Raw genomic sequence first — 60,948 nt, forward strand, 5'->3', positions numbered from 1 at the left:
TGCAATTGCACTCCTGGGTATTTATCCCAAAGACACAGATGTCGTGAAAAGAAGGGCCATCTGTACCCCAATGTTTATAGCAGCAATGACCACAGTCGCCAAACTATGCAAAGAACCAAGATGCCCTTCAACAGATGAATGGATAAGGAAAATGTGGTCCATATACACTATGGAGTATTATGTCTCCATCAGAAAGGATGAATACCCAACTTTTGTAGCAACATGGACGGGACTGGAAGAGATTATGCTGAGTGAAATAAGTCAAGCAGAGAGAGTCAATTATCATATGGTTTCACTTATTTGTGGAACATAACAAATAGCATGGAGGACATGGGGAGTTAGAGAGGAGAAGGGAGTTGGGGTAAATTGGAAGGGGAGGTGAATCATGAGAGACTATGGACTCTGAAAAACAATCTGAGGGGTTTGAAGTGGTGGCGGGGGTGGGAGGTTGGGGTACCAGGTGGTATTATAGAGGGCATGGACTGCATGGGGCACTGGGTGTGGTAAAAAAATAATGAATACTGTTATGCTGAAAATAAATTAATTAATTTAAAAAACACGTAGTAATAAGTAAAAGTAATATCTTTTTTTTAAAAAAAGATTTTATTTATTTATTTGACAGAGATCACAAGTAGGCTGAGAATGAGAGAGAGGGAAGCAGGCTCCCTGCTGAGCAGAGCCCAGCGTGGGGCTCGATCCCAGGACTCTGGGATCATGACCTGAGTTGAAGGCAGAGGCTTTAACCCACTGAGCCACAGGCACCCAAGAGTAATAACTTTTAGTAAACAATTTTTCTTTTTTACTGTAGTAGATTTGTAATATTTATTTATTTATTTATATTTATTTTTTAAAAGATTATTTATTATTTGACAGAGAGAGAGAGAGAGAGAGAGAGAGAGATCACAAGTAGGCAGAGAGACAGGCAGAAGCAGAGGGGGAAGCAGGCTCCCTGCTGAGCAGAGAGCCTGATGCGGGGCTCCATCCTGGGTCCCTGAGATCATGACCTGAGCCGAAGGCAGAGGTTTAACCCACTGAGCCACCTAGGCACCCCTGTAATATTTAATTTTATAAAGACAAGTAAAGCCAACCTTATAACACATTTAATTTAATATATAAGGTATAACACAGTGGTTCAGTTTAACACAACAACTTAAGATTTTTCATATTAAAAACAACTTATTTGCTTAACAAGGTAGCAACTATAAAACTATGTGTTCATCTTATTTCTCCTGCAGATTCTGAAAATAAATGTTTGCCTTTTTAACTTGCATTTATAACCACTTTGCAATTCAAAAATCTAAGTATTTAATTTTAATTAATATAGGCTGAACTTTAATATTCAGACTTTAAAATCATATCAAATATTAATAACATATGCTTTTAAGAAAGTATCTTTTTTGTAAATATAATTGACAAAGTATTCAACAAAGTATGTGTAATAGTACCTTTGTATATAAGCATAAAACCTTGTGTCTTTCTAGAGCTACTATAATTAAACAATCATTGCAAAATAGCAGATGTATGATAGTTTACATATAAACTATTAAGTAAACTCTAAAATTTGGACACATTTCAGCAAATTATTTCCAAGAAAAGGCATAGATGTTTACTGACCAACTGTATCTTTAAGTGATAATTTCCTTGAAAAGAAAAAATTGACCAAATCATTTTAAAGACAACACTAGTAAGTATTTGGCCAAGTCCAATTTATGAAATTTAAAGGATCAACTTAAAATCCTTGAATCTCTTTGAAAGTAACATATTCTGTGATGAGGAATCCCTTTGTGTTAGGCCTTGTTCACAGTGGACTCTTGTCAGAGGCTGACTATACCAATTCCTTTCCAGAAAGGGAGACATCTTGGAATACTCTAAAGAATTTCTGCCCTTTTATTGTTTCAAATCTGAAAAGTCAAAGGGTTTAAAACCAAAGCCTTTCGTGAAAAAAGAAGCTCCAAAGGATGATCTCTCCCCATAATCTCCTAAATGAATTGATGAATAAACTGCTCTTGTCAAAAATAGCACAGAAGATTGAATAGGTGTGGTTTGCTTGTTTTTGTTTTTTTTCTTTAAAGTGCTAACAAAAGCCCATTATCTCTAAATGGGCTTTCATTGTAATGACTGAAATATAAGCAGCATGAAATATAGAAATCACACATCTAAATCAGACAGATGGTCAAAACTTTTAAGATAGACACCAGCAACTACCTTAACTATCATTACAGACAAGTATACTTTATGAACTTGCCAGACTAACACCGTAATTCAGTCTATTTAATGTAGCTTTAAACATGACTGGTGAAAATTCAAAATCTAAAGCTAGAACTAAAGCAGTCACAGGCTACTCTGAAACAAATGCCACAAAAAGCAGTGCTCAGAAGAATTTCAAGTAATTGCTCAGTCTAATGAGAGACCTATATAGTTAACCGAATTGTTTAACCCTTCTGAAGAGACTGGCTTTATCCAGCTTAAAATTAAATCCAACATTTTTTCTCCTCATATTAGTCCAGAATTTTGAGTTCTTGACTTGTTTTTATCACAGAGTTAGAAGTGTGTCAGCAGCTTCTGAACCGCTCTCAGGTAGGAAGAATGTAGAAGTTATTAAAAAACCATTCATTATTATAAAACTGAATGATATTAACTTTAAAAAGTTAGTATTATTTCAGTTAGATAACTTGAAAATGAGGTTTCCTTATGGTAATTTAGATAATTAAGGCTACAGATCTAAAGGCCTGGATTTCTAAAGCATTCTAATAGGACTGAGGCAATTTGGAAAGTAAGGTTTATCAATGACATGTCAGCATTACATTTTCAAAATTGTCAGTAATTCATATGTAAATAGCAGTACAAATTAGATATTTTCTTACTAAAAGTGATATGGTAGTGCCCTCTGGTGGTAACATTTAGCATAGTCCCCTGATATTTCATATCCTATGAACTATAAAAAGTTCATTTATAATGAAGAATATCAAAATTAGAGATTACCACAAAGCAATGAATCACTGTGCTTCCACATCTTTTTTTTTTTAACCTTCAAACACACCGGTAACAAGATAAATCCCTGATCCCTATTCCCAAAAATCAAACTGACAGCTATAGGAATCTTAGTAAACTTGTCTATAATAGGCAATTCCTGTTAAAAGATTTACATCTTGGTTCTACAGCTTAACTGAGAGGTTTTTGCATTTTCTAGTTTCACTTTTACATCTATGGGTTTCTCAAAAAACCTCACCAATGCTGGTTCATTCAACAAAGACGCAAGAATCTGTTCAAATGCAAATGACCACTGAGGTTCTTCCCTCAAAGAGGAGGGATCTTTCTTCAAGTGGCTCTCTGTTTTCCCCTCACTGGGTACTCCAGAAGCACAGACTGTACCAGAGAATTCTTTGGCTGATGCTGTAGGGCTATGTAGTTTCCTTCCAACTTCTTCCATCCTGAGCAAAAGGCTGGTTACAACAGCAATGGCTTGATACAGCGACTCTTCTTCAGGGTCCCCATGAAATAAGTTATATAGAGTCTTTGAAAACTGAATGAATTGTGACTGAAAGATATAAGTTAGAAATACCACATTTGATATTAGATTTAGCAAAAAGAAGAGAACTTAGAAGTAAACAGTCTCCTATTTAGAATTTATACCATTTAACCCTCACCATAGAAGTTGCAAAAAACTAAAGACTAATTCCCCAAATAAATCTTGGCTCTAAAGAGATGGGTATAAGCCATGGAGGAAAATGCCTTTTAAATCTTCTCAGATGTTGCCTAATAGGAGTACATTATATACATATATATACAATAATTCTTTTATTTTATTTTATTTTTTTTCCAATTTATTTATTTTCAGAAAAACATTATTCATTATTTTTTCACCACACGCAGTGCTCCATGCAAGCCGTGCCCTCTATAATACCCACCACCTGGTACCCCAACCTCCCACCCCCCCACCACTTCAAACCCCTCAGATTGTTTTTCAGAGTCCATAGTCTCTCATGGGCAGCTTACCTGTCAGCATTCCTTCAATGTTAGATGGTACTTCTTTAGAAAAGATTTATTTTGCGGGCGGTAGAGGGAGAGGAAGATTCTTTCCTAAGCCAGATCTTGATCTCAGGACCCTGAGATCACGACCTGAGCTGAAACCAGGAGTCAAATACTAAACCACTGTCTGAGCCACCCAAGAACCCCAGTGGTCCTTTTAATTAGGCAAATTCACCTATTTCCTTACATGTGAATTATATATTCATTAACCAATCTTAATGAAAGGCTTAATAAGGAGTTCCCCTTAATCTCTCCAAAGGGCTACAGTGGGCAGATCAGCTAGAAGGACTTAAAGTTATGCAAGAATGTTTTGGAAACTATCTAGTAGTACAAGGTAGCTCCACAGGGCCCATTTAGACATGTTTCTCTTTGAAGGCTGAGGTGGGACCCAAATGGAGAAATAAATTGGTGTGTTTGCTAACTGCCCCTAGATAATCCATAGACATTCCTAAAAGATATTTGTCAATTAAAAAAAAAAGCTGATTCTAACACAATAAGTCAATCATCCTAACAGAAAAGTTTATCTGTAAATAAAAAGCAAATATAAGGATTAAGAGTTTGGTACTATTTATTTTGATTAAGGATGTACTTAAAATAAATAGTACCAAACTCTTAAGTTTTATTTCTCTTTCTTAGTCTGTAGCACTGCTTATTTATAAAAATTTTAGAACATCATATTGATTCATTTTAAAAAGTACTTATTCAGCTACCATACTGCCCAGTCCATGAGGAATACCGCAGTTTGATTGTTCTTCATTTTGGTAAAGTTCTGGAAATCCTCAGTATCTACACCAACAGATTTTAATTTAAAAAACATAAGAGCATAAACTGAACAGTTTAAGAGACAGATTTGGAATTTTGACCAGTTGTATTCATTAGTATTGTTCCAGCAGGTTAAATACAAGGTGATCAGAAACCAGCATGTGACCTATTTTAGTAACTTCTTACTCCTAGTACCACCTAACATTAGGTGTATCACCTAGTAGGCACCAAAAAAATGTTTACTGAATAAATGAACACTTCTAATAAAGCTGGAAATAGGAAACATTGCATTAAAGGCATTAAAGCAGAAAATCATTTAAAAATTTGCTATTCTTCTGTGCACATCTGAAACTTACAGAGATGATATGTAGATTAACTATTTTTCTAATAGCATATTAGCTATTTTAGAGCTGATGATACACCTAATGTTAGGTGTATGTTATATTCATAAAAACAAACAAGAACCTAGAATTTTTTATTTGAAAAAACACTATACCTGATTCATTCTTGGTAAATCCTTAATGTTTTCTTCTTTTTTGGAAAGCTCATCTTGCCATTGACTTAGATATGCTTGAATATCAACTTTTCCTTTGCCTGTATGAGTGGAATAAAACCATTTCATAATGAACAGTCCACTCTATTTCTCCAAATCTCAGAAGGAATAACTATTATTGGAAATTATTTCATTAAGATGTGAGATTCTATTAATAACCCAGAAAATTACCTGAATTTACCTTTTATCTCACCCACTGGCTTTCAGAATCTGTTCTCCATTTCCATTAAACTAAAACTTTTACTTTGGTAAGTCTGGGGACTGGGGAAGATGTAAAGAGAGAGGGAGAAGGATGCATTTTAAACAGTACACCCTGACTTGACAATGTAAATTTCACCTAGATGTTCTCATGCATACTATTAAGTTTAAAATAGCTTCTATATGATGTTCTTATATGCAGATTCTGAAGTGGTCTATAGTGGCTCTTCTTAAAAAAATTCAAAACACTAATATCCATTCATTCCTTTGAAGAGTTTAATGAAGATAATTTATGTGACTATTAATAATTACTTAAAACTCATTGGAAAACTAGGTAGATATACGGAACAACCTAGGAAAGATGTTGTTGTATTTAAATAGCTCTTTAGCAATTTGTTATTTTTTGACTAAATATTACTCAAAAACATAAAAAGGATGATGGATTTTTCGAGAGCAATTTGACAGCCTTGATCAAAATATTAAATGTACATATTCTTTGACACAGCATTCTCATACCTCTATGAATTTATCCTATTCTAAAGAAATGTGTATAAAAGCATTCTACAACATAAGTATAAAATGTTTGTTCCAACAGAGTTTGTAATACAAATAACTGGAAGTGACCTAAATGTCCATCAGTACTGGGCTAGTTATTGAGTTACAGTACAACCAAAGAATGGAATACTCTACACCCATTAAAAAGAATAAGACAGATCCAAATGTACTGATAGGAAAACTCCCATGATATATCACAAAACTGAAAAAGCCAATTGTAGAACAGTATTTATGGAATTTTCCTTTCTTTCTTTCTTGTTTTTTTAATAAAAGAGATGTCTGTATGTGTGTATACACAGAAATGGGTCTGGAAAGGATATAGAACAAAATGTTTTCACATTTACTTCAGGGTGAAGTTCAGTGGGTGTATGAAGACTTCTGTTTAAATTTCTTTTATTATCTACTAATCTCATAATTGAAAATAAATATTTTCAAAATAGTAAAATTAAATGAATAGGGGTAATTGACTGTAAGTTCTGAGACTTAATTATCAAGATAAGAAAGATTAAATTGTTAAACACACAGAAAAGTGAAAAGGCTCTCAGGACAAATCAATAACCTTTAAACAGAATCCATTACTTGCCTTTGTAGCTAACCCCATTCACAAAAAGAGTGACTTAAACTAAATGATATTCCTAATCATAGTACCTTTTTCTGGGCTGTTTTTTAGTGATTCTGCTTCCTTCACATTTGTAGGCTTGGAAACTATAGGAAAAAAATGCATTCTGTAAAATATTTAACAAGTAAATACCTTTTGAAAGTAAAATAATATTTTATATAAAGACTTAGGGACATGTTATTTTCTTCAATTCAGGAAGCCAATTTTAGCTGACATGACCTCCTCTCATCAGGAGAAAAAATTCCAAGAACGTTTATAGTAGAGATTTTTTTAAAAGATTTTATTTATTTATTTGACAGGCAGAAATCATAAGTAGGCAGAGAGGCAGGCAGGCAGAGAGAGAGGAGGAAGCAGGCTCTCCACTGAGCAGAGAGCCCGAAGCGGGGCTCCATCCCAGGACCCTGAGATCATGACCTGAGCTGAAGGCAGAGGCTTTAACCCACTGAGCCACCCAGGCGCCCCTAAGTAGAGATTTTTATAGAAAAATATTTATGAAAAAAATCCTAGAAGTACACTAATTATTATTTATTTCTGGGTGGTATTTTCTTCCTTATGACCTTCTTCAAACTAAACTGTGTTACTTTTATTATTAGGGGAAAAAAGCATGCAGAAGGTCAGAAGATTGACCTACTAATCCTGATTGTGGCAATAATGCATTGTGAACTCTTGCACAAGTTACTTCTCTATTCTTGGTCTCCATGCCCTTACCCATATAAATTAAGGGATTTGATGAGTTGACTTATAAGGACTCTTCAAACTTAATATTCAAACACGAACATATAGTAATTATAAACATATATTAATCAGCACTTATCCCTCTATAAGACATTCATGTTTATTTAAAAAAAAGGCGAAGGATACAAAAATGAGCTCATAACACTTCCAAATTATGTCTCAGAGACAGACTCATCCCTGTCTCCTACACCTACAGTGATTTATAATAAGTATTCACTGTTTGAATAATAGCTATGACCTTCAATCATCAAAGATTCTATTGTTTCCACTGTATTTTAACAAGGCATGAAAATGGTCAGATACATTTTAGAAATTTCTGCAACATAAAGAAGAAACAAAATGAGTTTTCTTTTTAATCCTCCAGTAGACAAAAAAATTCCATAAATCAAAACCCGAAACACATTTAAGTTAATTAGTCAAATATTTATGAGGTACTTACCATGCATTTAGCTCTGTGCTAAGTGTTATGGTAGCATAAAAGAAATATAAAGTAAAATTATCTCAAATTTTATTAATGGTAGCTGGGGTAAAAAATTTTTTAGCCAGGAAGATCTCTATGAGTGACTACTCATCAAAAAAGACATTTTTAACTGATATTTACCATGGAGCTGACTGAAATAAAGTAATTCTTCCTTGGAAAGTTCATCTCCTTGTGAAGGGTCCTTAGAGTTCACTTCAGTATAAGCTGAAAACAGATAAACCAAATCAATTTACTAACAATAACAATTTCCTGGTCAAGGAAATCTGGGGGCAGAAAGTTAAACAAAAAGTCACTATAAGAAAGACATTTGTGAAGAAATGTAGAAGTGGTACTACTCTATAGCAAATAACAAGAAGTACTTGATCACTCTGAGCTCCATGAGTTCTCTTACTTGCTTTTTAAGAGTTTCCTGAGAGGGGCGCCTCTCAGTAATTAGGATTCCACAGATTTCACTGGGTGGCTCAGTGGGTTAAGCCGCTGCCTTCGGCTCAGGTCATGATCTCAGGGTCCTGGGATCGAGCCCCGCATCGGGCTCTCTGCTCAGCAGGGAGCCTGCTTCCCTTCCTCTGCCTCTCTGCCTACTTGTGATCTCTCTCTCTCTCTGTCTGTCAAACAAATAAATAAATAAATCTTTAAAAAAAAGAGTTTTCTGAGAAAACTAAGAAAACCTGGCATTTCAAAATCTCTGAAAATGTAACCTCAGTCATTTAAGAACATCTTTGATAATAAGGCAAAATGAAGTTGAGTGCTGTAACAGATACACAGTGGTTTTTTCTTTCCATTTCTGATCTTCTACTGAAAGCATATTCATTCCATAGCAACATTAAACATTCTAACAGTAATTTGATTTGACAATGTAAAGTCCTTCATGATTAAATTATTAGGTGGTTTAGCTTTGGTTTTTAATGCTATGTTTGTGATCTGAGTGTGTGAAGAGTCAAAGATGGCTTTTAGATTTTTGGTCGGTAAAGAATGGTTCCTGGCTATCCTGGGAAGACTCTGAAAGAAATCCCAGGTGTGGCTTTAGACAAATTATGAGGTGCTGTTTGCTTGTGTGAACTAACCCTATCTAAACTAAATGGTACTTTTGCAATGTTCCTTTAGCTTAACAACCAAGACTGTTTTCCCAAAATATGGAAAGGTTGGTGGAAAACACTGAAGAAAACTGGCATTATATGGTAACATTAGGGCAATATGGTAGAATAGAAAGAAACCTGAGCTTTGAAGTCAGACCTCGGTTTGAATCCCAGCTATGCAATTTATTAACTATGTGATCTTGGCCCAATAATTTAATCTTTCTGAGCCTTAGTTTCCTTATCATCAAAATTGGAAGGACATTACCACTTCTCAGGGATATTGTGAGAATTAAGTAAAAGAATACCTATAAAGTAAATGCCTCAACAGAGCAAGTGCTCAATAAATGGTAGCCTTTATTTTGCTTCCTCTTCCAAATGTTTAATATTTCTGCTGCCTAGTCTCATTTTTTTCTGGATAATCTGCAGTATTCCACAAGTTTGGCAGTTTGTCTAGAGTTAAATTCTACTCCCCAACTGACAACAATAACAACAATATCACATTTCAATATTATACCAATATTCAAATGGTAGGTAGTTCTTATACATGACCTACCATTAAACTACTATCTTTGTTTGCTGGAAGAAAACTTGTGAAACTTGTGAACCCATCTGCTACAGAGAATCTCTTCCACAGATTTCACTGTAACTAAGCAAAAGTACTGGACATATGATCCATGGGCCACAGTGAAGTAATGACCTGATATCATATTGAAAATTATGTTATTTATTAAAATTTAGTATCTGCAATTATACTTGTTAAAATGGAATCAACTCCTATACATCACTAAAGACTGTTAAGCTCTTACCTGGAGGAATATGCAGCTTAAAAAGCAGCTTAAGTTTCTCAGTGAAACTTCCATTATACATTATATCTGTTCAATAAAATTCAATGACAAATTATCATTATTTTCAAAGATCATTCAATCAATTCCAGTGATATAAATTAAGGTACAGATATTAGCCAGTAATTAGGATTCAAAAACCTTCTGTTACTTAAGGTAACAGTTAAACCACCACCTAGACAGCCACATTCTCTCCTTCAAGTGTATAAGCAAAATACCCTTTATCAGAAGGAAAAATGCTTGCCTGATTTCCCTTCCTCTCAACCTAAATTTTCTTTTTTCTTTTAAATGAGGCCGTATGCCTCATCTGAGGAGAGAACAACTCTTCAAGGGGCAATTCCTGATAAGAAAGTATGCTGGGGTCTCTGGAAAAGCAAAGGAACAATGTAACTGGTGAACTATCTACAGGTACAACATGTTTGTTGGATTACTTCTCTACCAATTTTCTAGGTTCTGTGGTTGATTTTTACTGATGGGTGAAGAAGCTCTTTCTGAAGTATCCATGTGCCTGAGTGGGGGAAGATACAGATATTCTCTTTCTTCATGTTAACCTTTAAAACATCCATATGTAACAGCTTGTTCTTCTGAGAGGGCTGAGTCAAAATGAGACCAATATACTTACTTTCAGTTATAAACCCAGAAAAAGGTCCACTTATTGCTCAAGTTGGAGATAATGTAACTCAGGCTGATAAAATCTGACTAAATTAGCAATAACAGGCACTACTAAGTACTTCTAGGAGTAGCTTTACTTTGGGCTTTAAAAAAAATTACTGGGCTATCAGACACATGAAAAAATGTTCAGCATCATTAGCCCTCAGGGAGATTCAAATTAAAACCACATTGAGATATCACCTTACACCAGTTAGAATGGCCCAAATTAACAAAACAGGAAACAACATGTGTTGGAGAGGATGTGGAGAAACGGGAACCCTCTTACACTGTTGGTGGGAATGCAAATTGGTGCAGCCTCTTTGGAGAACAGTGTGGAGATTCCTCAAGAAATTAAAAATAGAGCTTCCCTATGACCCTGCAATTGCACTCCTGGGTATTTATCCCAAAGACACAGATGTCGTGAAAAGAAGAGCCATCTGTACCCCAATGTTTATAGCAGCAATGGCCACGGTCGCCAAACTATGGAAAGAACCAAGATGCCCTTCAACAGATGAATGGATAAGGAAGATGTGGTCCATATACACTATGGAGTATTATGCCTCCATCAGAAAGGATGAATACCCAACTTTTGTAGCAACATGGACAGGACTGGAAGAGATTATGCTGAGTAAAATAAGTCAAGCAGAGAGAGTCAATTATCATATGGTTTCACTTATTTGTGGAGCATAACAAATAGCATGGAGGACAAGGGGCGTTAGAGAGGAGTAGGGAATTTGGGTAAATTGGAAGGGGAGGTGAACCATGAGAGACTATGGACTCTGAAAAACAGTCTGAGGGGTTTGAAGTGGCGGGGGGGGGTGGGAGGTTGGGGTATCAGGTGGTGGGTATTATACAGGGCACAGCTTGCATGGAGCACTGGGTGTGGTGAAAAAAATAATGAATAATGTTTTTCTGAAAATAAATAAATTGATAAAAAAAATTACTGGACATCATCCTACCAATTGCAGAGGAGAATTCTTTGAAGTTTATAAGGCAGTCAGAGTTTTCATCCAATAATCTGAATGTCCATAAGGCTAGTGAATCTTTGTTTGCAGAATGAGCCCAGGGACTCAACAAGTGATATAACACTCTGAACTGCTGGCAGTCAATCTGATACTGTTCCAAATATGGCAGACTGGGGTCATGGTACTTCAGTACTGGACAACTCAAGCACCAATAATAAGAAAAAAACAGCTCTTTCTATGAAAAATAAAGAGGAAAGTCAGTAAGTCATAAGAAATAATTTTATAAAATTATTTGCTTTTAAGCATGCGTACTAAAAGAATTAAAGATAAAATATTTAAGAGTGGTTGTGATAAAATTTTGCCTAAAAGTATTATTTTTCACTTGAAGAACAACAAAAGTACCTTAAAGATGACATAAAGTTCATCCAATTCATGAAGGCTCAATTTCACATCTTGTGATACAACACGCAGCTTTAAAAAGATTAAAAGCAGTTTAGATTTTAACACTACAGTATTGAAATTCTTCTTGAATCCACTGAGAAATCTCCCTCTGCTAGAATAAAATCATTTTCTTCTAACCTTTTAAAAGAATAACAAAGATAAATGCACCAAATTTGCCCTTTAAAGAGGTTGTACATAGACTACAATTCAATTCTACTCTGACATGTACTTTCGCCTTCATCACTTCATACCCAGAGATCATTGCCAAAGGACATTCATTTAATGTCTATAAATATAAGCAACAGTATTCTAAGTCTCCTTCCACATATTCCTCTCTTGCCTCTGAGAAGTCATCAAGTGGGGCTGTCATTAAACACTTCAAAGACATTGGGAGAAATGTGCATTCCCCTCTCTGTGCCAAGTAACATAATCCAAGAAGTAATAAACTTAGACAATATGCAGCTTTATCCTACTACATGATGAATAAGTATCAATGGTACAATGAGTTTGGTATTCAGTAAATTTAAAAGAGTAAAGATAAAAGAATTAGTAAAACTGGAAATTAAAAATAAATGAAATAATAAAACACTCAATAAAACAAAGAGTTGGTTAATTTAAAAAAAGTAAAATTGGCTAATACCTGGCAAGTGTGATAAAATAAAGCAAAAATAAACATCATTGAGAAGTAAAATGATAATGTAAACATAGGTATAGAGGTCACTTTTAAAGTGTCCAGCACAGAGGAGGTAGCATTAAATATCTATTGAATGAATTCTAGAAACTTTACACCAAGCTATCTGAAAGTCTAGATGAAATGGATAATTTTCTAGGAAAAAAATTAAAATACCAAAGTAACCCAGGAAGAACAAATTCTGGATAGAACTGAAAAGGTAATAAAAAATTTGCATTCTACCAAAAGGCAGCAGATCCAGTTGGTTTTATAGGCTCAATTACTCAGACTTTCAGGTAATGTATAATTCCTATGTGATCTGAACTATTCTCAAGCATAGTAAAATATAATTTATTTCAAAATTCATTTTATGACATGAGTGCAACACTGATATGAAAACTAAAGTTAGCACACACACAGAAAGAAAACTGTAAGCCAGTGTCACTTTAACACAGATGTAAAGAACATAGCTATGTAGCAAAATCATCAAAACAGAATGTTAAAATAACAATACAACATGACCAAATAGGATTCATTTCAAGAATCCAACAGAAGCCTAACATTAGGAATTCCTTAATATAATCCACTACATTAACAAAGTGGGAAAAATATATAATTGCAAGATATGGAAAGTTCTTTTGATCAAAGTTAACATTCAATATTCATTTTTAAAAAATGTTTGAACCTGAGTGAATCAGTAAGGCTCCTGGTCAACAATAGGCTACTAGTATGGTTGACCCTTGGGGTTTAGGAGCACAGTCAAAAATCAACATATAACTTCTGACTCCCCCAAAACTTAACTACTAATAGCCTATTATTGACCAGAAGCCTTACCGATAAACTAAACAGTGGATCAACACATATTTTGTATGTTATTTGTATGTATTTATAGGTAAATTATATACTGTGTTCTTACAATAAGCTAGAGAAAATATTAAGAAAATCATAAAAGAAAATACATCCACAGTACTATATTTATCAAAAAAGATCCACGTATAAGTGAACCCACATAGTCCAAACCTATGTTGCCCAAGGGTCAACTGTACTTAATTTTTTGGGAAGTCAAAAGTAATAGGTGGATTTTTGAGTGCACAGGGAACTGGGACCCCTAACCTCTATGTTGTTCAGGGTCAACTGTATAGTATGTCCATACTATGGTATATTTTCAGTATGTTAAGAGAAGTAAGGGAGGTCTATATGTACTGATATGCAATGACCATCATATATTTCTGAGTGAAAAAAAGTAAGCTGCAGAACAAAGTAACTGATATGATCTCATTTAAAAAACTATATCACCCCCCACACACATGAAAACCAAAACAAGGGGACGCCTGGGTGGCTCAGTTGGTTAAGCAGCTGCCTTCGGCTCAGGTCACGATCCCAGCGTCCTGGGATCGAGTCCCACATCGGGCTCCTTGCTCGGCAGGGAGCCTGCTTCTCCCTCTGCCTCTGCCTACCTCTCTGTCTGCCTGTGCTCGCTCTCTCTCCCTCTCTCTCTGACAAATAAATAAATAAATAAATAAAAAGAAAACCAAAACAAGGGGGCTTATGCCAACTACATCACAGTAACATCATTGAATTATTTAATTGAAAGCTAAACCTAGAATCTTCAGAAATGTTTATTTTCCCAGATTGGCATCTCTGAGGACGTGGTCTTTACGCAAGTAGTTTTTTTTTTTCCAATTTATTTATTTTCAGAAAAACAGTATTCATTATTTTTTCACCACACCCAGTGCTCCATGCAAGCCGTGCCCTCTATAATACCCACCACCTGGTACCCCAACCTCCCACCCCCCGCCACTTCAAACCCCTCAGACTGTTTTTCAGAGTCCATAGTCTCTCATGGTTCACCTCCCCTTCCAATTTACCCAAATTCCCTACTCCTCTCTAATGCCCCTTGTCCTCCATGCTATTTGTTATGCTCCACAAATAAGTGAAACCATATGATAATTGACTCTCTCTGCTTGACTTATCTCACTCAGCATAATCTCTTCCAGTCCCGTCCATGTTAAGCAAGTAGTTTTACAAAAACAGTACATGCTTATGATAAAAGCTCAAACAGAAGGATGCATACACAGCCAAGTAAAACTCTCTCCCTTCCAACCAGCAATGTATTAATCCCATTCACCAGAGGCAACCAATGCTAACAGCTTCTTATGCAGTCACCCTAATATTGAAAGTAGAGTATTTAAAACACAGTTTTACATCTTTTTCACTGTACCTTAGATTTCTGAGGATAATAATATATATTAGCAGCACTGACTGCTATGTAGGTCCGCTGTTCTTACTGATGCAGCACAATACAAATATGTTATGCTTAAGTGCCTGTATCATAATATTCAACAGTAAAGGTCAAATAACAAAACAAAACAAAACATTTTGGAGAAATCAACATAATTCAACTAGAAGAGAATAATTTATTTCCTCTTAAAAAATTTAGAGTAAGCTAAGCTGTGGCAAGAATCTAGCTCAAAAGTTTAGTTATATTCATTTTGTTTACATGCAATGTCAATTTTTTAAAGGAAGTTGGGAAAAAAACTGTTACTCCAATTGCTTCTCCCTCACTGGGTAGAGATACTCACCACATTTTGCTTTGTTGTTTCCTCTAGGGTCTGTATGACATATAACCTATTTCGACAGCGCATGCTGTGTATATCTTCATAGCGAATATTACCATATTTCTGCAAAAAAATATGATTTCAGTAGATACTCATTCATAATAAATATCCACTTCTCCTACAATTGAATTTCATCAGACTCAATTCTCAGAGGCCTTGGTTCTATTTCTAGCTATTTTCTTAACTTGTTCAGTGGTTATGCCAATTTTCACCTCCCACATTTCAGTTTTTCATATATTTACTGGAGAGAATTCCACCTACTATCTGTCTAGACTAAGTACAAGAACATAGGAAAAAATTCTTAGTCTCTAAGAAGAGAATAATTTTCACCTTTTTATATGGTGATAGATATTTAAAAGTGGTCATTACCTGTGAAAGCAAATGAATTTCATTTCATTTAAAGAATAGCGAACTGAAGCACAGGAGGCTATATTACCTAGGAACAGTTCACAGAAATCACTTTTATACAATGGACTATTACTCAGTCATAAAAAGAAGGAAGTCTTGCCATTTGCAACAACATGGATGGACCTGAGGGTATTATGCTAAGTGAAATAAGTCAGACAGAGAAAGACAAATATGACATGATTTCAATTATAAGTAGAATCTAAAAAATAAACAAAACAAAATTCAGACTCATAAAGTGAAATTGGATTTTAAATTATGTCTTTACTTGTATTATCATCTTACTTTTAACATGCAACTAGAGATAGAACTATAGTACCAATCATTTAAATTATACTATGTAATTATATTTGTGGTATTAAAAAAAACTTACCTCATTTGACTCTCTAATCAAATCTGTAATATCCACTTTCATATGACTGCTTTTTTCATCACTCACATTTGAACCCTGCTGAACACTTGAAGGCAATGGGCTATCCTTATTAGTGACATTGTCAAAGAACCTATCCAAAAGTAAAAGTAATACAAGAATGAGTGGAAGTAAAATGCAAGAGGAAGTAACAGCTAATTTCTCCCTAGTTAGTTAGAGGTTAGTGTCAACTGAAAGTACAGAGGATGGTCTTATGAGGAAGTGGAATTTGAAGGTGGTTAGGAATTAGGAGGACAAGGGAGCAAGGAATGGGATGGTGAAATTATTTCAGAGGCAGGGAGGAGAGTACAAGGAAAGCAAACGGGCTCAGAGAGTACTCAGCAAACACCACATAGCCCAGTAAGGGTGGAATATAGGCTATGTAGAGGCAGGAGAGGAGAAATAAGAAAGGTACACTGAGGCCTTAACACAGAGTATTCTGAATGTTCTGAATGCTCTCAGTGTTTAGATTTTATTCTGTACAAAATGGTATTTGATGCATCATTCCAGCAGTTACCCTCATCAAATATTCATTCATTTAACACACACATATATGGTATACACACACACACACACAGACACACACACACATACACACACTACACAAGTGCTCCAATATAAAATAACATTCACAGAAAAAGCACTGGATAAATAAAACTCAGCCTACCTGACTGAAATTGCTTGAAAGCCAGAACAATTTCTTCCACTGGATATTTAACATTATCAACTACTCTTCCCCCTTCAAGTCACTTTTACACAATAACACTTCATGGCTCAAACTGGGACTATGAAAAGTCCCAGCATACTGAACCAACAATAGTAGTATAAATGTGTATGTTACCAAGTGGTTTACTTCAAAAGGGATTTACTCTTATTGTATTCTATTTGGAAATAGAGAATGGGACTTTAGTCCTAGATTTTTCATGCAACTAGCTCTGTGGCATTGGGCAAATTGAAGTTTCTAGGGCTCAGTTTCCACATCTGTAAAATAAGGGAGCTGAACAACATCATCTCCAAGCGGCTCTCCAGACTGAAACACTATGGTTCTGACAGTACCTGTTTAAAGCTGTCACGGCTTCAGCATCATCTTTACATGTGAGCAGTTTGTCCAAATTATAGTCAAGTATTGCCAATCCCAGCTGTAAAATAGCCTTTATTCCATCATAGAAGAAGCAGTCCACCACATTCACAGCACTTTCAATAGGCAGCACACTAATAAAAAGTGTGAGGAACCATGAGAGAGAAACTGAGGAAAAGAATGTCATATCAGTCATGTGTTCTGTCAGCTGGGGAAGGTGATCCCTGATAAGTTCTTCAAAGACTGCCTGATCCACCAAAGCACCTGGCAAACATAAAAGGAAGTTTAAAAATGAACACCTTTCAAAAGGATTTGTTTCTGAGACCTTCCCACTTGTTAGTATGCCAATATATCTCATTTCTATTCCTTAAATCATGAAATTCTTCAGTGCTTTTCTGTATTTTACACATCTCTTTATCTGCTAGCAAAGTGTCATGCATCAAGAAGCACTTGAGAACCTCAGTTCAAATTTGTTTGAAGAGTAATTTATTGAATCTTTATTATGTGCAGAAACCTGTAATAGGTACCATAAGAGATATACCAATTAATGAAATAGCCTCATCTTCAAATGGCTTAATATCTAGTAGATCTAATATCTAGTAGATTTATCCAGTAAGATAAATACACAAACTGTAATGAAAGACAATATAATCAATAACCCAGCCATGATACTGGAGGCTTACAAGGGCACAAAGCAGAGACTACATATGGTATTGTGGTAGTGTCAAAATCTACAAATATCTGATGGCCAAAGAAAATATCATATAATTAACTAACCAAGAACTTGATCCTTCTTTCAAATCTGGCAAGTATGAATACAGTTCATATAAACATGGAGACTTTAAGCTGGTTAAAAATCTACCTCTCATCAAGAAACAATTAACAATGTTCCAGTAGCTCTGGATACTTTAGATCACCACTGTTTCAGCAAAACAGAGAAGGTAAACCTAAAATTTCTATTTTATTAAGAAACGGACCAAGTATTTTGTCTTAGAAAATCAATGTATTAAACAATCTTTCCAATCATATACTCAGTACAAAAAGCACTTCTCTTCAGCATGTCAGTGAAGAGACATTTTGATACTGCTTGCATTTTGTATATTTCGAAACCTAATTGATAAGTTCTCCCATCTGATATGTAACTGGATAGATAACAGACATATAAATTGTTTAGAAAAGAAATATGTGCTTATCTATGGGATGTATGTGTGTGTTTTACCAATGATTCGACGGTTAAAATAATCAGGCAACATTCGTTCACACACAGCAACCAGAAGCCAAAAAGCTTCTTCCTCTTTTGCATACAAAAGCAGCACTGAAGTTAAGATGTTCATTGCCTAAAATTCACAGAAAAAAAAAGATAAACAAACAAACAAACAATAAATAAATATTGTTTGGGTGATAATTACATTTCTTCTTCAAATCCTAGTTTTCAGCAATAAAAACTATGAAAAAATAATCACAATGGAAACATATAAGAACTCTGAGCCAGTCCAAAGCAAAACAAGGTGAATTCAGGCTAATATTGGCTGATCAGTTTACTTAACAGCAAATTCAAAGAAAATAAAGCAGTAATACAAATGTAGAACAAAATAAGTAAAACCTCTATAATTTTAGACTAATTTCAATGAGTAAAATATCTTAATTATCACAAATCTGGGAAAAAATAATGCTCAAAAACACATTAAAAATTGGAGAAAGAAATTTCATCTGTATTTTTTATTGTGCTGTTAGTCACCATAAAATACATCATTAGTTTTTGATGCAGTGTTCCATGAGTCATTGTTTATGCACAATACCCAGTGCTCCATGTAATACATGCCCTCCTTATTCATCAGTATTTTCAACTACCTACAGAACATCCTTCTATCATCCTCAATTATGTTCAAATTGACGTCAATTATCCTCAACTGTGTTCAAACTAAACTTCTTTTTTCTATTAAATAGGATTCTCTTCTTTGCTATCCTAATTTTCATCATGCTAGAAATCCTTTATCCGCCACATCCAATTTGTCTTTATAGCCTAGAGTTTCTTCTTATAAAATATCTTTTAGATCTGCTTTATCTTCTCTATTCCACCTTTTCTCCTTCTAATCTATCTTGCATACAAATATCAGATCATTACTTTTATATAATATTTGGCCACAGCAAATCCTTTTATTATAAAGGAATAAAACTTTAATATATAGAATCTGGAAAAAATGGAGATGTGTGAAGAAAATTAAATCTCCTGTATCTTACCTACCCAGAGATCACCACTGTTAACAAGTTGATGTGTGTGTGTGTGTGTGTGTGTGTGTGTGTCTTTTCCTTCCTTTTTCTGCCTTCTAAAACCTGGACCAAACTATTGATTTTTTTCACTAAGCATCACATTATACATTTTTGATGACATTAAATAATTCTTTTCAAACAGTGTATTTAATGACTATGAAATAATCCAGTAAATTGAATATACTATAAGTTATTTAACCATTCTACTACTGTTGGACATTTGGTTTGGATCCAATTTTTCACCATTATGTATAACACAGCAATGAACATCTTTGTATATAAATCTTCATCCAACTGTTTTACTCTTTTCTCAGGAAAGATATACAGCAATGAAAGTATTCAGTCAAAGAATGCTATTTTTATTTTTTATCTTTAAAGCTTTTATTTATTATTTGAGAGACAGAGATAGAGAATGCACAAGTGGAGGAGAGAGGCAAAGGGAGAGGAAGAAGTAGGCTTCCCACTGAGCATTGAGCCCAAGCAAGGGCTCAATCCCAGGACACTGAGGATCATGACCTGAGCTGAAGGCAGATGCCTAAATGACTAAGCCACCCAGGAGCCCCAAGAATATACTACTTTTAAAGACATGATATTATTGCCAATTGTATTACAGAAAGACGACCAATTTATATTTCTGACCAATAGTGTTTGAATGTTTATTTCACTACTTCTTTGCCAATACTAAATACGGAGAATTGTAATAATTATAATTGTCCTCGTTGATTTGATATTGAAAATAGTATTTCATGGTTTTAACTTTAATTTCTTTGAGGCTGAACTTTCTTTTTCAGGCCTTATTAATCCATCTGTATTTTTGGTTCTATAACTAATATTTTCATGTTCATTGCTCATTTTTATATTTTAACACTTTTCTTATAGATTTGTGTACTAAGGATGTCGATTATTTGCTAGATCTGGCACAGTATTTGACCTCAGGTTTAGTTTTTAAAAAAGATTTATTTATTTATTTGAGAGAGAGAGAGGAAGAGAGTGTGCCCAAGCACAACAGGTGGGGGCAGGGTATGTGGTGTAGAGTGGAGGGGGTGGCTGGGTGGAGGGAGTAACAGAGATAATCTCAAGCAGACTCTTTGCTGAGCATGGAGCCTGCTCTGGGGCTGATCTCAGGACCTGAGATCATAACCTGAGCCAAAACCAAGAGTCAGTCAGATGCTGAACTGACTGAGCCACAGAGGCGCCCCTCAAGTTTACTTTTTACTCCATCAAGTTTCCTATTCAAGAAGTCATAATGGGCGGGGTGTCAGGGAAAATGGCAGAGTAAGTCCTTCTGAAAATGTTCTCCTCTATACAGGCAACAAGAACACTGGCTAATATTGTCAGAATCAATTTTTCAGAACTCTGGAAATTAACTGAAATCTTAGAACAATTCAGAAAGCATTTACTTAATAAAATGGCTGAATCTCATTAAAAAGTGAGTTCTTTGGCATTTTAAATTGCCCTATACCCAGCCTCCCTCCTCAGCTTCATAGTGGTCTTAAAAACCAACATTTTAGCAATCGTGGTTAAAAACACCTAGCAGCCAGCCACCTTACAGAACAGACGGGGGCTAGAGCTCTTTAGGAGCTCCATTTCCACATAATTGTCATTATTTGACCTCTCTGATGGTTTCTTTCCACTGAAAGACCCCACTCACAAGGCTGCATTTACTTGACCTAACACAGGGTTCATGGTAAGCAAAGAGCCTTTCCCCCAGAGTGTTTGTTGAAAACAACTGGAGACAGTTGTTGAACACATCTGTGGCTTGCTGAGGCAGTGGTTAACAGCTGGGTCAAACGACAGACTAAGAAAGGGTTAAAATGAAAAGCTGGGGAATGAGATATCCATAGGGCTACTAACCAAAAAATAAAAAGCAGAGAGAGAAAGGACTTAAATTATTAAAATCAGAAAATAGTGAACATTATTACCAATCTTAACAGAAATAAAAAGGACTATAAGGGAATGTGCTAACAAATTAGATAACCTAGATAAAATGGATAAATTCCTAGAAAAACACAAACTACAGAGACCAAATTAAGAAGAAATTAAAAAATCTGAATAGACTTATAACAAGCAGAGACTGAATTAGTAATGAAACAATTTCCTGCTAAGAACCCTCTAGGAACAGATAGCTTCATTAGCAAATTCTACCCAACATTTAAAGAAGAATTAACATTAATTCATTATAAACTCTTAAAAAAAACAGGAGAGAAAGAAATACTACCCAGCTCATTCTTTGAGGCCCTGATACCAAAACCAAAGTTATCTCAAGAAAACTATATATCAATATATTTTATGAACATAAATTCTATGTTCAAATTTATGAACAAAAAATTCTAAACAAAATACTAGCAAACTGAATCTAATAACACATAAAAAGAATTATACACCAAGACCCAGTGAGATTTATCTTGGAAATACAAGGTGGTACAACATGTGAAAATCAATCAGTGTACTATAGGATATTAATAGAATAAAGGGAAAAAATCACATGATTATCTCAATGGACAAAAATCGTTTGACAAAAATCCAACACCCTTTCATGATAAAAACATTCAACAGAGTAGGAGTATATGGAAACTTCCTCAATCTAATAGAGAACCTACAAAAAACCCACAGCTAACATCATACTTAATGATGAAACACTAATTGCTTTCCCCTAAGATAAATAGTAAGACAGGAATATGCATTCTCATTACCTCTCTTCAACACTACCAAAGGTTATAGCCATGTCAATTAGTCAAGAAAAAGGAAAAAAAAAGATATCCTGATTGGAATGGAAGAATAAAAATATCACCATTCAGAGTCTGATTTTATATGTAGAAATTCTAAGGAATCCACAAAAAATCTACTAAAACTTAATAAGCTCAGCAAGATTGCAGTATACGAGATTAGTATATATAAATATCAATCTTATTTCTATATACTGGCAGTGAACAATTCAAAAATTAAATCAAGAAAACAATTCTATTTACTATATCAAAAAGAATAAAATATTTAGAAATAAAATTAACAAAGGAAATGCAAGGCTTATGCAGTAGAAACTATAAAACAACTTTGAATGAAATTTAAAAAGAACTAAATAAATGGGAAAGAAAGATATCCTGTGCTTGTGGATTAGAAGACTTAATTGTTAATATGTAGTATTCCCCAAGTTCACCTACAGAGTCAATATAAAGGACTATCAAAATCACAGCTGGCTTTTTCTTTTCTTCCCAGAAATTAACAAGCTAATCCTAAAATGCATGTGGAAATGCAAGGAACCCAAAAGAGCCAAAACAATCTTGGAAAAGAATAAAGATACAGGACTCACATTTCCTTACTTCAAAAGTTACCACCTAGCTGTAGTAAAGAAAAAAAGTGTGATACTAGCATAAGAACAGAAATATAAATCAATGAGATAGAATTCCAAGTCCAGAAATAAACCCTAATATTTATGGTCAACTGATTTCCAACAAGGGTGCTAGGGTGATTCAATGAATGAAAGAATAGTTTTTTCAACAAATAGCACTGGAACAACTGGTTATCCACAAGTAATGAAGCTGAACTCCCTCCATACACCATATACAAAAATTAACACAAAATAGTTCAGAGACCTAAATTTAATAATCAAAACTATAAAACTCATAGAAGAAAACATAGTAAATCTTTTTAAGCTTGGATTAGGCAGTGGCTTCTTAGATAAGACATCAAAGGCACATACAACAAAGAAACACAGATAGACTGGACATTATTAAAGCTTTAAAAAGAACTTTAACAGAATAAATTAAATCAAGTTAAAACTTTTGTGCCTTAAAGGACACCATCAAGAAAGTGAAAGGACAACATACAAGGTAGGAGAAAAATTTGCAAATATTATATATGATAAGGGATTGGTAACCAGAATATATAAAGAACCATTAAAACTCAACAGTACCAAGATAAAGAACACAACTTTACAAACGGGCAAGGGATTTGAATAGCTTTTTCTTCAAAGAAGATATACAAATAGTCAATAAGCATATTAGGGAAATGCAAATCAAGACCACAATGAACTACCACTTCACATTCACTAGAATGACTATAATCAAAAAGAGAGACAATAAAAAGTGTTATTAAGGATGTGGAGAAATTGGAACCCTCAGTACATTGCTGGTGGGAAGTTAAAATGGTGCCGTCTCTGGGAAATAGTTTGGCAGTGCCCCAACATGTTAAACATAGAGTGACCATATAATTCAGCAATTCCACTTCTAGGTATATACCCAAAATAATAAAAAAGAATGTCCACACAAGAAGCTGTACATGAATATCCATGGTAGCATTATTCATAATAGCCAAAATATTGAAATAACCCCAAATGCCCATCAACCATTGAATAAACAAATATGGTATATCCATACAACGGAATGTCATTCAGCCACACAAGGAATGAAGTATTAATGCATGATATAAAATGGATGACCCTAAGTGAAAGAAAGTAGACACAAAAGACCATACATTTTATCATTCCATTTACATAAAATGTCCTTAACAGGCAAATTCACAGAGGTGGAAAAGTAGATTAGTGATTGCCTAGAATTGGGGGTGGGGTGAATGGGGAGCAACTTAATGGATATGGGGCTTCTTCTGGGGGTAATGAAAGTGTTTTGGAATTAGGTAGTAATAGTGGTTGCATGACATTGTGAATATAATAAAAACACTAAAGGGTCAAGTTTGTGGTATGTGAGTTATATCTCTCTCTATATATATAGATAATATATATAGCGATTATATATATATATTATCTCTATATATCTATATCTAATATCTATATCTAATATATATATATATAGATAATCTCTATATATAGATAATATATAGAGAGAGAGATTAAAGGAAGGGAAAGAGAAAAGAGAGGAAGGGAAGAAAGAAAAGGAAGAAAATAGATTAAATAGATGGAAGGAAAGGAGGGAGGAAGGACAGAGTGAAAGATAAATAAAGTAAGCTAGCCAGTTAGTCCTAATTAGTCGGTATGGCTTACATGGCTTCTTGATCAAAAGAAACAAAACCTGCTTATCAGATTCAGACTTTTCCCAGGCTTGAATGATTCTCCATGATCTTGTCCCACACAAACTTATTTACTTCTTTGATTCCCAAATCAACCTAGCCAGTCTGATCTCCATGACAGGCTTATTCTCACCTGAATGGTATTGCTTATATTGTTACCTTAACTCAGAATAACTTTCCTCTTGCCCTCCATGTTTCTAACCTTATTCTCATCTTTTAGAGAGTTTTATTTATTTATTGAGGGAGTGAGTGAGAGAGAGAGAGTGCATGTGTGTGAGCGGGGCAGAGGGAGAGGGAGAGAGAGCACTTCAAGCAGACTCTGTGCTGAGCATGGAGCCTGACATGGGCCTGATCCCACGACCCTGAGATCATGACTGGAGCAGAAACCAAGAGTCAGATGCTTAGCTGACTGAGCCACCCAGGCGCCCTCTAATCTTTAAGAAGTCAAAAGCAAGTGCCACCTACTCTGAAGGTGGCTCTACACTACTACATATAGATAACGTCATAGACTCTGTGAGTGTTCATTCTTTGAGGAAAGAAGCACTATGCTTCTTACCTCTCAGAGATCCTTAAATACCCTAAATACTTGTGATTTAGGTGATTCATTCACTTAAATTGCTTTTTTAAAAAAATTCTCTATTGATAAGATTAATGAATAGATAGGATTGATACATAATCATTATGAGTGCTCAGCTGATTATAAAGGAATGTGTGGGGGCACCTGGGTGGCTCAGTGGGTTAAGCCGCTGCCTTCGGCTCAGGTCATGATCTCAGGGTCCTGGGATCGAGTCCCGCATCGGGCTGGGGCCTTTTCTGATTCCTCCAGATGAAAATAATTTATCCCTATTATAAATCTTAATAGAACTTCACATTTCTTTAATTTTGCCCACTTGTTTTTTATTTGCCAAAGAGTATGTTTTAATACTTATTCATCTGTAAGCTTTCAAGAGCAGGCTACTTATATGATTCATCTTTATAGTCTTAAGCACTTAGTACAGTATCTTTTTTTTTTAAGATTATTTATTTATTTGACAGATCACAAGTAGGCAGAGAGGCAGGCAGAAAGAGAGGGGGGAAGCGGGCTCCCCACTGAGCAGAGAGCCCAATGCGGGGCTCAATCCCAGGACCCTGGGATCATGATCTGAGCCCAAGGCAGAAGCTTTAACCCACTGAGCCACCCAGGCGCCCCAGCACAGTATCTTTTTTTTTTAAGATTTTATTTATTTATTTGACAGACAGAGATCACAAGTAGGCAGAGAGGCAGGCAGAGAGAGAGAGAGGAGGAAGCAGGCTCCCTGCAGAGCAGAGAGCCCGATGTAGGGCTCGATCCCAGGACCCTGGGATCATGACCTGAGCCGAAGGCAGAGGCTTTAATCCACTGAGCCACCCAGGTGCCCCCCCAGCACAGTATCTTTTACAGAGCAGGAATTCAATAAATATTTGTTAAATGTAAAAGAAAAATGAAGTAATATCAATTCTCTTAAGTATTCCCACTACCATCCTACTCAGATTAATAATACCTCCCATTGATCTCAGGCTTCTCTGTCTTTCTTATCACAATTTTCAAATTAATGGAGCTCTATTTAATGTGATTTTACCATTGGAACATACACACAGATGGGTTCATAATGAAGTCATACCTGGCAGTATCCAATTTTAGGATTCCTGTATGCATAAGCAGTGAGTACCCGCCTCAGAGCAGATATGCCAGTGTCACTCTGAAAGGCTGGGTGTTCAGGCAGGGAGCGACGCAAATCACGTTCAATTTCTTCAGTAGCCAAGTTGCAGGTCCCTAAGGACTGCTCAACCACTTCAGCATAATAGCCAGGATTAGCAGCCATGTCATTAACAGCACCTGTATAGATGATTGCATTAACATACAAAAGAAGAAGAATGTAATAAACCTACTCTTTGCATATATACATAAAGACTCGGATTACTTTAAATTTAGCTTTGTACTCAAGTGATGTCCTAGTACAAACAAAAGAAAAGACATCACTAGAATCTATAACACTGGGAGACATCACTAGAATCTATAACACTGGGATACCAATTTTATCCAATAGAATTTTCACGAACTATTTTTTCCCGTTTAAGTTTCCTTTGAAGGTAGAGACAGATACCCCCAATTAGCTGTATCTTGCCTAATAAACTAATTTGCTCAAACAATAGATTTGTGGATACACAGGTAAATACACAGAACTACCTTATTCTTTTTGACTAATCTGAATTCATGATGAATGAGACTTTATTCTAGCCATCCTTATAATTATTTTTACTTAGTGTATAACTTCTAGAAGGGGCATAGCTAATGTCTATTAATAAAGTGAATATATGTAATACCTGAAAAAAGCATCCAGAGCTCTCCTCTTAAGGTCTCTGGAATCCCTCTTACAACCAGGTCTCGAGTCTTTTTGGTCCGAAACATGCTAACACCACGCCCACATTCTGTAAACAGAATGTTCCATGACTGTTCCTTCATCTTTTCTTTCAACTGTAACAAAAAATCAACCAAGTAAACATGGTGAGAAATTAACTTCTTTCAAACAATCTGAAAACTCTCTTCATTGTGAAACAATACTTATAGAAATCAAGAACACAGAAAATCAAAATCAGTATTCACAGAGGGGTCAAACACTGGACCACTCGTCACAACTCTTCTGAATCCACATGAGCACAACAGCTTTAATTTGCTATTTTATTTTATTTATTTATTTATTTAAATTCTTACCCAAACTCACATAAAAATGGGAAAAGCATCAATACTTCAGCGATAAAGCTCTGTATCATCATTATCCCCCAATCACCTTGATTTTAGGATTATTGACAACCTATGCAAATAAAACCCAATGTTCAATTTTCATTAATTCTTGATAACAGCCCTTGTGTTTTTTTTATTTGTTTTTTTTTTCTGTAATAGCCCTTTTGTGTAATGGAATGAAAGAAGTCACACAATAGTACCTGCTAGAAAACGTTTTCAAGCACCAAAAGAAGTTTTCAGTTGTGATACTTTCTAATCTGCTCTAAGATTTTTATTTTTGATCAACTGTTTCAGTCCATAGATTCAAGTATTTTGTTTTCCTACCATTTTGGAATTAAGAGTCTCCAGATTCTGAGGGTGAAATACTGTCATTAAGGCTTCAGTGTTCACAGTTTTACTGCATTCTCTCTGACATGTCAAAGATTGTACCTCAGTATTATCAGATGGATCTGTAGAATCAGAGCTAATAGGAACCTGAAAAAGAAATAATGTAAATTGTCCCAAATGTATGCTTAAAAGTTTCTGCAAGAAGAAAATGTACTAATGCTTTATGTGTCATTTATAAACCACAATCTACATAATAAAGATTAAAGCAATGTCTCAGAGAGACATTGTTTTTCTATCAAAATCAGAGATGTCAACAAATCAACATCTGGACTCATATGCATACTCAGGACTTCAGTGAACCCACACCCTTACAAAAACAACAAAATACTGGCAAAAGATTTTAAAAGTACCAGTTCAGAACACTGGAAATTTACCAAAGGCACAGAACAAACTGAAAAGCATCGATTACAACTGAAACTAATGAAGGCAGTAGGAACACCAGATTCCGTGAAGTTTTGTCTTGAGGCTAGTGTCATCATCCCTCCCTCCCAAGCTCAGAGGTGTGGTAGCCATGAAAGCCTGCATTAACACAGCCAATGGATCTTTCGGAGCTTCATTAAATTCCCCATCCCCAAGAACAAACAGTATTTTGACCCAAACAAACAGCTCCCTAGAAAATCTCCATTCCAGAGTGGCGTTATCATTTGATTTGATTCAGAGCTCAAGTCTAGGAAAAAATCCTCATTCCCCAGGGCCTTTGAGAAAGCCAGGGTAATCAGTTGATAACATCACAGCTGCCTAAGGCTATGATTTCAGTTTGGAGCAAACAAGAGTCTGGCTAAAAATCTAAAAGGAAGATCTGGATAACTAGGTAAACGCAGGGAACTTTGAAAGTTGTAAAAGTATTCTTGAGGATCTAGATGTATGTATGCATGTACAGGGGTGTGAAACTGCCCAGGAAAGAAACGGGACATTGAAAGGCCCCAGTCACTCAATTCTGGCTGATTTTGAAGGTAAGCAATGAAACCTAGGCTGGATTTATAAACTGCATGAAGTTTGAGATATAACGTCACCTAAAAATTCCCCTGGTAAAAAGTAGAAACTTAATGGTTCAAGGCATCTATAAGCTCTTCTGATCCATCACTGGCTGACCACCAATTTATACTGACTCATGGGGGTAATCCATAAAAGCCAGGTTTAAAAATAAAAACAAGAACTATTAAAAAAAAAAAAGCAACCAACAGAAAATGGCTTTGAGAGGGCCCAGCTCCTGGATTTTGTAAACTAAGAATGTAAAGTAGCTATTGTAAATATATTAAAAGAATGAAAGGAAATCATGTTTTAAAAAATAAAAGATCAAGTTAAAAAGTGGGCAAAAAATCTGAATAGAGACCTCACCAAAGAAGATATAAAGATGACAAATAATCATACAAAAATGCTCAATATTATATCATTGAGGAAATGCAAATTAAAAAAAAACAGTGAAATACTATTGGCTATTATAATGGTTAAAATCCAAAACACTGACAATAACAAGTACTTGTGGCTGAGGATATGGAAAAAGAACTCTCATTAATTACTGGTGGAAATGTAAATGGTACAGCCACTTTGGAAGATAGTTTGACAGTTTCTTAGAAAGCAAAACATAGCCCTACCATATGAATCAGGAATTGTGCTCCTAGGTATATAACCAAGTAGTTGAAAACGTATGTCTACATAAAAATCTGCATGTGAATGTTTATAGCAGCTTTATTCCCAGTTGCCAAAAATTGAAGGCAAATAAGGTGTCAAGAGGTGAATGGATAAACACGGTGGTATATCCAGATAATGAAATATTTTTCAGCAATAAAAATAGACTATTAACAAAACATAAAGAAAAAGAAAATTTGAACTTACTAATAACATGTAAGGGCACTGAATCTGTAATCCAAAACCTCCCACCAGAGAAAAACCCTGGACCAGATGGCTTCATGGGTGAATTCTATCAAAATTTAAAGAAGAATGAATGCCAATCCTTCTCAAATTCTTCCAAAAAAGTGAAGGGGATGGGAACACTCCCAAACTAATTTTACAAGGCCTGCATGCCCTTGATATAAAAGCCAAATAAGAACACTACGAGAAATTACAAGCCAAAATCTCAATGAGTACAGAGGCAAAAATTCTCAACAACATACTAGCAGATCAAATTCAACAGCACATTACAAGGATCATATACCATAATCAAGGAGAACTTATTCCTGGGAAGCAAAGATAGTTCAACATACACAAATCAATAAATGTGATATACCACATGAATAGGATAAAGGATAAAAATCATCTGATCATACCCATAGATGCAGAAAAAAATTTGACAAAATTCAATATCCTGTCATGATTAAAAACTCTCAACAAAGTGGGTATAAAAGAAACGTAACTCAATATAATAAAGGTCATATATGACAAGCCCACAGCTAACATACTCCAAGGTAAAAGGTTGAAATCTTTTCCTATCAGATCAGGAACAAGATATAGTTGCCTAGTCTCACCACTCCCATTCAACATAGTACTACAGGCTCTAGCTAGAGCCATCAGACAAGATAAAGAAATAAAATATGTCCAAATAGAAAAGGAAGAAGTAAAATTGTCTCTGCTGACTAAAATGATTTTGTCTACAGAAAACCCTGAAGACTCTACCGAAAAACTACTACAACTGATCAATGAATTCAGTTAAGTTGCCGAACACAAAATCAATGTACAGAAATCTGCTTCATTCCTATACACTAACAATGAAGCAGCAGAAAGTGAAATTAACAAAACAATCTCATTTACAACTGCAACAAAAACAATAAAGTAGGAATAAACTTAACCAAATAGGTGAAAGACCTGTACTCTGAAAACTATAAAACGCTGATGAAAGAAATTCAAGACAACACCAAAAAATGGAAAGATATTCCAGGCTTATGGGTTGGAAGAAAAAATATTGCTAAAATGTCTTTTTTACCCAAAGCAATCTACACATTTAATGCAATCCTTATAAAAATTCCAACAGCATTTTTTACAGAATTAGAACAAACAATCCTAAAATGTATATGGAACCACAGAAGACTTCAAAAAGCCAAAGCAATTTTGGAAAAACAAAACTGAAAGTATCATAATTCTAGATTCTAAGTGATATTACTAAGTGGTAGTAATTAAGACAGCATGGTACTGGTATAGACACACAGATCAGTGGAATTTAATGGAAAACCCAGACATAAACCCACAATTATAGAGTCAATTAATCTTCAACAATAGAGGAATGAATATCCAATAAGAAAAAGTCTCTTCAAAAAATGGTGGGAAAACGGGGCAGCCCCATGCAAAAGAATGAAACTGGACCACTTTCTTACACCATACACAAAAATAAACTTAAAATGGATTAAAGATCTAAATGTGAGACCCGAATCCATAAAAAAGTAATTGAAGAGAGTATAGCAGTAATATCTCTCACATCAGCTGTAGCAACATTTTTGCAGATATGTCTCCTGAGGAGAGGGAAACAAAAGCAAAAATAAACTATTGGGACTGCATCAAAATAAAAATTTTCTGCACAGTGAAGGAAATAATAAATAAAACTAAATGGCAACCTACTTAATGGCAGAAGATCTTTGCAAATGACATATCTGACAAAGGGTTAGTATCCAAAATATATAGAACTAAAACAACTCAATACCCACAAAACAAATAATGCAACTTAAAAATAGGCAGAAGACATGAACAGACATTTCTCCAAAGACATCCAGATGGCCAACAGACACGATAAGATGCTCAACTTCAGTCGTCATCAGGGAAACACAAATCAAAACTATAATGAGATACCAGATACCTCACACGTGTTAGAATGATTAAAATCAACAACACAAGATACAGTGTTGGCAAGGATGTTCAGGAAAAAGGCACCCTCTTGCACTGTTGGTGGGAATACAAACTAGAGTAGCCACTCTGGAAAACAGTATAGAAGTTCCTCAAAAAGTTAAAAATACAACTATCCTACTGTCCAGTAATCACACTACTGGGTATTTACACAAAAAATACAAAACTGCTAATTCAAATGGATACATGCACCTCTATATATATTGCAGCATTATTTATAATAGCCAAACTATAGAAGCAGCCCAAGTGTCCCTGAATAGGTACATGGATAAAGAAGGTATATAAATATTATATATGTAATATTTCATTATATGAAATATTATTCTATGAATCATTATATAAGTATGTTATATATACTACATATGAATATATGTATATATATTGTGTATGAATATATGTATATGTGAATATGAAATATTTAATATAACGAAATATTAAATATACATTATATATAATATATAAAATTATATAATGAAGTGTGTGAAATATATAAAATGAAATATTATTTAGCCATAAAAATGAATGAAACCTTGCCATTTGCAACAACATGGATAGAGCTAGAAAGCATAATGAGGAGCAAAGTAAGTCAGCCAGAGAAAGACAAATACCACATGATCTCACTCATAATGTGAAATTTAGGGAAAAAACAAATAAGCAAAGGAAAAAAGGAAAGAGAGAGACAAACCAAAAAACAGACTCTTGGCAACAGAGAACAAATTGATGGTTACCAGAGAGGAGGTAGATGGTAGATGGGGCAAATAGGAAACGGGGATTAAAGAATACACTTAAAAAAACATTTCCTAGCAAACCAGTATACCGACTGGTATTTTGTAAATACTCTTACTAAAACCTCTAAAAATGGGTAAGAGAAACCAGAAAACCTTAGAACTCTGACATACATCTGAAAAGATGATAAACTCATTTTGAAACAAAATCCTTTCTTTACCATTGATCATACCTAACTACTAGAGACACCTGAGAGTTTTGGGGGGGGGAAATTCCAGTTCTTTGGGTATAAGAGACACAGATAGATTGAAGGAGAAAGAGAAGCAGAGCATTAAATCTAACACAGGGAATGAATCTGGAGTGGAATAGGACAGGAAAAAAGTGATATAACCAAGAATATGGAAGCACTGTGAGAGAAACTACCAGGACTACAGGTTTTACCGTGTCCTCAACATCAAACTAAGGAATATCGTGGGCACACACCTGAGGAGAATGAAAGATTATAAAGTTGGGGCATGAAAATTCTTGATGGTTAACTTGATTCTGGTTCTGGAACTGAGACATATATTTTTTAATTACATGTTTTCATTGTTTTTCCATTATCAAAGAAAAAGCTAGTCTTGTCAATACTGCACTGTAACTGACTTAGCTTAATATTTTTAGTTTCTACTCTGGACAGGTAAAAGCCACTGTAATCCTATCTAAATAAAATAACACAGCCAGTAAAGCCAATGTTGATTTTTTCCTTTGAATTCCTAATTAAAACACAATGGTTATAATGTGATAAGTTTTATCAATCTATTAAAACATGAGTTTCCTAGGCACTTAAAATGAAAATTAATTTGAATTCAAAGTATCTACATTTCCATAGAGGACTCACTAAACATCAAAATCAGTCTCTTAACCACCCTTTGCCAAGATTTGCCTTCTCCAATATTTTACTAGTAAATAGCTTTGCCACTATTTTGCTGTGAACTATATTATGTAAGTAAGGCTAAGCTACTCGATATTAAATAAAAGATATTTAGACCAGTTTAAAATTGCTGTCTCTCTACGGCAGTCAGAGGAGAGTCTTTTTTAAGGCCTTACTGAATTCCCAAATAGTCTGGAGTTATTAAAAGCCATATTACATGAAAGTATAAGATGTATATAACTGAAATACTGCAGATAAATAGTCAAGAAAGATCAGATGATAATAATTTTTAAAATATAGTTCCTAAAGAAGGATAAAGTTCCTAATTCTCATTTCTGCTTTAAAAAGTGACTTAGAGAATGCAATTTCTTTGGTTTTAGTCTTTAAAAAAATAAACCTAAGCATGAATAGAAAAAGTACTCTGAGTTCCTTTGGAAAGAATGGAGCACATGAAAGAATTTTTTGAAAAAAAAATGATTTGATTGCTATATAATTACCTCTGTGCTAATATCGTGATACTGACTTGAAGCTGCCCCACACTTGAGTCTGAGTTTTGTCACCAGCTGCTCAAAATCTTTAACTTCACTGAAGCGAAAGGCTGTTTTTCCTTTGATGCTAATGATGACAGATTTGCTGGAATCATTTGGCTTATCTATAGCTAAGACCTGGGGGGTGAAAACATAAATGAATCACATTCTCCCTTGTTGCTAACGCTTTCAGGCAAAATATGTTTTAGCTTAATCTTGTGGCTAAGGTTTTGATCCATAGTATGACTTATTAAGAAATAGACTTTGGGTACTAGCTGCACCAATGACACAAGTAAACTCAGTGAAAGTTATTACAATTCTCAAGAAAAACGCTTAATTAACATGTAGCCTTAAAAAATGACAAGATGAATGTAAAAATTCAGCGCTACAATGTTGACCATCCATTTCTAACCTACATAAAAGCTATCAGTTATATTCTTATTGACTATGTCTCTCTCTCTCTCTCTCTATATATATATATATATATATACATATACATATAGTCTTTTTGACTATATGTCAATACAATAGTCTAAGTATTTATGTCATAAATGTCTAGCCGATCATGTTCCATCTCGAGTCATCCTGAACCCTTATCTGATTTGTAAATTTTTAGTTTTTTTCTATTCTCACTTTTAATGAAAGCTACAATGCTCTTATCCTAGTATTCTTATTCAAAAGAATAATACTGAACTTAAAAAATGAGTATTGGGGCACCTGGATGGCTCAGTTGGTTAAGCATTTGACTCTTGATTTTGGCTCAGGTCATGATCTCAGGGTTGTGAGATCAAGCCCTGCATTGGGCTCACACTGAGTGTGGAGCCTGCTTGAAATTCTCTCTCTCCCTCTGCCCCTCCTTCCTCCCTCCCAACCTGCTTGTTTGTGTTCTCTGTCTCAGAAAAAAAATTCTTTAAAAATTACTAAAAGCGTGGTGCATATAGAGTTTTCAATAATTTACAGTTAAGTGGTATTTTATTCTTTGAAAGGTAGCATGTTCAAACTAAAATTGAAATGTAACCAAATTTGTATTACCTCTCGTAATGGAATGATTACACTATGTTGATTGCCATCCTGGCTAGCAAAGCAGATATAGTTTTCTGAGATACACATTTTTCCATGAGTATTAAAATGGCTGAATGGTACCCATAAGAAACACTCATGTACTTCTTTCAAAGTCTCTTCTTTGGGGAGCCTAAAAAAAGCACTGAACTGCTCACTGTGGGCTCGATTTTCCAAACCTCTGCAGAAAAGAAAAAAGAGGGTTCAAATAATGACTTCTAAAGAGCACACATGCCCATATTGATTAATTGAAATGTACTTTAAAGCAGAAAGATTACATACTACATGCTATGTTTTTCAACAAATTATGTAATGGAAGAAACACATGGATTCATAACAAATACATTTTCTTTGTTCCCTTTTCGAATTTTGTTTTATTACTAAATACAATGCACAAAAGTTAGAGATGATGTAGGACTTTAAACCATCCGTTAAGGAGTGATTTGCTGGAAGATTTTTGCTATATTATTGTACATTCATAATATGTGAATATAGTTAAAACCAGTATTAGCAAACAACTTTTATATGTGGTTATCAGATAATCAAGAGTCACCCAGTTTAAACAAAATAAAAATGAAAAAAAAAGGAAGAGAAAAATTAAAAATGAAAATTTACAGGATCAAAATTTAGATAAGAAGAAAAATATATAAAAGTAGTATTAAAATTAAGTGAAACAAACATTTAAATGAAAGTTTAAAGAAATCCACACTAGCAGCAAAATTAAAAGCATTGCTTGCACAGTACTGGGCACCAGATAGGTGTCAAGAAATAAAGATGACTTGTTAACTGATATATAAATATATGAATAAAAACCAATTACTTAAAATAGTATAATTTTTCTAGAGGCAGTAAACACTTGTGTTAAGCAGCAATGCCATCTGGGGTAGTAAGTAAATTATGCAAGTTCTAACTCAAAGCAAACATAGTTAAAACCAAATTCATCCTTCCAGCATATATTATTTGAATATGTGGTATTTCATCATGTCTTTCAAAAGAATTCTGATTAGCAAAAAAACACATTAATTTTACCTCACTTAAGTTATAATTTGGTGGGTTAGTATTATTTTCAAAGCAGAGGACTGCTTATATAAATGAAAAGATGTCCATGATATATTATTTTAAGGTGGGGAGAAAAGGAGACTGTGCGATAATATGTGATGTTTAGTTCCAATCATGTTTTTTGCAAATACTTTTTAATTAATGCATTAAAAAGCCTGGAAGGATATACTACCAAACGTAACCATTGCTAATGTGTTTCTATACTATTTAAGTTATAGAAGAAATACATATTTGTAAAAATAATAAGCTGAGGTAATAAAGATACTCAATTTTAGAAAAAAGTCATTTGTAGACTAAGTCTAAATAAGTTATTGTTCTTTTTAACTTACTAGTAAAAAGGATTTAGATATATATGATTTTCAATAGGATCTCTTAAAAATACACATAGACAAAAGTGGATTTCCTATGTCATTTAAATACAGACTTGGTAATGAATGACTCATTGATAGATGGCTTTTTAAAGGATATTCTAAGGGAAATAAAATGGCTAAAAAGTTTATGTTTATGGTGGCCAATCAAGGAACAAACTACAAAAACGAAGGCTCAACTATAATATAACATAAACTGAATTCCTAATCCTCACAGAGTTCTATTTATAAATGATGCACACTTGGACCTTTAAAAAATTCACCTTGCTGATCTATTTTCCAGAAAATCAGACATACTCACAAAGAAGTCCTTATGTATACATATTTTAGAAATGGTTAGAAATAGGCAAATAGAACAACTATATCCAGTTAGGGTTATGTAGTAATCACACAACCCTCTAGGTCACTTGTTCGGTCTATCCATAGGACTGCAACTTAGGTTCCTCTCAGTTTCTCATACAGTCTATAGCCTCATGCTCCTTGCCAGAAGAATCTGTATTCACTAGCTATTTCTAGATCCTCTCTTCTCTCCCTCTCCTTTGGCATGCTTATTTCAGTCAACTGTTCTGAGTGTTGAGCAGTATGAAAGGGCTCTGGTCAGTTTCAGCAAACCAAATATAGTGGCAAAAAGCTATTAGAGATACTTCTCATGCAGGCATTAATAATGATTATCATTTATCTAGTGTTTTATATTTTACAAAGTGTTCTCACATGTTACATTGTTCATTCCTCACAAGTGCTCTGTGAGGTAGAAATGATACATGAGGATACTAAGGTCTTGAGAGATAATGACTTGTCCAAGTGTTGTTATACTCTTATTATAAAGCCCATGCTCCACTGACTCCACTAACTTGCCTCTTCATAAAAAATTATGCTGTCTAGGGGCACCTGGGTGGCTCAGTTGGTTAAGTGGCCAACTCTCGATTTCAGCTCAGGTCATGATCTCAGGGTTGGGAGAGTGAGCCCCAAGTAAGGCTCTGCACTCAGTATGGAGCCTGCTTGTCCCTCTCCCTGCCCCTTCTCCCCATACATAAATAAAATCTTTAAAAAAATGATGCTGTCTATGAATTATGTTTAAAAGTAAACAATACATTTTACAATATCAGATCTGAAACTGTTCAGACTACTCATAGAGAAATGTATACTAACCATGCATATAAAAATCTCTGTATTTCTAAAAGCAATCCAGGGCAAATCCTATTGGGATTTTGATAAATAATTTTCAAACCTAACTTCTACCAATTCATAAGATTAAACTTTATGGAGGGAATACTATTTGTGAAATGCATATGTTTAAACTAAATAAATACTCCACACATCAATGATTAAGTCCAAAGAAAGATTATCATATAACATAGAACAGTTAACCTTTAATGATAATCAATGTTATGATTCTTTGGTAAAACAATACTTAAATAGTGTTAAGCTTTGAATACCTCTTGGTGATTTGTAGAGGATCATCAAGGATTGGGTCATTAGCAAAAGTTTCCTTATCAAAAAGTCTCTTTATAGCATAGTTTGCCAGCTGTTCCATAAGAAGGTATGTTTCATTAATATGCAAAAACATTGAAAAGTAGTGATTCTCCCCTTGGGAACACACATGAATACTCTCTGTTAGTATAACATTTGAAGTCTTTTCAAGTTTTGAGACTGCATCCCAGGATATAATGAGTTTTACTGCAAAAAAGAATTATAAGCAGATATGATTAAATTTTTCAATATTGATTAATGTTTATCAATCAGGTCTTTTAAAATAGTTAACCACTTGAAAAATGCTACAAACAACTAAAATACTTTAGACTTCAAGGTTAGTTAAAATTCTGAAGCATAAACATGAATATAACAATAGTTGATGATTCTAGGAACCGATACAATTAAAAAAAATTATTCTGATTTTTTTAAAAGATTTTATTTATTTATTTATTTGACAGAGAGAAATCACAAGTAGACGGAGAGGCAGGCAGAAAGAGAGAGAGAGGGAAGCAGGCTCCCTGCTGAGTAGAGAGCCCGATGCAGGACTCGATCCCAGGACCCTGAGATCATGACCTGAGCTGAAGGCAGTGGCTTAACCCACTGAGCCACCCAGGCGCCCCAATTATTCTGATTTTATATTTGAATCTGTTACTTTACACATTTGCATAATCACTGTTTTAAAAGCTGTATGTATGCTGTTAACATTACTGTCTGATTCTTCTTTACAACGGTGGGCCATTAGATACTATGGCTACTATGCTTATACTGTATTTCTAAAACAAGGATTAAAACATGAATTAAAGAGAGTCGAGAGTTTAGAACAAGACAAAGAAAGGAACTATATGCCAGGTCACAATCATTATTTAATATTCATTCACTTCTCACAATATGCAAGGCATTCTATATATACTTTCAGTAGCTCCTATGTTAAGGATTCTTTCTCTAGATGAAGTGAACTTTTTAATGTACAGTTTAATTACTCTTAATATCAATCCTATTGCTTTATATACAATCTAACAATACTACAGAGTTGACAGGTCAGTCAGCAAGTTCAAAGTCATGATAAGCAACAGAAACCACTTACTTTCTGATCCCAACAGAAAAGAATAGAAGCTCAGAAAGTTGGTGCTAAGATAGAGCCAACCCTGACAAGGAACCCGTCCTTTCCAATAACTGCATGAGTAATAGGTCACTAACTTCTCCTGCTCTGGTAAACCAAAACATTTTTCAAATTTCAAAAGGGCTTCTCGAAATTTCTCAGGATCATCTTCTTTTGCAAAAGAATGTTTTCCCTCTTCAGCAATCAATCCCTAAAGGAGGCAAAATATTTTTTTAAGAAATTAATTATTACTTACTAATAAAAACACATTTTATGTATTTAAAAAGTTCACTGAATACAACTGTGTATGTAAATGCTTCTCTTAGGACAAAGGTGAGCAAATTTTCTCTAATTAGGTAATTGGGCTTTTTCTAATGCCTCACAAGGAGCTACTACAAATATGGGTGCTAATTTTTTTTTTTTGGTGCCGAAACTCAGGATCGAAGCTGCTAAATATTTTTTGAGTAGAGGATTCATCCAAACTCCAAATTCAAGAAATACTGAAATGAAAATATCCCTAAGAGCACTCACAAGGGCACCAAAGACTAATTACTGACTTTATAATTTCCTTTAGCACCGATTCTGACATTCCTATGTGTATTTCTGCCAATCCTGAAAGGTGTCAGTAAAACAATGACCTTCCCACATGGCCTTTGATCCTAAAATAAGAGGTTCAAAGATTTTTGTATTCCACCTACAAAATATATACATCACTTACTCTTATCTTTCCTTGTACAAAATTAGTAATATCTTCATTTGAATCAAACACAGATAAGGTCTTCATGATATTTTGTTCCAACCAATCCCAATGTTTGGTTATTTCCTCTCTGTTGGCTCCTGATTAATAATGAAAGAGAATAAAAGACTCAAGGGAAACTCCACAACAAAACTGCTCTTGATATTTACAAGTTCATTTTAAAAAGAAATAAAATTATATTTGCTTGTTTTCAGAAATGATCATAAAAGAATAAATATATTAATTACATTTATTCTCCACTTCATCTGTATATGTAGGGATAAATACTATTTTTTATTATAAACAAAAGACTTAAATATTTAATGAAAGGGGAAAAAAGTAAACAAAACTCATGAGAGTGAAATAAGTCAAGCAGAGAGAGTCAATTATCATATGGTTTCACTTATTTGTGGAGCATAACAAATATCATGGAGGACAAGGGGTGTTAGAGAGGAGAAGGGAGTTGGGGTAAATTGGAAGGGGAGGTGAATCACGAGAGACTATGGACTCTGAAAAACAATCCGAGGGTTTGAAGGGGTGGGGGGTGGGAGGTTGGGGTACCCAGTGGTGGGTATTATAGAGGGCACGGATTGCATGAAGCACTGGGTGTGGTGAAAAAATAATGAATACTGTTTTTCTGAAAATAAATAAATTGAAAAAATTAAAAAAAAAACTCATGAGAAAAGATATAAAATTCTGAAAACAAGATGCCAGTAACTGGTGCCTACAGCAACCAATACTTTTTAAGAGAATATACAGTTTGCCAGAACATAAATATATAATTTAATCCATAGCCTTCAAAAAGTACAGTCAGTATTGTCCCTATAATCTGTGTGACTGCAAACAGCATCCACATCACAATACTATATACACTGTGTAAAAAATATGGATTTCAACTGTGGCAACTCTACTTATCTTAGAAGGTGAAGCTTTTGTTCAGTCACCCTTTTCATTAAAAGCCCTAGTTAACCTAAAGAAGTTTCATCAAAGAGGTTAGAAACCCTATAGCAAGTAAATCCACGTGACTGCAAGATCAGTGTTAGGTAGGTAGCTTGTCAAGGGTCAAATATTACAGTTAGCTCTGGGTTGCTTTGGCTTAAAGAACATAACATGTTTAAGATCTTAAGGCATTTAAGATCTCCCCAGCATTGTGGATTATAAAAGATCTTTAAGATCTTTTTACCTTTAAGATATCCTTTAATAAGATACCTTTAAAATCTCCCCAGCACTGTGGATTATAAAAATCTCATTCAAAAGGAACATCTTGGCTCCTTGGTATGTTTTATGATACATGGAAGTGATACATTAACTGAAACTGCAGAACTGCATATTTCTTATATTCCAGTTAGAGACTGTATTCATGTTACTAATGTCACAATACCAAGTCTAATAACTTTCTTTAATGAATCACAAATAAAAGTCATGGGAAAATTTTAAGCCTTTATTTTGGTTCTTTAGGTAGAAGGAAGTTGGTAATTATTATATTTCTTCAAGTTGGTAATTATTGTATTTCTGCATCATGTTATATTGGGGGAATAAGTTATGTAATAGCCCCTCTTCTTTAAAGTAGAATGGATATTTTTCCCTGAATAATTTCTATCAACCAGATTTAGATGAGGTTACAAATGTCTCATAATGTCAGCAGGCATGATGTCGTCTTCATTTAGTTTAAAGGTTTTTGTTTGTTTATTTTTTATTTGACAGATGGAGATCACAAGTAGGCAAGAGAGGCAAGCAGAGAGAGAGGAAGGGAAACAGGTTCCCCGCTGAGCAGAGAGCCCGATGTGGGGCTCGATCCCAGGATCCTGGAATCATGACCTGAGTAGAAGGCAGAGGCTTTAACTCACTGAGCCACCCAGGTGCCCCATGGTCTTCATTTAGTTTAAATATCATTCAATTTAAGAAAGCCAAAAGAAAACACTCACTGGCAATGCTTAAATAAATATACAGGGAGATGCAAAAGATAAGCCCCATCTTTAAAAATTCATGGTATGCTGTATGTTCACACATATGAACTATCCAGGAATTTACATGCTTTTTTCAAAAGCGTATATATCTACTTGAGAAGAGAGGGGGAGATGAAAGAAAGAGAAAAATGCAGTCTTTCAACATGAAAAAGGCCAGAAATCCGGGATTTTAATTTAAACCAACATTATAATGGCATCATAAGAGAAATAAACTGTCAGTTTGGGTTTTTTAAAAAATTTCGAGTTGTTTTATTAGGAAGAACATCCTAATTCATTTTCTTTCTACTATGTATATAAATGTAGATCTGAAGTACATCAGCATAACTGAGAATGTAGTATTACCAGTAAAACACCTCTTTTATTTCAAGGATATAATGCCTTGTGTGAGAAAGTAGATGTGTAACTAAAAAGTTTCAAGTTTTCAGACTTATACTTTCTTAGGGGACAATCTTTAGTTTTGGGCTTGATTCTCCTAATCTGAGTTATTACAGATGAAATGTGAGGATTTCTCATCTTCTCAGCGGTTGGGTGAAGCAGATGTAAGTTGAAGAAAGGAATCCTATAGCAGTAGTGTTGACCAAACTTTGCTGGAACACATGCTTCAGGTCCTTCACACTAATGGATTTAAAAAAAATTGTAATAATCTGTAATCCTTCTTTCCTAAACAATTAGATATCTGGCTATTCTCTTACTGTAGAGTTACATATTTAACTCCTTTCTAAATCAAAACTGGGGAGTATAAATACATGTACATATTCAATTTCTTAGGTATGCTTATTTGTTTGGATTATACATTTTAAAAATTGTACTCACCACATGCAATTGACAGGTAAACTTGAGAATCTGGTGTCTGGTGTAGGATGCGAAATGGAGCAACTTTAGCAGTAGAGTCTAAAACTGAATCAAGAGTCCCAACTAGGAGTCCTGTTTAATAAAGAGACCGCTAAAATAAAGATTTTACAAAACATAAAGCCAATATCACTTCATCTAAAAACAACTCATGGATTAATCTTTTTAAAAATTTCTAGCCCAGAGTTTTCCTTATAAAGATTTTCTTAAAGAAAAAATATATTCAGGATGAAGAGATTAGTGTGCTCCAATACGAGTAGTCCTTGAGAAAATTATCTTTCAATTAAAAAAAAAAACAAGTCAGGTTCATTTGTATGAATCTCACTGTATATTTACAGCATATATATATATGCATATATATATATATATGCATATATATATATATCCTTTATAAGGTTGTATATATAGCAGAAAAGAATGTAGATTCTTGTACCAGAGATTTCCTGGGTTTGAATACTGGCTCTGTCACCTGTGCCAAATCGAACCAGCTGTACTTACCTTTTCTTCATCTTCATTTGTAACACAAGGGGGTTAAAATAGACCTTACCACAAAGGGTTGTTGTAAAGATGAAATGAGCTAATATTACATATAAAAATTAGAAAAATGTTTACCATATAGTAAAGCACTCAATGTTAACAAATACTATAATTATATAAGAAAATCTTGGGTATTCAAACAAGGTAAAACCTTGACTAACTAAAATGTATAAGAAGGGGATTTTCTTTTTAACAATTCTCAATTCCTCAATTCAGAATTCAAGGCTTTTAATCAATTAGTTCCAATGCATCATCGGATTATATCTCCTACTCTTCCCTAGAAAAAAGTTTGGTGCTTTAATAATCAACTAATTTAATTTCTTTGTTAAGAGTCTTTGCTAAGCAATTTTCTTTTTACCTATGCATGCTAATGTAAGTCTTCTAGTTCAGTCCATAACCCAAATTCTACATTTTCCTCAAGACCTACTTCCCACATAAAATCTTTAGTGGCAACCCCAAGCAATAATGCCTTCTCTTTTTCCTGATTACTTTGAACACTTAAAATCTATACCATACAACCTAGCATTTTGATTATTAGGCTAGTTATTAAAACTATTTTCTAAATGTTTCACGTATATGAATCTAGTCTCCTTATCTAGATTATTAGTTCTCGGAGGACAATAATCATGTCTCCTACTGCTGGGTTTGTACTCCATCTACCTTTCAACATGTTGCTAGGCACAACAGGAGCAAAATTTCAATGGGATGACTGAAATATATAAAACTACCTTCCCTTGATTGAGTGTTGGTGTTGTTTTATAAGGCATTTCTCTTTAATTTAGCATAGAGATTTGAGAAAAAATTTAAACCAATTACAAAATAGGCTTTTGGCTATTTTCCTATTCCTATCTTTACTCACTTAAAAGGAATTAAGATTACAAGCAAGCTTTGAATGAGAATATAGGTAGGCTGGCAGATGTGTGGTGGAAAGTTATAATGAGCATTGAGGGAGGTGGTAAATTAGAAGATTAGGTGGTAGAATAGAGATACAAAGAGAAATATGGCTCAGATGAAAGGAAAGGTTAAGAGTTTAAATGTAAGAAATCAGTAAAAAATAAAATCAGGGGTCACAAATGCAGCCTAATATCAATTAGCAATCTGACAGAGAGTTTCGTGGATTTTTTTTTAAAGATTTTATTTATTTATTTATTTGACAGACAGAGATCACAGGTAGGCAGAGAGGCAGGCAGAGAGAGAGGGAGGGAAGCAGGCTCCCTCAATCCCAGGATCCTGAGATCATGACCTGAGCCGAAGGCAGAGGCTTTAACCCACTGAGCCACCAGGCACCCCTCACAGAGGGTTTTGATAGTGGAGGTAAAGTATCAAGATTTTGGCAATGGCAACATGTACAGATTACAGAGAAAAAAAGTGATCTGATATGAAAAATGTTCTGGTATGAGTGGAAGAATTTAAGAAACAGAAATAAGAAAATCCAGACAACATTATTAAAGAGTAGGTGCTGGGGAAGAGAGAATGGGTATGAGGAGGAGAGACAGAGGAGGTGATTATATTTCAACTAATAATCATGGAATTCCTGGAGGGTTTAGAGATAAAAGAAAAAAAATAATTCTATCACTTTCAGCATGAACAAGGGACTGTGAGAAATTGGATTTGGCTAAAAGATGAAGGATAAAGAAAGAAAAGTAGAAGCTAAACATTGCAGATAGCCTCTTCAGAGCAATGTGATTGAAATTATTCAGGAAATGCAAAAAAAGGAGACTGTTCTCAGTTTGAAGACAAGAAAGGGAAAATATTCAGAAGAAAGATAAAAGAATAGAAAGAAGAACCAAAAGAGGTAACTCTCCTCAAAATCCAGTATATGAATGTCTGTGTATATAAATATACATATAACAACTTGACAACATTGTCAAAATAAAGGAATTATAACTTTAAATGAAAGCACTTCTTATCAAACTCAACACCCAAAGAACAAATAATCCAATCAAGAAATGGGCAGAGGACAAGAACAGACATTTCTGCAAAAAAAACATCCAGATGGCCAACAGACACATGAAAAAGGGCTCCCCATCACTCGACATCAGGGAAATACAAATCAAAACCACGATGAGATAACACCTCACACCAGTCAGAATGGCTAAAATTAGCAAGTCAGGAAATGACAGATGCTGGCAAGGATGCAGAGAAAGGGGAAACCTCCTACACTGTTGGTGGGAATGCAAGCTGCTGCAGCCACTCTGGAAAACAGCATGAGGAACTAGAGCTACCCTATGACCCAGCAATCGCACTACTGGGTATTTACCCTAAAGATACAAATGCAGTGATCTGAAGGGGCACGTGCACCTGAATGTCTATAGCAGCAATGTCCACAATAGCCAAACTATGGAAAGAACCTGATGTCCATCTACAGATGAATGGATAAAGAAGTGGTATATATATACAATGGAATACTATGCAGCCATCAAAAGAAATGAAATATTGCCATTTGTGATGATGTGGATGGAACTAGAGGGTATTATGTTTAGCAAAATAAGTCAATCAGAGAAAGACAACTATCATATGATTTCCCTGATATGAGGAAGTTGAGATGCAACGTGGGGGGTTTGGGGGGTAGGAAAAGAATGAAACAAGATGGGATCCGAAGGGAGACAAACCATAAGAGACTCTTAATCTCACAAAACAAACTGAGGGTTGCTGGGGGTAGGGGGGTAGGGAGAGGGTGGTGGGGTTATGGACATTGGGGAAGGTATGTGTTATGGTGAGTGCTGTGAAGTGTGTAAACCTGGCAGTTCACAGACCTGTACCCCTGGGGCTAATAATACATTATGTTAATTAATTTTTTTAAAAAAAAGCACTTATTAGGGGCACCTGGGTGGCTCAGTGGGTTAAAGCCTCTGCCTTCGCTCAGGTCATGATCCCAGGGTCCTGGGATCGAGCCCCGCGTCAGGCTCTCTGCTTGTCAGGAAGCCTGCTTCCCTTCCTCTCTCTGCCTGCCTCTCTGCTTACTTGTGGTCTCTGTCTGTCAAATATATAAATAAAAATCTTTTTTAAAAAAGCACTTATTAAACAGCATTGTTTTAGCTGCTGGAATTGCCTCCCAAGAATTTAAATTCTAAAAATTTCAAAAAAATTTTCAAATTTATAAGGAAAATCACTTATTTTGCCTTTACCATATTTTATTTTAAGATTTCATTTATTTATTTTTGCAAGAGAGCACAAGCAGGGGGAGAGTCAGAGAGAGCGGAAGAAGCAGACTCCCTGCTGAGCAGGGAGTCCCAGGTGAGGCTTGATTTCAAGACTCTGAGATCTGAGATCATGACCTATGCTAAAAGCAGACACTTAACTGAGCCACCCAGGCACCACTGCCCTTACCACATTTTAAGTAAAACTAGCTTAAATTCTATTGCCTTACTTACATACACTAGAAAAATAGTATTAGAACAGGAGAAAGAGCAAAATGGTTAAAAAAAAAGTATGTCTCAGCTGAAAAATAATGGTGGGAGAGTGGATGTGTGAGGAGGCAGAAAAGAAAGGAGAGGCCATGGATAATCATTCCTGAGTAACGTAATGATAACAATTAGTTCTATGCTAGAAAGTTGTGAGACTGGGGACAAATTAGTCAAAATCACTGACAAGAAACGTCATTTTTTCCCCCCAGCAGCAGCAGAAATGTGTTCACAAGGTTATAAGTGCCTTACACTATGTAGAAAGGAAATTGTTCAGTTTTTGTAAGTACATTAAATCAGCCAGTTAGTATAAAGCCATTCGACAAATAATTTGGAACCTAGTGCTAGAATATATTTCCAGTCATTTGGGGAACTCTTCTAGCTCATTAAGCTATAATCATCATCAAGTCCTTGCAAATCAATCAGGAATTAACATGTGCCAATGTCTGGGTTGTAAAAGTACAAGAAAACAAGCAGATAACTTTGGGTTGCTTTTCTACGTACATAGAGGTTTATTATCTGACAGCCTGGGCATCCAAGGTCATCAATCAGCTTATACATGGGAATTTCTGTAGCTATAGTAAATTGAGGAGAGAATAGACATTCTCTATTATTATGACAGAACAAGAGATTAAAAATTATAAAGAAGTTCAAATCATCCTTTGAATGTCTACATTGAGTAAGGTACCAATGCTCTAGAGCCTGGTAATGTCTATGGAGTTTTTGGTAGCATCCAGCCATACAAATAACACCAAGCCTCTTAAGGATATACACCATCACAATACTGTTTATTGAATGGCATAGGAAGATCACAAAAAAGCAAGGTTCCACCATTTTTTTTTTAAATAGGCTATTTGCAGGTAAGATTATTGCTCATGAACCAATTCTTTTTTTTCCCAATTTATTTATTTTCAGAAAAACAGTATTCATTATTTTTTCACCACACCCAGTGCTCCATGCAAGCTGTGCCCTCTATAATACCCACCACCTGGTACCCCAACCTCCCACACCCCCCCCCCCGCCACTTCAAACCATGAGAGACTATGGACTCTGAAAAACAATCTGAGGGGTTTGAACCAATTCTTTTTAGCTAGATAGAGATAAAGCACAACTGAGCTGAAAAATACCCTAACAGGTCATGTAGTCCAACCTCTAGCATATTCTATAGTATCTCTGATAAAAAGCCTGGCTTATTCCTTTATAACTCCAGAAAGTTTACTTTTCCCTAGGTAGACTATTACTTTGGTGGGATTTTCTATTAATTGGAAAGTCCCTAAACACTACATCAAAAATTTATGGTGTACTATATGCTGGCTAACTAAACACAATAAAAAATTGGAAAGTCCTTTCTAAAATATGAAAGGATTTATATATATCCAAATGTTATAGTCAAGGTTAGCTTCATGGGCTTGTGACCTGTCCAAAGGGCTCTATGCTCAGAAAGGCCCCTGCTTAGTTTAATTCTCTGCTGTCTATGTCTTGAAATTCTCAATTTTTGAACAAAGATTTCTGAATTTTCATTTTGCACTGGGCCCCACAAATAAGGTAGGTGATCCTAGTTATAGTGGTTATCTCTAGGCAGAGGGATGATGGGTGATTATTATTTTTTAATACCTATACATATTGTTGCAAACTTTTACAATGAACATTTTTTATCTTTAAGATAAAAAAAATAAAGCTACTTCTTACACATTTTTTAAATAAGAAAAAAGAAAGTTTTTCTTAGAATAAATAAAATGCTATTTCCTGGGTAGCATTTGGGACCATGCAAAACATACTCTCTATTGAACACGATGGGTCTTCAAATATTATGATTATTTTATAATTATTCTGTCTTCCTTGCTTATTCTTCTCTTCTCCTAACTTAAAATATTCCTAGTTTTTTTCAATTGTTTGTTGTATGAGATTGTCTGGTATGTGAGATTTTTCTTCTATCATTCTCTTAACATACCTATTTGTCAAAGTCTCTTATAAAATGTGGCATTCAAATCTGAATGTCAGATATGGTCTGAATAAAGGCAGGTTTTTTATATTGTGGGCTCCAAGTTTCTATTAACGTAGTCTAAGATCATACTACCTTTTTAAGCCATTAGATCACATTACATGTGATAAGCCATTACATCACATTATATTAAACCCGTTATTGACTAATCTACTTCAATCTATTTCACAAATACAAGTACCAACCCAGGTATTCTCTGTCCTGTACAGTTGATTTAAAAAAAAAAAAAAACAAAAAAAACCCACCTAAATGCAGTTTACACTTACCCATGTTGAATTTTATCCCACTGATGTCAACTGAGCATTCTAACTTGCCCAGGTATTTCTGAATCTTGATTTTATTTTCTATGACAGTGATTCTCAACTGAAACTTCAAATTTGAATCATTTGGAATTTTTGAAACTATTCAAGCTCAAGTTTCAAACCTACTAAAGCCCAGACATTCTAATTTAATTTATTTGGGATATGGTCTACGTGTTCTGTTTTTTTCCCCTTAACCCTGTATTATTAAATTTTTCAAATGTAAAAAAAATAGAGGAAATAATATATTGACACTTCTTTGTGCCCATCATCTAACTTCAATAATTATGAACATTTCATCTATCTTTTGTCATTTATCCCTCCTGGGGTTAGTTTGTTTTAAAAGGCTCTCAGTTGAATATAAGATGCAGCCAGTGTTGAGATAACTGATCTATAGTGTTAATTGTCATTTTCAATTTTTTTTTTAAAGATTTTATTTATTTGTCAGAGAGAGGGAGAGAGAGCGAGCACAGGCAGACAGAGAGGCATGCAGAGGCAGAGGGAGAAGCAGGCTCCCTGCCGAGCAAGGAGCCCGATGTGGGACTCGATCCCAGGACGCTGGGATCATGACCTGAGCCGAAGGCAGCTGCTTAACCAACTGAGCCACCCAGGTGTCCCTCATTTTCAATTTTTTTAAAAGATTTTATTTATTTATTTGACAGAGAGAAATCACAAGTAGACAGAGAGGCAGAGAGAGAGAGAGAGAGGGAAGCAGGCTCCCCGCTGAGCAGAGAGCCCGATGTGGGACTCGATCCCAGGACTCTGAGATCATGACCCGAGCCGAAGGCAGCGGCTTAACCCACTGAGCCACCCAGGCGCCCCATTTTCAATTTTTTTAAAGATCTTATTTATTTATTTGACAGAAAGAGACACAGCAAAAGACAGAACACAAGCAGGAGGAGTGGGAGAGTGAGAAGCAGGTTTCCTGCAGAGCAGGGAGCCGGAAGCAGGACTCGGTCCCAGGACCAGGGGATCATGACCTGAGCTAAAGGCAGATGCTTAATGACTGAGCCACCCAGGCGCCCTGTCCCTTTTAAGTTTTAGACATTTGCAAACTTGATAAAAATTTTTTAATTGTTTAGATTGTTTATTTTTTTATTATGTTCAGTTAGCCAACATATAGTCTATCCTTAGTTTTTGGGGTAGTGTTCAACGATTCATTAGTTGTGCATAAAATTTTTTAAAAGATTTCTTTGTTTATTTTGGGGGAGAGAGAGAAAGAGATAGCAAGTGGGGGGAGGGACGGACAGAGAAAGAATCCTGAAGCAGACTCTCCACTGAGCGTTTTGGGGGACATGGAGGCTAAATCCCAGGACCCCAAGATCATGACCTGAGCTCAAATCAAGAGCCAGCCACTGGACCAAATGAGCCACCCAGGTGCCCCAAACATTTCTTTTTTGTATAACGTCAATGATAATGACAAACAGGTAGGATCCCAAGAGATAAGTGTTGGAGAGGCTGTTAAAACAGCCACAGCTTGAAGATGGTTCTCATTATCTATGTACTAATTTCAGACACTTCAGTTTGACAAGTGTCTCTTTCTGCTTGCAAACTAGATTGAGGGCACTGTGTAAGGCAACACTGCTCTAGTTGCAGAAGAGTCATTTAAATGAACTTCTAAATTACAACCAAGATTTTATTTCAATTCTACGTAAAACGTGTGATTATAAATCTTGGCCATAGAAATGACTGCTTAGAACTTTATAGTGGAATTCTATATCTTGTCATAAATTGCCATGTTTTCAAAGTCAAACAACTATACCTTTACTGAATTTTTTATAATCTCAACTTCATTAAATGTTAATGAACAAACTAATTAGTAAACTGCCAACACACTTAGTAGAAAATACATTCCAAGAAGAGAAATTAGTGTTCTCAGTGGAGGTTATGGGTATAGTTCATTCTACTGCTTTTGCTACCAGAACTAAGCCCTTAAAACAGGACTGTGAATGCTTATTTTAGAATAATACAATAGCCACAGTTGGCATTTTCAAAGCTGCCAACTTTACACAAGAGCGTTGGAAAACAGTTAATAAAAATAACTCTTCTTTGTCTTGTTTTCCCTCTCCCTGCATTCTTTTAAAGACATTTACTTGAAAACTAGATATACAAATGATACAGCACTTTAAAAACATTACTTAGAGGATCTAAAGCTGACCCTAATCTTGGTTAGCATAAAACGAGAGGACAATTAATACAATGATTTAAAAAAAATCAACAAATGTGATCGTTTTAAAACTTCACTTCTTTATACTGGAGCAAGGGAGAAAAAAAACAAGACCATCTAGACTGGAGTTGAAAGAACAGTGGGGACAAAAAACAACAAAGGTTTAATTCTCAAGTACCTTTAATTCTCAATCTCAGGTTTTCCTATTCTATAGATGAGGGCATTCCTTTTAACAACCTTTTCTAGTTGCTCAGGGCATTATTTCTTGAGTCTTATATTTCCATCCACAAATAAGGCATTATTTCTTGAGTCTTATATTTCCATCCACAAATAAATCAATCTGGAATATTTGCTGTGTTCCCAATGACTGCCATTTTCTTTCTTTCTTTCTTTCTTTCTTTTTTTTTTTTTTGCTTTTACGCTATCATATAATTTGTCCTGCTTAGAGTGTTCTCCTCATTTCTCTCTATCATACCACATCCCAGATTTTATTAGTTTCCATATTTGGCTGATTTAATTCAAAAACAAACAGAAACTGCTTTTTGACAAAATGCTTTTCAGATGTCAGATTGGAATACTGCCACCAGAATACCACCTATTGTTATTAATCACTGCTTTAAGGAATCCTTGTATTATTTAACAGAACATCTGATAAGCATACTTCACACCAGAACTGGCCTTGGAAAATTGTGTTGGGAATTTCAAATAACCCTCACTCATGACTTTAAGTCACCAAAATCAGGCAGATATCATTACTGACTACCCCAGTAATTATGTATTTGCTGATTTACTTGGTTATTATCTGTCCCACTAAATTATGAATTCTGTGAAGGGAGAATTTCTGTTTTATTCACTATATTTGTATACCCAATACTCAGGACAGTAACTAGCTACTACTCCATTTTTCTGTTTCTCTTCACAGCAAAATTCCTAGAAAGAATTATATATATTATTATAATTATATATATTCACTCTGCCTCCAAGTATCCACTTGGCTTCATATGCTCTAGTCCCTCTGGTCTCTGCTATTAGGTCATCTTGAAGAGGCCTTCCTAGACCAAATTTATCTAAAATACCAACCTCCTCCCCTATCACTATAGCTTATTTTATATTTCTTCATATGGCTTATTACCACCAGCCATGTATTGTTTATTTGCCTCCCTCAACTAGAATGTTAGCCTCATGAGAATAAGGATTTTGTTTTGCTCACTTGCTATTATCTCGAGCACCTAAAACAGTGCTTGTTTTTAGAAAGCACTTGGTAAGTATCTGTTAAATGAATGTATCCTCTACAACCACCTATGGAATTTATTCTTATCTTTTGTGCTTATATAGCAGCAGCAAAAGGTGGAAAACTGGGCAGATTTTCTAAGGTAAATGTAATATAAAATACATGCCATAGTTGTACTCCAACAGGGTATACATTATACTGCCATTTATTTTATTATTAGTTTTTATTTTATTTATTTATTATTTATTTATTTAATTTTATTTTTTTATTATTAGTTTGGGGCAGCTTACTTTACATCCATAGTCCTTCCACAACTGCAACTGTCCACAAGAAGCATGGGTTTTCACCAGCTGAATCATTTCTATTCAATTATGTTTTGAAAACTATAACTAATGTGACTCAAGTTATATGTATTCTTCAATATCACTCAGTAAGACAAGTGGTGCTTTTATCTGTAGAAGTACTGTTGGAGAACTTCCACGTTTGGGGCAATCATAGATCAAAATGAAATGTTGGTGTGATATTTTATTCCACTACATGTATATCATTCTGGTTATAAATAATAATGCATAATCACTATTATACCAAAATTATTGAATAACTATCAGTGTTTTACTTTCATAGTGGAATCGTTGCAGATTGAACATATTCAATGTTACTACTCCAAATCAATTTCTGTATACAACATGGGAAAAGTAAACACAGAGAAAATAATATAAATATAGATGCTCCTTTGGCCCTACAGAAAATGGCACTCCATTAGTGGATAAATGAATATCAGATGTTTATATAGTTGCTCACAAGTTTTAAAACTCATTTGACTCTCAGAACAGTGCTGTAAGGTAGGGAAGACAAGTTTTGTTCCCATTTTACAGATGAGGAAACAAAGCCTTTATAAAACAATTACAGGTCAATAGAGACATAAAAATATTAAAGAATAAGGGAAAACAAAGGTAGTAGGGTTAATGAGGCAAGTGCAGTCAATGAACTCAGTGGTGTATTGATGTATTTATGGATGTTGGCTTGTAGCTGACTTATTACAAAAAGAATCCCATAGGGTAACCCCTGGGAGGGCAAAGTACACCATGCTCTGTTCCCTCCCTGGAACATTTTCATCCATGTGAAATCAAGTAAAAATTTACTTTTAAAGATCTCTTTAAATGAGAAAGGTCAGCTTTGCAGGGGGTTTGGAAAAATGAAAATTGGTCAATGTCATAATTTTTAGTCTTTTTTTTTTCATTAGAATGAAAGCCACTTACTAGCAAATACCAGTTTCCTACTTACATTATAAATTTCCAATATCTTAGCCAAAAAAGCCCCTCTTACATAATGCACATCATCTTTATTATTTTAACTTAACTTTTGAGGATTGAAGATTGAAGATCCTAAATGAAGGTAAGTAGTGTTTTCTTGTATGCTTATAGAAAGACCTCAGCAACAAGCAAGGGAGGGGAAAGGAAGAGAGAACAAACAGTGTTATCAACAGGTAACTAAAAAAACTCCTGAGGCTTATAGTTATGCAATCAATAATCCTTCCACTACTACCAAGAAAAAGTGGTAACAATGATCATCTTTCACATCGTAAGACCACCAATGAAGTCCTCACTCAAAACCACCCAGATGGATCTAGAGGGTATGATGTTAAGTGAAGTCAGATAAAGACAAATACTATATAAATTTCACTCAAATGTGGAATTTAAGAAACAAAACAAATGAATAAATTAATAGAGATGAACAAAAAACAAGACTCAAATACACAGAACTGGTGAATGCCAGAGGGGAGGTGGGTGGGGGATGTGTGAAACAGATAAGGGGAATTAAGAGTACACATACTGTGATGAGCACTGAATAATGTATAAAATTGTTGAATCACTCTATTGTACACCTAAAACTAATATCACACTGTATGTTAATTATACTAGAATTAAATATTTATTATTTTTTTTAATTTAATTTAATTTTTTAATTTTTTAATAAACATATAATATATTTTTATCCCCAGGGGTACAGGTCTGTGATCGCCAGGTTTACACACTTCACAGCACTCACCATAGCACATACCCTCGAATTAAATATTTTTTTAAAAAGAGATCTTTATTACTTTTTATTTTTGTAGTTTCAAGTTTTTATTTAAATTTCAGCTAGTTAAGATACAGTGCAATATTAGTTTCAGGTGTAGAATTCAGTGATTCATTACTTACAAATAACATCTAGTGCTTATCACAACAAGTGCCCTCATTAATAGCCATCAGCCATTTAACCCACCCCCCTGCCCACCGCCCCTCCAGCAACCCTTAGTTTTTTCTCTATAATTAAGAGTCTGTTTCTTGGTTTGCCTCTCTCTTTTTTTCCCCTATGTTCATCTGTTTTGTTTCTTAAATTCCACATATGAGTGAAATCATACAGTATTTGTCTTACTTGGGCTGACTTTATTTTGCTTAGCCTAATACTCTCTAGCTCCATCCATATCACTGCAATGGCAAAATTTCATTCTTTTTATAGCTGAGTAATATTCCATTTTACAAACACACACACACCACAAGTTCTTCATCTACTCATCAGTTGATGGTGGACATTTGGGCTCTTTCTATAATTTGGCTATTGTTGATAATGCTGCTATAAACATCAGCGTGCATGTGCCCCTCTGAATCAGTATTTTTGTATTTTTTGGGTAAATACCTAGTAGTGCAATTGCTGGATTGTAGGGTAGCTCTATTTTTAACTTTTTGAGGAACCTCCATACTGTTTTCCAGAGTGGCTGCACCAGTCTGCATTCCCACCAATAGCATAAAAGCTATTCTCCACATCCTCGACAACATCTGTTCCTTCCTATGTTGTTAATTTTAGCCATCTTTAAAGTACACATGAAAAGAAAATAATAAAGTACACTTGACCCTTGAATAACATGGGTTTGAACTGTGCAGGCCCACTTATAAGTAGATTTTTACCCATACATACAGTACAGTGATACAAATGTATTTATTCTTTCTTATGATTTAATAACACTCTCTTTTCTCTAGTTTACTTTATTGGAAGAATACAATATACAATATGCAAAATATAGGTAAATTTACTATTTATGTTATTGGTAAGGCTTCCCGTCAATGGTAGGGTATGAGTAGTTAAATTTTAGGAGAGTCAAAATTTATATGTGGATTTGTGACTGCACATGGCAGGGTGGGGGTGGGGAGGCCTGTCATGTCTAACCTCCACATTGTTCAAGGGTCAATTGTAATTTTTTACTTGATTTCAAGTGCATCAAAATGTTCTAGGGAGGGAGTAAAGGAAGGAAGCACACGGTGTGATTTGTCCTCCTGAGGTTTGCCCTATGGGATTTTCTCTTCAATAAGTCAAAATAATATTTATTAATTTACAGTGTGTGTGTGTGGGGTGATATTTCCTTATCTAAAATGTGATATCATGGCCACCATTGCATACTCTCGTCCCAATAATAAAGCACCTGGGAAGCCAAAAATTTTATCAGATAGCTCCTTTGTGAACATGGAATGCAGGCATAGTTTGCTAAGAAAAAGTGAGAACATTTTCAGAGATGGGCTCCTTGAGCTGGGAGTGGGGAAAAAGAGAGAAAGCCTTATATTTTTGACAGATGGTCATTAAGAAATTCTTTAAAAGGCTACCTTATTATTATGTGTGTGTATAATTATGATGAATCATTTATATGGTGATTTGTTAAGCTTATATAAATATCACAAAACATTTTGAAATGGAAAGCTCATTTAAAATGTTACTTTGTTCTAGTTTTTACATCTGATTTAATTCCAAAGTAATGGTGCCAAGATGAAAGAGGAGATAAGAAAACAGAATGTCTAAAACTTCTCAATTTTAATAAATTTTACTTTTTAGTTTTGTTCTACAATCCCCAAACAAGATCTACTGAGGGAGATTATCAATCTAACACACAAGAACCTGCTTACACTTTTCAGATATGGAATATTCAAGAATAGTCTCAACAAATAATCTAAATTAAAGCTTCCTGATTGTCAGGTCTTCCTAATTCCCATACATTAGAATGTAGCCCCATAATTCCACTCACGTAGTAGTTCCAATCTACCAAGCAGGGCAAATTGTTGATTTCTGCTTAACAAGCCAAATATGCATACATTATTTTCAATTACATAAAGCCAGGTGCTAAATTTAGATGCCACAGCAAAGTCATTACCCTTATCAGCCAGGAGGATCAAAGGATAATGTAAGATACCTGCAAAAATCCAGATGGGTGAATTACTTCTCTAGATATAAGAAAATTACTTTATCTATAAAATAAGCTTTATGTATAACAAAAATTTCCACAAGATATCCTACCCTGTTGTGAACCAGGACAATTAAGTAAGATAAATTAGCCAAATAAGTAATCTATCAGATATTCATTAGAGATGTTTCAGAAATTTAGAAAAGGACCTTGGAGTTCTAACTTACATATCAGTCTCCTGTTATAACCACCCTAGAGTTCTCTGCTGCTCCAATTCCATTATTAGAAAAAAAAGAGTCAACTAACTTCACCAAGTCACAGCTCAAGTCATTACATTGCTGGTGATTATTGCCAATTATCACATAACAATTAAATAAAATCTTAAAGAAAGTATAACTATTAACATTTCTAGATGGTTATTATCTCCATTAAACATAACGTATAAAGGAATCATTTAAAGGGGTAGGACATAACTTTGAATTTCAGCAAACAAAACAGACAAAGGCAAGCTTATGCTGGCACCCAGTCAAACTCCTGTGAGATCTAATCCAAATGTGGATTTGCAGTAAAGCATAGCAAAGCTCTTGGCTTCACAATTTTAAGTAAGAATACAGTAATTGAGCAGTTATGAAAATCAGCACACACTTTTCCTCTGGAACAAAAAGAACCAAACAAACCTTAAAAACACCTCTACTCCTTTCTGACCCATTTTGCTTAATTTACATGGAATATAGTGGCAGCACTTATGTGGAAATTTCAAGCATTTTGAAAATACCACAGGTAAAACAATCAAGCAGACAGACACACTGACCACATTAAGGGTTATGGCTATTCTCAACATACACGTGTGATAGAAATCTTGGTTTATTTCTGCAGACAAATCTCTTATCCTACAGATATGCATTTGAAGAGTACATGGGAGTGGGTGGGATAGAGAAACTGGTGCAACTGGCCCATGTTTTAAGAAAACATGTCAAATGGGGCGCTTGGGTGGCTTAGTGGGTTAAAGCCTCTGCCTTTGGCTCAGGTCATGATCCCAGGGGTTCTGGGATCGAGCCCCACATCGGGCTCTCTGCTCCACAGGGAACCTGCTTTCTCCCCTCTCTCTCTCTGCCTGCCTCTCTGCCTACTTGGGATTTCTCTCTGTCAAATAAATAAAATCTTTAAAAAAAAAAAAAAAAGAAAACATGTCAAATGAAAAACTAAAAACAGAAAACAAGGAATGATTATTTAAAGGAAATTTGCAACAAATGAAAAACTATTTCATACTACATTACACTGATCTGATTCTCATGAATCTGATTTACCTATTATTTTTCAGGAACACAGTTGTACAAAGTGAAATATACTTCTCTGGTAATGTGAACAAGAGCACCATAAAAATTCTGGTCAAATAAAATGGGGAACCAAAATATTGTGCTGTAACACAGGGCTATTAAGATATTTTTTTTAATATTCTTTATTTATTTGACAGAGAGAGAGATCACAAATAGGCAGAGAGGCAGGCAGAGAGAGAGAGAGGAGGAAGCAGGCTCCCTGCTCAGCGGGGAGCCTAATGCGGGACTCGATCCCAGGACCCTGAGATCATGACCTGAGCCGAAAGCAGAGGCTTAACCCACTGAGCCACCCAGGTGCCCAGGGCTATTAAGATCTATTTTAAATATACTCTGATCTGTTCTCCATGGACTGAAGAGGGTAAATTGGTATTTATCAAGAGGGTCACTTGGTATTTATCAAGATTGATTTTCAACCGTTAATCTGGAAAATATATCCATCTATTAAATGGAAAGGATCTTCTGCAAAATAACACTTGTAATTAAAAAAAAATCAGAAAATGACAAAGCCTGAAGTTTAACAAGGCAATTTTTGTTGCCATATTTCCAAGGGGGTCTTTTTAGAAGCTGGATGAGTTGAAGAGATCTTGCAAATTAAAAAAAAAAAAAATCCTGTAGAACCCCAGAATTCTCTCCACTTCGCCTTGAAAAGGAAAGAACAGCACACATTTATCAATATCTTAACAACATATATTGATTTGGCACCTATTACCTTTCATTTCATCCTCTCAGTTCTGGTGAGGTAGACATCATTTCACAGAAGAGGAAAAGCTATGCCATCTCCTCCATAAATCTTTACACAACCTTTCAGTTATTTGGTTCTAATTATAATTTGCCTGTTTACTAGTTACTGGTTATAATTATAATTTGCCTGGTTTACTGGTTACTTGCCTCTAACCCGACCCTCTCCCCCCTTATCCAGATAATGAGCAATGAATTCAAAGGCGGGGAAGTGAATCCTAATTGTCTTTGTACAGTAGCATTCCATGTGGCACACAGCAGGCGTTTACGGTTGAATAAATTAAAGAATTTGTCGAATGCCATTCAACAAGACATGAGGACGGACTAAAATGCAGATTTTTGTATTCTTCCCTCTTCCCGCAACATCACGCTGCCTAAACGAAGTCTGGCCCACCACTTCAAGGCCACAATACCAAACTGCAAATTGTCACCAAAAAGAGCTCTGCGTTCCCCCATGTCCAAAAGTTTGAATACCCCCGCCCCAGACGGAAGGTCTCAAAATAAAATTCTCTGAGGCTTTCAACACTTGACCAAGGGACAGTTAAATCACTGAAGGCAGGGTGGATTTTAGGCGGCCAGAGTTAAACTTCCATTTGTTTCACCGGTTTGCTTGCGGTCGTGGCTTTGAAAGAAAGGGCAGCTCCAAACCCCCGAGAGGGAAACGAATTACGGAGGTTACTCTGAAATAAGATCCCAAGGACTGAAAACGGGGTGACAAAGTAAAAGATGCTAAATTTGGAGAGGTCAGCAATTCTGCGACCTATCCCTCGCCCCTCGCCACTCCGACCCGCTCACCACCCCCCTTCTTAATCTCTCATTTGAAGCCCATCCCTCAAGATGTGACTGGGGCTCCTCCCTTTCTCCTCACCATCCTCCCCGCCCACACAAACACGCACACCACACACACCCGCACTCCCCAGGACGGTGATTATTGATAGGGAATTCTGTATAAAAAGTTAAGTCCACAACTGCGAACCGGCCCCTGTCACCAGCCTCAATGCTACCTGTCGAGGACTAACACTCGTCATTAGCCCCCTCCCCCGTGGGAAGAGACCGGGCAGGTACTTTGCTTAAAAGCCTCTTCTCCGCCTCTGATTGTTCTTCCGCCTCAAAAAGGACCCCTCCAACCTCTCCTCCTCCCACCCAAAGAGCAGTGGCTCTCCCGGTGAGGCACTGTCAGGACTCAGGGAGAGCGGCGGAAAGGTGGTGGCGGGAGGAGAACCCCAGCCCCTGCGCCCGGGGTATAAAATCGGGCGGCGGGTGGCGACGAGTAACAGTTTTCCCCCACCGCCTTTTAAGTACCAGCGAGCACGGCCCCAGGGTGGATGGGGGTGGCCGCAGCTTACCTGTGAGACCCCCTCCGCCTTCCTCACCGTAGCCCCGACGCCGCTGCAGCACGAAGTAGTCGTTGGATCTTTCCATCAGCCACAGCTTCAGCGCATTTTTCAGGAGCACTTCCTCAGGCTTCAACCACATCGCGAACTTTGTGCCGCCCGGCAGCAGCGACCCAGATGCCCTCCTCACCTTACCCTCCGCCCGTGTATTTCCCTCTACTTCTCCTCCCACCAAATCTTCCTCAGGCAGCAGCAGCTTGGGTTCAGGTTTTCCACTTCCCCCAACCCTCCCTTCTCTCCCACGTAGGCAGAGAGACTGCCAATTCCCTCCTACAGCTCTACCGCCCGACTGGGAAATAGTCCCGCTTCTTTGCCTCCTGGGAGTTGTAGTTTTCTACTCGATTTCTGTGCTCAAACAATGGAGCTGGGGACTACATTTCCCACAATCCACAGCGACGAGACCGGGCTTGGGGGTGCTTTCAAAGAGCGTCCCGCCACCGCTTAAGTGTATTTTGCCTATCGTTTAAAGAGGTTTTTGTTCAAATAAGTGAACCCCAGGTATGAATGTGTTGTTTCTTCCCATGCGTTTACAGCCGAGGGTGGTAAACTGTAGAAAACGAAGTTTCTGGAATTTTGGAGTCCTTAACGGCCCATTCCGGGAAGCAGCAGTTGCAGCGCTGACATTTAATGAGTCCTTACTTTGCACTAAAGCGATTTCATATACATTATCTCACGTAATTCTCACAGAATTCTTGCTAAGTGGATATTATTTCCCACTTCGTACATAAATAAACAAGAGCACAGACGGGTGAGGTGACTTACCCAAGGTCACGCAGTGAGTAGCGTCTGATACAACTCCTTGTCTAATTCAAAATCTTAGATTAAGTTCTTTCTGGGCATACAGGAGGACCATAAAATCTCCAGAATCCGCAGGATTTTCTTAACGCCATGGGCTCCTCCCTCTCCCCATTGCCACCCCTATCTGTTTATTTAACTATTGTAATCAGCCACAGAATACGTCTTCTCTGACTCTACTTTTCAGGATCTTAACAATTTATAAACATTTTTCCCTTTCATTAAACTCTTTAAGGAAAAAAAATCCCTTTCAGGGTGGCCTTCGCCTTTTTGTACCTTGGCATCTGCTTAAACACTAAGGTGAATGAGGTCAGTGATTTGTATGGCATCGCAGTGAGGAAATATTTGAGGGATGTTTTTATTTATTTCAATAAGTGAGACCACCAGAATTAAACAGTGCACTGAACTCAAAAACGGTTTTGTAAGAAGACAGAGTTGGGGGGGCAATGTATATTTAAAAAAGGGGGTTCTTGGTGTGCTATTTTGAGAATAAAGCCTCAAGGCCATTTCGTTAAAAAAAAATGGGATGCCAAGATGGAGCCAAAGAACTGTGCCTTGGAGGAGTGTCTCTGGCTTAAACCTGCCAAGATGTGCGCCAGCTAAAGGGAGGCAGGCGTGTGCTACAAGAGGGATTTTTTTCTTGGGGGTGAGAAAAGGATCAATTTGGGATTCTCTACTGCTAAAAGGTGGTAAAAAGTCCCA

At 35.5% G+C, this 60,948-nt stretch overlaps 1 protein-coding gene across 1 annotated transcript; it reads right to left on the reverse strand.

The window, feature by feature from the left end:
* Positions 1 to 1,078: 1,078 nt before the first annotated feature.
* Positions 1,079 to 59,724, reverse strand: TBC1D8B (TBC1 domain family member 8B). Its single transcript, XM_044235038.1, has 21 exons — positions 59,404 to 59,724; positions 42,097 to 42,207; positions 39,299 to 39,417; positions 38,566 to 38,791; positions 37,445 to 37,685; positions 34,555 to 34,762; positions 33,493 to 33,660; positions 27,463 to 27,612; positions 26,721 to 26,871; positions 26,018 to 26,232; positions 18,307 to 18,424; positions 17,066 to 17,351; positions 15,974 to 16,103; positions 15,160 to 15,258; positions 11,869 to 11,937; positions 11,461 to 11,701; positions 9,815 to 9,880; positions 8,053 to 8,136; positions 6,746 to 6,802; positions 5,288 to 5,385; positions 1,079 to 3,538 (listed from the first exon to the last, which is right to left on the reverse strand). The coding sequence occupies exons 1-21, from the start codon at positions 59,531 to 59,533 to the stop codon at positions 3,143 to 3,145; spliced, it is 3,363 nt and encodes a 1,120-aa protein (XP_044090973.1). The 5' UTR covers positions 59,534 to 59,724; the 3' UTR covers positions 1,079 to 3,142.
* Between the last annotated feature and the right edge of the window lie 1,224 nt (positions 59,725 to 60,948).

The sequence above is a fragment of the Neovison vison genome, chromosome X (assembly GCF_020171115.1).
Source record: "Neovison vison isolate M4711 chromosome X, ASM_NN_V1, whole genome shotgun sequence".
Lineage (NCBI taxonomy): Eukaryota > Metazoa > Chordata > Mammalia > Carnivora > Mustelidae > Neogale > Neogale vison.

Bases quoted from the DNA above. Each gene is read 5' to 3' on its own strand.
- TBC1D8B (XM_044235038.1), bottom strand. From the start codon at position 59,533: ATGTGGTTGAAGCCTGAGGAAGTGCTCCTGAAAAATGCGCTGAAGCTG. The intron at 26,233-26,720 runs GTATTACATATA...TCATCTATACAG, and splicing joins GCTCTGGATGCTTTTTTCAG to GTGCTGTTAATGACATGGCT. The intron at 3,539-5,287 runs GTATAGTGTTTT...TATATCTTTCAG, and splicing joins ATTTACCAAGAATGAATCAG to TCACAATTCATTCAGTTTTC.